The 53,827-nt window shown below is 39.7% G+C and overlaps 2 protein-coding genes across 2 annotated transcripts; one reads left to right on the forward strand and one right to left on the reverse strand.

The window, feature by feature from the left end:
* Nucleotides 1–24,347: 24,347 nt before the first annotated feature.
* LOC111915713 (uncharacterized) lies at nucleotides 24,348–25,962 on the forward strand. The gene is made up of 2 exons (XM_023911347.2): nucleotides 24,348–25,748; nucleotides 25,856–25,962. The coding sequence occupies exon 1, from the start codon at nucleotides 24,531–24,533 to the stop codon at nucleotides 25,725–25,727; it is 1,197 nt and encodes a 398-aa protein (XP_023767115.1). The 5' UTR covers nucleotides 24,348–24,530; the 3' UTR covers nucleotides 25,728–25,748; nucleotides 25,856–25,962.
* Nucleotides 25,963–26,212: 250 nt separating this feature from the next.
* On the reverse strand, nucleotides 26,213–28,547 carry LOC111915714 (uncharacterized). The gene is made up of 6 exons (XM_023911348.3): nucleotides 28,000–28,547; nucleotides 27,657–27,799; nucleotides 27,338–27,481; nucleotides 27,041–27,226; nucleotides 26,818–26,942; nucleotides 26,213–26,743 (listed from the first exon to the last, which is right to left on the reverse strand). Exons 1-6 carry the CDS (start codon nucleotides 28,196–28,198, stop codon nucleotides 26,509–26,511), a joined length of 1,032 nt encoding a protein of 343 aa, XP_023767116.1. The 5' UTR covers nucleotides 28,199–28,547; the 3' UTR covers nucleotides 26,213–26,508.
* Between the last annotated feature and the right edge of the window lie 25,280 nt (nucleotides 28,548–53,827).

Genomic DNA, 53,827 nt, shown 5'->3' on the forward strand with positions numbered 1-53,827 from the left:
GCAAAACGATGCAAAACTGGAGAGAGAAGAGAGAAAATTGGCAAAAGAGTCGGCTGCCCTCGCATCCTATTTATAGGAGGCTGGAGCCTCGGAGTACGCGGGGCGTACGCCTGTACGCGGGGCGTACAGGTCTCCGAAATCGTCACTGCATGCGTCATCCGAAGTGTCGACACTCTTCGGAGTATGCGGGGCATACACGAGTACACGGGGAGTACTTCGGATCGGATTGCTGACTCCCCTTCGGATAACACCAGATTTTCCAATTAAAATAAACACAAATTATTTAATAAACTTCGGAAATTCATATCTTCTTCATACGAAATCCGTTTTCGATGTTCTTTATATCCACGCGTAGGTGAAACTACGCTCTACAACTTTTGTTTAGACTCCGTCGGCTGATTTTGACTTTATTTTTATTATTTATTTTTAATAGGCCGCGACAGAAAAACTTCGTTATAAGTTCATAACTTCTTTGTTTGACATCCGTTCTCGCCTAACTTTTTATCGCTTCGATGCCAACAACGAGACATTCGATCCTCGTTTAGATTGCTTCGGCTAAAAGCCGCTCAATCTCAAATCGAGTATTTCAGGCTGCATACCGCTAAGTCGAAACTTCGATAAATCATAACTTCCTCATACGAAGTCAGATTTGGGCGTTCTATATATATTCGGAAACCTCGTTTCAACTACTACAACATTAACCAAAGATATTAAGTTTATTTTACACTTAAATTTTGACGCTTATTTTTATTCTTAATTAATCAAACCACATAATTAAGCAATTAAGCACAAAACACATAATACCCAAATAATACATTCTTATTATTTCAAAACGGGTTACAAAGGTTAACCTAGACTATTACATTGCTAAAAATGGCAAGCCCGGAAACACAGGCGTTACACTCACTGCCCTCAGCTGCCGAAAGGACTCCCACGAACTTCCTCCGACTGGCGCACGAATATAGTTACCTATTACAAGAACCAGATAATTCTTCGAATGAGAGGTCATATTTACAATTGTTGGACTCAAAAAATAGTTGCACAGTAGAGCCAAACCTAACCTTCTAAAATTATGTGGTTCGCCTAACAGGTAACTTGGAGTATTCATCCACTAGTTAGCTGAAGTTAGTTAGAATCCCTAGAAGCACAAAGCAAACAGTATTCGGGCTTCGGGTAACAAGTAAACATACCTTAATCAGGCCATCCTATTACTGGAAGGTAAGCACTAACATGCAAGCCTATAAGCTCATACAGTAGGCATTCAAGGCATCTCTCCTAGCATTCTACCATGAAAATTTTTAGCGGATCCTTAACCCTAACTAGCATGCAATCCATTTATTCATAATCATTTTATAGCAGATAATAGGTATGGCTATCTTGGGGAAAAACATACTTGATCCTAGTTGATTGCATGCATCACACATCTTGTCTTTTATTTAAGTTCTTAATTTTGAAAAAAAAAATGTTTTTCTTATGAAAATCTTTCAAATCATTGATTGCATGCATCACCCGAGAGTGTGTCTGAATCCCTCAAACCAAGGCTCTGATACTAACTTGTAACTGATGGGTTTTAGCCATAAGAACTTTCCTATGTGCGCATGCAAAACCCTAATGCTTGGATCTAGGCTTTCTAATAAACATGCTTTGAATCCAAGTCTTCTAATGACTAATTAGGTTAAATAACAACATTGAAACAGATCTAGAATCATAACTTTGAGTTCCTTGTTGATCTTGAGGTCTTGGAGCTTTTAGAGTCACAAATGTCACTCCTCTAATGGCTTACAAACACCAATAGCAAGAAGAATGTTTTAGGAGAGAGGAGAGGGGAGGAATTCGGCCAGGGTTCTCTTACTTTAGGAGAGGTATCGAATTCCCTATGCCATGGGGTCTATTTATACTTGTAGACTCCTTAAGGGTTACAACCTAAACCCTAATTGGATAATCTTCTCTTAAGGCTATCCAAATTCATTCCATAGATAAGCCTTTGGACGATTTTAGCTATCCTATATCTCATAGAATTCGTCCAAAGCATATCCCAATGGATTTACAGTCTAAAGTTTAACTATCAAACAATTGACAGTTTATACCCCTTTATTTAATTAATCTCTTTAAGTCACCAAATTAATTCTAATTAATTCTATGACTTATATTAATCAAATAACAAATATATTATTCATTATATTATTCTCATAATATATTAATAATATTTACTCTCTCTTAATAAATCATCCTATCAAGTTGCTATGGTGAAGGCAACCCAAAAGGACCATGCACAACCGGGTCAAATACTTGTCTAATATAGTTGCAGCCTTAGACACTATTCCAACAGTCTCCCACTTGGATAAGTCTAGTAACTATATGCACAAGTACAATTCGGTTTGCAATCGTAGCTCTCAAAGACGATGTCAACTCTGATCTAATCAATCTTGTCCTTTAAATAAGGGAACGTACAGTCCTCTGTTAGATATCATGCTGACAATCCTATGGAATGGTTAGTCAAGCATTTAGGTTTCTCGATCTCTGATTTATTTGACATAGAACTTAATCGAACACATCAATTTAGTTCTGACCGGGCCCGACACATAAGTCAAATCAAATCATCGAGCGGCCGAGATATCGCTTTTACCTTCTTAGATAAAAGTTACAGATAAACTTCGACTTATATGCATTTACTTACTCATTAACCAACTATACACAACAATAGGTTTTATAACACCAAGTCACTGATGCGTTTTCGTATTATCCATGTACAATCAATTAACAAATAATAAATCATATATCTAGGTTTTAAGACTATATGATATTATCGTCTTGCGACCACCTTTTATATCGTATTCCATAAGGTGATTCCAGCAAGCGCGGGTTTATTCCAATGCTCAAAACTAGTTCATAAGCACTCATGAATGTTGCAGCAATCCTTTGCTATGTCTAACACCATTTAGACATTCTACACACCAATTCATGACAATCTTCATTCATATCTACTCCCAACATATGAACGATTGTGGACCATTTGAACAATTCGATTATTCCTAATAAACTCAATTATTCTGGAAGTCAAAACATGCAAAGTGAAACAGTAGCTAAACAATTAACATAAGATAGTAACATTACTCATAAATAAAACTCCTTTATTTAATCATCAAATGTCAATTACATTTATCTATTACACGTTTCTAATACTATCTAATCTATGCTAATATCATCCTTCAGCCCAATACTCCTAGCATGCTGCAAGTGCTTAACCCTACTCAGTCCCTTCGTAAGCGGATCTGCTGGGTTATCTTCTAATGATATCCTCTTCACTACGAGTTGTCCTTCTTCTACACGATGTCTAATGAAGTGATACTTTCTGTCGATGTGTCTTGATCTACCATGATCCCTCGGTTCCTTGGTCAAGGCAACCGCACCTTCGTTATCACAGAAAATCTCCATTGGCTCCTTTATGGCAAGTACAACTCCAAGATCACCGATGAAGTTCTTTAGCCATATTGCCTCCTTCGACGCTTCGCTCGCTGCAATGTACTCTGATTCACACGTTGAATCAGCTACGGTTTCCTGCTTGGAACTCTTCCATGTCACTGCTCCTCCATTTAGGGTAAAGACCCAGCCCGACTGCGAACGGTAGTTGTCCCTGTCGGTCTGAAAGCTGGCGTCACTATACCCTCGCACTTTCAAGTCATCACTCCCTCCGAGGACTAAGAACCATTCCTTCGTCCTCCGAAGGTACTTAAGGATGTTTTTCACCGCAATCCAATGTGCCTTGCCAGGATTCCCTTGATATCTACTAACCATGCTCAAAGCGAAGGCTACATCAGGGCGAGTACAAGTCATAGCGTACATGATTGAGCCAACTGCGGAAGCGTATGGTACTCGACTCATTTCCGCTATCTCAGCTTCGGTACTCGGACTTTGAGTCTTACTCAATTTGGCATTACTTTGTATCGGTAGTTATCCCTTCTTTGAGTTTTCCATACTAAAACGTTTTAGTACCTTCTCTAAGTAAGTATTCTGACTAAGTCCAATTAGTCTCTTACTTCTTTCTCTTACTATCCTTATTCCCAAAATGTAAGAAGCCTCTCCGAGGTCCTTCATAGCGAAGCACTTCCCGAGCCAGGACTTAACCTCCTGCAGAGTCGGGATGTCGTTTCCTATGAGTAATATGTCATCGACATATAGAACGAGGAAGCTTACTATACTCCCACTGGCTTTGACATATACACAAGATTCGTCTTCGCTTCGTACAAATCCAAACTCTTTGACTTTCTCATCGAAGCAAAGATTCCATCTGCAAGACGCTTGCTTAAGTCCATAAATGGACTTCTCAAGCTTACACACTCTATTCGGATGCTTCAAAAAAAAAAAACCCTTCTGGCTGAGCCATGTAAACATCCTCAGCTAACTTTCCGTTAAGGAAAGCGGTCTTGACATCCATTTGCCAAATCTCATAATCATGAAATGCGGCAATTGCTAGCATCACTCTAATAGATTTAATCTTCGCAACTGGTGAGAAGGTCTCATCATAGTCAACTCCGGGAGTTTGAGTAAAGCCCTTCGCGACCAATCGCGCTTTATATGTGTGTACGTTCCCATCCACGTCGGTCTTCTTCTTGAAGATCCATTTGCACCCAACGGTCTTACGTTCAGGCACGTAATCAACTAAATTCCAAACTTGGTTATCACACATGGATTGAGTCTCGCTATCCATTGCCTCTTTCCACTTTGCAGACATTGGGCCTGCCATGGCTTCCTTATAGCTATTAGGTTCATCAAGGTTTACTAGTGTACCATCACTAATATACGTGTCCCCTTCGGTAGTAATATGAAAGCCATAAAACTGGGGTTGAACTCTAACTCTTTCGGAACGTCTAAGAGGTAATGACTCGTCAATCGGTTCAACCGGAGTTTCCTCCTCGGGTTGAATGCCAGCGGTAGAGGTTCCTTCATCTATCGACTCTTGAATCTCTTCAAGTTCGATTTGCCTCCCACTGTCTCCTTGGCTCATGAGTTCTCGCTCTCGGAAAGCTCCTCTCCTCGCAACGAAGACAACATTGTCCTTCGGTCTATAGAAGAGATATCCAAAGGATGTCTGTGGGTAGCCGATGAAAATACATCGCTCACTTCGAGGTTCAAGCTTGTCGTGAGTATCTCGTCTTACGAAAGCCTCGCAACCCCAAACCTTGATATGTGCCAACGAGGGAGCTTTCCCTGTCCACATCTCGTGAGGTGTTTTGGCAACCTTCTTAGTAGGGACTCGGTTAAGGACATGGGCGGCAGTCTCTAAGGCATACCCCCAAAAAGAGATAGGTAGTGAAGCACGAATCATCATAGAGCGAACCATATCCAAAAAGGTTCGATTACGCCTTTCTGCTACACCATTCAACTGCGGTGTCCTAGGAGGCGTCAATTGTGAAACTATTCCACACTCCTTTAGATAATCGTGGAATTCAAGACTTAGGTACTCTCCTCCTCGATCGGATCGAAGCATCTTGATTTTCCTGCCCAATTGATTCTCCACTTCATTCTTGAACTCTTTGAACTTTTCAAAGGTGTCTGACTTTTGCTTGATTAAGTAGATATACCCATATCTACTATAGTCATCGGTAAAAGTCACATAGAAGCGGTTCCCATCCTTCGTGGTTGATCTAAACGGTCCACATACATCGGTATGTATTAGGTCCAATAGACCCTCGCCCCTTTCACATGTACTCGTGAAAGGTGACTTAGTCATCTTTCCAAGCAAACAAGACTCGCATGTGTCATCTTCCCTAAGGTCGAATGACTCCAACACTCCATCCTTTTGGAGTTGCGCTATGCGTTTCTTGTTGACATGTCCAAGACGACAATGCCACAAGGATGCTTTATTCATACTAGTGGAAGAATCAATATTCAAAACATCATTTCCTAAGTTATCAACAATCATAACGGTTTCATATATTCCATTACATGGTATAGCTTCAAAGTAAAAGACACCATTTAGATAAGCCAAAATAGAACCATTCTCATTATTAAAAGAAAATCTAAATCCTTGTCTATATAAACCATGAAATGAAATGATGTTTCTAGCCATTTCTGGCGAATAGCAACAATTGTTCAAATCTAAAACCAAACTATTCCTAAGCACTAAAGAATACACTCCAATCTTGGTCACAGGCGACGATCTTCTGTTCCCCATGATTAGATTGATCCTTCCTTGATCCACATCCCTACTTCTTCTTAGTCCCTGCACATTAGAACAAATGTGATAACCACAACCGGTATCAAGAACCCAAGAAATAGCATGATTAGAATCTTTAGATTTGATTGTGTATATACCTGTGAAAGATGGCTTGATCTTTCCTTCTTTGATCGCTTGCAGGTAATCCGGGCAGCTTCTCTTCCAATGTCCTATCTTGTGGCAGTGGTGGCACTCTGCCTCCTTTGCGTTAGAGCAGGGCTTAGCGGGATCAACTTTGGTCCCACTAGAAGAGGCACCATCTCGGGCTTTCACCTTGCGATAGTTCTTCGATGAAGCTTTCCTCTTCTTTCCCTTCCCTTGACCAATAGCCAACACAGGAGCAGCGGACGGATTGGGAGTAGGTGCAATAGACTTGTCCTTGAAGTTGCTCTCAGCGACCCTCAAGAGACCTTGGAGTTTGCTTAGGGTGACCTCTTCTTTGTTCATGTGGTAGGTCATCCTAAATTGGTTGTACATCGGAGGCAAAGAGTGAAGCACCATGTCGATTGCCAAGTCTCCACCGAAGTCAACATTTAACTTGCGAAGGCGGTCGACATACCTTTGCATCTTTTGCAAGTGCACGGTAAGAGATTCTCCATGACCCATCTTCGCGGAAATCATGTTGGTGAAAATCTCATAACGCTCTTGTCTCGCGTTTTGATGGTATCTCTCCAATAAGTCTTGGTGCATTTCGTACGGGTACATGTCCTCGTAGGACTTTTGGAATTTGGAGTTCATGGTGGCGATCATGATGCAATGTACCTTCGTTGCATCTCGCTCATGAGTTTCAAAGGCGGTGATTTCGGCGGGAGTTGCAACTTCGGGGTTGATTTTCTCGAGCTTCTCATCGAGGACATACTCCTTATCCTCATAGCGAGCAATGGTGCGAATGTATCTTATCCATTCGCTAAAGTTCGTTCCATCGAAGGTGACCTTTTGGCAAAGGCTCATCAACGTGAAAGAACTAGCAGCAGCGTTGTTTGCGTTCGACATCTACAATTAGAAAAGGACAAAGATAGATTAGAATAAGAATCCCTAATTATCACCCAATAAGAAAAATTAGGGCTAGGATCCAACAATAACACTTACATACTAGAAAAGGGATGCCGTAATCTAACATGCAAATAAATTGAAGGTAAGTGAATGACGATTCACTAATTCTCCATCACAAAACTTAAACTATTAGTCCTAAGTGTTTTTGAGAATTCCTAGGTTCGGATGAGATTTTTGAAACTATTCAATGGCATGTTTAAATCTCGATATGCCCCTCTCGTTTGTGACTGGGATGCCGAGGATCACAAAGCGGGTGTGAATTACCATGCAAATTCACATGGTGCCTTCATTGTAACGATCACTTATTCGATGTGCCGGTAAACCACACACGCTCCATCGAACTATGATAAACAATGAATCACCCCTTGCCACCTTCGCTTAGAACCAATTAGTGTGCCGGTAAACCACACACGCTCCACTAACTTCTTAGCAAGGTGCAAAGTGTAATTTCATGGGATTGCATCAATTCACTTTTCCTAAAGTAACTAGGATTGGGAAATTTTAAAAATATGTGTAGTTACTTTATATTTCTTATTATACTTTTAATGAGAGGATGAGGTTGCCCTATCCTACCCGTTCGGCTAACGACCCTCCACCAATCAAGCAAGCGGTGGGTGTGAGTGTACACCCATTAAGCGTCATTTTATAGGCCGCAACCTTATACCCACCTTATAGATCGGCTTCGTGAATGAGGCCTACTAACGGTATGACTAGCATTTAGTTATACATATATATATATTATTCTAGTAATATCATATTAGTATAGGGTTGTATTTTAAAACTTTTAAAATCTAGGGTTTGAAATTTAAGTTGTCTAAATTAAAAAACTTTTAATCACAAATATAAATTTCAAAACTTTAGGGTAGGTTATAAACATTTAAAACATGGAGGACCAAATAACAAATAATTCCAATTAACAATTAATATCCTAATTATCTATATTTGACTTTATTCAAGATAATTACCAAAATAATTAAAATAATTAATTAATTATCATATAAGGAAATTAAATATTTTATTTGTTGATAAATACCTTTAATTAGATCAAGATAATAGTCATATATATCAAAAAATCGGATTTAGATTGATCTATTATGATTAAGGTAAGTTTCCATAAGATATCATGAAAAAATCCTGAATCTGGCCATTCCTAACGCCTGGACTCGCCGAGTGCACAAGGGGACTCGCCGAGTCAGTGACCCAGAAACCTAAAAATCGAATTTTGCAGGTTTTTTTCAGTTAATCAAGCAACAATTTAAAGAAAACCAAGCTAGGCTCTGATACCACTGATGGGTTTTAGCCATAAGAACTTTCCTATGTGCGCATGCAAAACCCTAATGCTTGGATCTAGGATTTCTAATAAACATGCTTTGAATCCAAGTCTTCTAATGACTAATTAGGTTAAATAACAACATTGAAACAGATCTAGAATCATACCTTTGAGTTCCTTGTTGATCTTGAGGTCTTGGAGCTTTTAGAGTCACAAATGTCACTCCTCTAATGGCTTACAAACACCAATAGCAAGAAGAATGATTTAGGAGAGAGGAGAGGGGAGGAATTCGGCCAAGGTTCTCTTACTTTAGGAGAGGTATCGAATTCCCTATGCCACGGGGTCTATTTATACTTGTAGACTCCTTAAGGGTTACAACCTAAACCCTAATTGGATAATCTTCTCTTAAGGCTATCCAAATCCATTCCATAGATAAGCCTTTTGACGATTTTAGCTATCCTATATCTCATAGAATTCGTCCAAAGCATATCCCAATGGATTTACAGTCTAAAGTTTAACTATCAAACAATTGACAGTTTATACCCCTTTATTTAATTAATCTCTTTAAGTCACCAAATTAATTCTAATTAATTCTATGACTTATATTAATCAAATAACAAATATATTATTCATTATATTATTCTCATAATATATTAATAATATTTACTCTCTCTTAATAAATCATCCTATCAAGTTGCTATGGTGAAGGCAACCCAAAAGGACCATGCACAACCGGGTCAAATACTTGTCTAATATAGTTGCAGCCTTAGACACTATTCCAACAGTAACATCCCAAAAATACGACTCAAAATTTTCATTTTTAAGTTTACCAAAAACACAAACATAAGACATCATTGATTTCAAAATCACGAAACACAAGATAGTTATAGTGTATGATCAAGACAATTCATGGAAAAACATTATCAGAGCATAAGTCCCAAAATCTCAACTGCGGAATATCATAGTGTGATGCAACGTGATCAAGCTGGCCCCTTTGGTCTATTACTCTATTTCACCCCTACCACTAGTATATAAAAACACATATAAATCATATGATCATCAAGCATTATGCGAACAATGATAATTATCACATATACAACCATCATACTATACAATGAACGAAGGGTCAGACTTGGTGCCTTCGACCCGTAGCATTCACGAAGGGAGACTCAACTCAACTGTGAATGTCAAATCGTACTCCTCGGACGAATCAGAACTCCTCTCCCAATATCACAACAAACTTCCTAATTAGAAATTGGATCTAAACCTATCCCCAAGGCCCAAACCCTGATTCATGACATAAGGCAAAAGTTCCCTAATCTTATTGGGCCTCTTCCTTCCAAGGCCCAGCTTTCAAATTAAAATGTCCAAGTCCATCCAACTAAGCTTTAAGGCCCAATACCGTAAATCCTAGGCCTAGGCCCAGAGGCCTTAATCTATAGGTGGGCTTGAGGCCCAATAATTCCAGCCCCAAAAACCACCTTTGGCCCACTGCATGCGTACGTGCGACGTACTTAGTGATGGGTTTGAGCCATAAGAACTTTCCTATGGGTACATGCAAACCCTAATGCTTGGATCTAGGTTTCTCTAGTTGAACATGCATTGAATCCAAGACTTACAATACTAGATCTAATGTAAACAATTGAATCAAATCATATGAAATTGGATCTGGAACAATACCTTGGATTCCTTGCTTGATACTTCTTCTTCTTGGAGCTTAGAGTCACAATTGTCACTCCTCTAATGGATTACAAACACCAACTAGAAAGAAGATGATCTTGAGAGAGAGGGGAGAGGGTGAGAAATCGGCCCTAGGGTTTCTTGCCTTGCATGAGTGCTGATTTCCCTCACCCTAAGGATCTATTTATACTATGGGATACTATGGTTTCACCTTTAACCCTAATTGAATAACTTAGGCCCTAAGCAATCCAAGATCCTTCTAGATTCTAGGCATGGACGAATTTAAGGTTCCCTAACCCTAAATTTCGTCCACCCCATTACCTATAAGGATACATAGCCCAAAACACAACTATCACACATTCGACAGTTTATGCCCCTTTATTCAATTAACCTCTTTAAGTCACCAAATTAATTCTTAATTAATATATGAATTATATTAATTAAATAACAATATTATTCTTTTAATATATTATTCTCATAATATATTAACAATAATATCTCTTCTCTCTTAACAAATCATCCTGTCAAGTTGCTATGGTGAAGGCAACCCAAAAGGACCCTGCATAACCGGGTCAAGTACTTACCAAATATAGTTACAGCCTTAGACACTAATCCAACAGCCTCCCACTTGGATAAGTCTAGTAACTATACATGCAAACACAAACCAATTTAGCAATCGTAGCTCTCAAAGACGCTGTCAACTCTGATCTTATCAATCTCTTGTCCTTTAGATAAGGGATCGTACAGTCCTCTGTTTAGATATTATGCTGACAATCTTATGGAACTTATTGTCCAGCATTTTGGTTTCTCGATCTCATATTCATTCGACATAGAACTTAATTGAACACATCAATTTAGTCCTGACCGGGCCCGGCACATAAGTCAAATCAAATCATCGAGCGGCCGTGATATCGCTTTTATCCTCTCAGAATAAAAGTAACAGATAAACTTCGACTTATATGCATTTACTTATCGACTAACCAACTATACACAACAATGCGTTTTATGACATCAATTTACTGATGCGGTTTCGCATTATCAATGTACAACCAATTAGTAAATAATAAACCATATATCTAGGTTTTAAGACCATATGATATTATCGTCTTGCGATCACTCGTGTCACATTCCATAAAGTGATTCCAGCAAGCGCAGGTTTATTCCAATGCTCAAAACTTGTTCATAAGCACTCATGAACGTTGCAGCAAACCTTTGCTATGTCTAATACCATTTAGACAATCTACACACCAATTTACGACAATCTTCATTCATACCTACTTCCAACATATGAACTATTGTGGACCATTCGAATAATTCAATTATTCTTAATAACTTAATTATTCAGGAAGTCAAAACATGCAAAGTGAAACAATAGTTTAAACAATCAACATAAGACAGTAGCTTTACTTATAAATAATACTCTTTTATTTAATCATCAAATGTCAATTACATTTATCTATTACATGTTTCAAAACTATCTAATCTAAACTAATATCGTCTTTCAACCCAATGCTCCTAGCGTGCTGCAAATGCTTAACCCTACCCAGTCCCTTCACAAGCAGATCTGCTGGATTATCCTCTGACGATACCCTCTTCACTACGAGGTGTCCTTCTTCTACTCGATGTCTAATAAAGTGATATTTTCTGTCGATATGCCAAGATCTACCATGATCCCTCGGTTCCTTGGTTAAGGCAACCGCTCCCTCATTATCACAGAAAATTTCCATAGGCTCCTTTATGGCAGGCACAACTCCAAGATCACCAATGAAGTTCTTCAACCACATCGCCTCCTTTGACGCTTCGCTTGCTGCAATATACTCTGATTCGCACGTTGAATCAGCTACAGTTTCCTTTTTGGAACTTTTCCAAGTTACTGCTCCTCCATTAAGAGTAAAGACTCATCCCGACTGCGAACGGTAGTTGTCCCTGTCGGTCTGGAAACTGGCGTCACTATACCCTCGCACCTTCAAGTCATCACTCCCCCCGAGGACTAGAAATCATTCCTTGGTCCTCTGAAGGTACTTAAGGATGTTCTTGACCACTATCCAATGCGCTCTACTAGGATTCCCTTGATATCTACTGACCACGCTCAAAGCAAAGGCCAAATCAGGACGAGTACAAGTCATAGCATACATGATCGAGCCAACTACGGAAGCGTAAGGTACTCAGCTCATCTCAGCTATCTCAGCTTCGGTACTCGGACTCTGAGTCTTACTCAACTTGGTATTACTTTGTATCGGTAGTTCTCCCTTCTTTGAGTTTTCCTTACTAAAATGTTTTAGTACCTTATCTAAGTAAGTATCCTGACTAAGTCCTATTAGTCTCTTACTTCTTTCTCTCACTATCCTTATTCCCAAAATATAGGAAGCCTTTCAGTGGTCCTTCATAACGAAACATTTCCTGAGCCAGTACTTGACCTCCTGCAGAGTCGGGACGTCGTTTCCTATGAGAAGTATGTCATCGACATACAAAATGAGAAAACTAACTATGCTCCCACTGGCCTTGACATATACACATGATTCATCTTCGCTTCGTACAAATCCAAACTCTTTGACTTTCTCATCAAAGCAAAGATTCTATCTGCGATATGCTTGCTTAAGTCCATAAATGGACTTCTCAAGCTTGCACACTCTATTTGGATGCTTCGGATCGACAAAACCCTCTGGCTGAGCCATGTAAACATCCTCAGCCAACTTTCCATTAAGGAAAGCAGTCTTGACATCCATTTGCCATATCTCATAATCATGAAATCCAGCAATGGCAAGCATTACCCTAATAGATTTTATCTTAGCAACTGGTGAGAAGGTCTCATCATAGTCAACTCCGGGAGTTTGAGTAAAGCCCTTCGCCACCAATCGTGCTTTATACGTGTGCACATTCCCATCCACGTCGGTCTTCTTCTTGAAGATCCATTTGCACCAAACCGTCTTACGTCCGGGCACATTGTCAACCAAATTCCAAACTTGGTTGTCATACATGGACTGAATCTCGCTTTCCATCGCCTCCTTCCATTTTGCAGACTCCGGGCCTGCCATGGCTTCCTTATAGTAATTAGGTTCATCTAGATTTATTAGTGTACCATCACTAATATACGTGTCTCCTTCAGTAGTAATATGAAAACCATAAAACTGGGGTTGAACTCTAACTCTTTCGGAACGTCTAAGAGGTAATGACTCGTCAATCGGTTCAACCGGAGTTTCCTCCTCGGGTTGATCGCCAGCGGTAGAGGTTCCTTCATCACTCGACTCTTGAATCTATTTAAGATCGACCTACCTCCCACTGTCTCCTTGACTTATGAGTTCTCTCTCTCTCTCTCGGAAAACCCCTCTCCTCGCAATGAAGACAACATTGTCACTCGGTCTATAGAAGATATATCCAAAGGATTTTTGCGGGTAGCCGATGAAAATACATCGCTCACTTCGAGGGTCGAGCTTATCGTGAGTTTCTCGTCTTACGAAAACTTCACAACCCCAAACCTTGATATGTGCCAACGAGGGAGCTTTCTCTGTCCACATCTCGTGAGGTGTTTTGGCAACCTTCTTTGTAGGGACTCGGTTAAGGATATGGGCGACAGTCTCTAAGGCATACCCCCAGAATAAGATAGGTAGTGAAGCACGACTCATCATAGAACGAACCATATCCAACAAGGTTCGATTACGGCTTTCTGCCACACCATTCAACTGCAGTGTCCTAGGTGGCGTCAATTGCGAAACTATTCCACATTCCTTGAGATAGTCGTGGAATTCAAGACTTAGGTACTCTCCTCCTCGATCGAATCGAATCATCTTGATTTTCCTGCCCAATTGATTCTCCACTTCATTCTTGAACTCTTTGAACTTTTTAAACGTTTCAGACTTGTGCTTGATTAAGTAAATATATTCATATCTACTATAATCATCGGTGAAAGTCACGTAGAAGCGGTTTCCATCCTTTGTGGTGGATCTAAAGGGCCCACATACATCGGTATGTACGAGATCCAATAAATCCTCACCCCTCTCACAAGTGCCAGTGAAGGGTGTCTTGGTCATCTTTCCAAGTAAACAAGAATCGCACGTGTCATCTTCCCTAAGGTTGAATGACTCCAACACCCCATCATTTTGGAGTTGGGCTATGTGCTTCTTGTTGACATGTCCGAGATGACAATGCCACAAAGATGCTTTATCCATACTATTGGAAGAATCTATACACAACACATCATTTCCTAGGTTATCTACAACCATAACAGTTTCATAAATTCCATTACAAGGCATTGCTTCAAAGTATAAAACACCATGTAGATAAGCATAAATAGAACCATTCATATTATTAAACGAATATCTAAATCCTTGTCTAAACAAACCATGAAATGAAATGATGTTTCTTTCCATATCTGGCGAGTAGCAACAATCATTTAAATCTAGACCTAATCCATTACTAAGCACTAAAGAATATACTCCAATCTTGGTAACAGGCGACGATCTTCTGTTTCCCATGATTAGATTTATTTTTCCTTGCTCCACATCTCTATCTCTTCTTAGTCCCTACAAATCAGAACAAATGTGGTAACCACATCCTGTATCAAGAACCCAAGAAGTAGTATGATATGAATTACTAGATTTAATTGTGTATATACCTGCAAAAGATGGCTTAATCTTTCCATCCTTGATGGCTTGCAGATATTCCAGGCAGCTTCTCTTCCAATGCCCTATCTTGTGGCAATGATGGCACTCTGCCTCCTTTGGGTTAGGGTTGGGCTTAGCATGATCAACCTTGGTCCCACTAGAAGGAGTACCATCTTGGGACTTTCCCTTGCGGTGGCTCTTTGACGGAGCCTTTCTCTTTTTTCCCTTTCCCTGCCCTATAGCCAAAACAGGAGCAGCGTTTGGTGCGGGAGATGGTGCAACAGACTTGTCCTTTAGGTTGCTCTCAGCAGTCCTTGGAGTTTGCTTAGGGTGACCTCTTCCTTGTTCATGTGGCAGGTCATCCTAAATTGGTTGTAGCATGAAGGCAAGGAATGAAGAACAATGTCAATGGCCAAATCCTCCCCAAAGTTAACATTTAACTTGCAAAGACGATCAACATATCGTTGCATCTTTTGCAAGTGCACAGTCAACGATTCTCCATTTCCTATCTTAGCGGTTATCATGTTAGTGATGACCTCGTAGTGCTCTTGCCTCGCGCTTTGGTGATATCTCTCCATCAAGTCTTGATGCATTTCATACGGATACATGTCCTCATAGGACTTTTGGAATTCTTGGTTCATAGTGGCTATCATGATGCAATGGACTTTCGTTGCATCACGTTCGTGTGTCTCAAAGACAGCCATCTCTTCGGGAGTAGCGATTTCCGGGTTGACCTTCTCGAGCTTTTCGTCGAGGACATACTCTTTGTCCTCGTAGCGTGCAAATGTGTGAATGTATCTTATCCATTCGCTAAAGTTTGTACCATCGAAGGTCACCTTTTGGCAAAGACTCATTAGCGTGAATGAGTTAGCAGCAGCGTTGTTTGCGTTCGACATCTACAAATAGAAAGGACAAAGTTTGATTAGAATTGGATCCCTAATTAAACACCAAAAATGAAAAATTAGGGCTAGGACCCAACAACATTATTTACATATTAGAAAAGGGATGCCGTAATCCAATCATGCAAATAACTTGGAGGTAAGTGAATGACGATTCACTAATTCTTCACCATGAAAACATAACCTTAAGTTTTATTGAGAATTACTAGATTTTAGAGATTCATTGAACCTTTCAATGGCATGTTTAAATCTCGATATGCCCCTCTACTTTGTGACTGGGATACCGAGGATCACAAAGCGGGTGTGAATTACCATGCAAATCTACATGGTGCCTTCATTGTTACAATCATCTATTCGATGTGCCGGTAAACCACACATGCTCCATCAAACTATGATAAACAATGAATCACCCTTTGCCACCTTTGCTTAGAACCAATTAGTGTGCCGGTAAACCACACACGCTCCACTAACTTCTTAGCAAGGGTGCAAAGTGCAATTTCATGGGATTGCATCAATTCACTTTTCCTAAAGTAACTAAGATTGGGAATTTTATAAAATAGTTTAGTTACTTTATAGATTCATTATACTTATTAATGAGGAGAAAGAGCTTCCCTATCCTACCCGTTCGGCTAACGACCCTCCATCGATCAAGCAAGCGGTAGGTGTGAGTGTACACCCATTAAGCGCCATTTTATAGGCAGCGACCTTATACCCACCGTATAGACCGGCGTCGTGAATGAGGCCTACTAACGGTAAGACTAGCATGGTTTTACTCATATATATATATATATATATATATATATATATATATATATATATATATATATATATATAAAGCTTGTAATCATATAATAGTATAGGGTTGAATTTTAAACTTGTAAAAATTCTAGGGTTTGAAATTTAAATTATTCATAATTAAACTTTTAATCACAAAACTTAAATTTCAAAACTTGAGGACAAATTTTAAACTTTTCAAAACATAAGGATCAAAAAGAAAATAATGCAAATCAACAATTAAATTATCTCAATTTGATCTTATTCAATATTACTTGCAAAATAATTAACCAATTCAATTCAAATAATCAATTATTATCACATAAGGAAATTATTATTCAACTAATTGGTAATTATCTTTTGTTTGGTCAAGAATATACTCATATATATGGTTAAAATCGGATTTTAATGACCCAAAACAGTTAAGGCAAGTTTCCTCAAGTAAAACAGCAAGAAATCCCGAAACTCCCTCTTTCTGACGCTCGAACTCGCCGAGTTGGAGCTACTCGCCGAGTCCATAGTGGAACTCGCCGAGTTCATCAGGCAAAAGACTAAAAATCGAATTTTACAAGCAACAAGCAATTAACCAATGCATCAATTCAATAGAAATCAATCAAGGCTCTGATACCACTGATGGGTTTGAGCCATAAGAACTTTCCTATGGGCACATGCAAACCCTAATGCTTGGATCTAGGTTTCTCTAATTGAACATGCATTGAATCCAAGACTTACAATACTAGATCTAATGTAAACAATTGAATCAAATCATATGAAATTGGATCTAGAACAATACCTTGGATTCCTTTCTTGATACTTCTTCTTCTTGGAGCTTAGAGTCACAATTGTCACTCCTCTAATGGATTACAAACACCAACTAGCAAGAAGACGATCTTGAGAGAGAGGGGAGAGGGTGAGAAATCAGCCCTAGGGTTTCTTGCCTTGCATGAGTGCTGATTTCCCTCACCCTAGGGATCTATTTATACTATGGGATACTAGGGTTTCACCTTTAACCCTAATTGAATAACTTAGGCCCTAAGCAATCCAAGATCCTTCTAGATTCTAGGCTTGGACGAATTTAAGGTTCCCTAACCCTAAATTTCGTCCACCTCATTACCTATAAGGATACATAGCCCAAAACACAACTATCACACATTCGACAGTTTATGCCCCTTTATTCAATTAACCTCTTTAAGTCACCAAATTAATTCTTAATTAATATATGACTTATATTAATTAAATAACAATATTATTCTCATAATATATTAACAGTAATATCTCTTCTCTCTTAACAAATCATCCTGTCAAGTTGCTATGGTGAAGGCAACCTAAAAGGACCATGCATAACCGGGTCAAGTACTTACCAAATATAGTTACAGCCTTAGACACTAATCCAACACTTAGCACATATGCCCAGTGTACGCTGGCCTTGACCAGATACGGGAGGTTGACCCAGTACGCGCGGCGTACAAGCCAGCCACCTTAAAAGCTTCTTTATGACTTAATCAGTTAAGTCCTAACGTCCAGAACATAGATCCAGACCCTTAAAGACGTCCTAAACCATAAAGTTATAAACTTTATGCTTTTTCATGCATAGATGGGGATTAACACATGATTTAAGTCCATAAACACACTTTATGGACATCTAACACTTGCATGGTTGAGGCTAAGCCATCAAGAACCGATTTTTATGGCTCCAAACACCTCCAAGTGCCTCAAAGGACAGATCATATGGACTGGTACTTCCTAAACTCAAGAAACCTCAACTATGGGACCAAATGTAACATAAAACATCCCAAAATTAGATCTAAGCATGCAATGATCAAGGTTTAAGCTTTATACCTCAAATGAGTCAAAAATGATGCCAAACTTCTAGATCTACAAGCCCTCTTCACGTTCTTACTCCTTCTTCTTCAAAATAACCAAATATCACTAAAAATGCTCAAGATTGGCTCAAAATGCATGCAAGAGGTTTAGGGTTCAAGTTTAACACTTTAGGGACAATGGAGGATGAGAGAATGAGGGTTGGAAGAAACTTAAGGTGTTTAAATAAGGTGCAAACCCTAAAATTTAGGGTTTGCATCTGGCCAGCTTACGCCCAGCGTACGCAGGGGCTTCCCCCGCTTTGCGCCTCATCATTGTATGTTGTGCGTACACTATGTACGCCCAGCGTATGATCCCTTCATAATATTATCATTATTATTATTTGATTAAGCAGCAAAAGAGAATACATGGCAACTCAGTCATTACATGGGAATTTTGTGTTCACTTATTTAGTGGGTCAGTGCAGAACCAGGGAGATCTCGGATAGATCAAAAATGTTTTTGGTTATCCGGATGTGATGTAGATGTTGGTATGGAACCAATGTTCAAATTTTGTTGGGGGTCGTTTTTGTATTCGAAAACAGGGTTTGCGACATTAGCGAATGGTCACAGATTTTGTTGTCTAGTTATCAGTGAGACAATTCAGGGTCAAATGGATTTTGTTCGATTCGGGTTATAGATTGGAGTCATGAGGGATTTGTTTTGAATGGTTTTGATTGCCTGAAAGTCAGGCATGGTATAGGGTTTTCATATTTCGGGCACAACAGTTGTATTTTCTGTTTGTTGGTTAAGGACAGCATGTCAAGGTTAGTTTCTTCGCCAAGGTATGTGATTTATGCTAAGATTAGGTTTCGATAGCAGTGTTGAAGGCGATCGTTTGTGTGAGATGATTCCTCATTTCTATGTTGAGTTCAAGAAAGTTCAGATGGGTTCGACTGATATAGTAGAGTAGGTTGTAAGGAATGATTTAGAGGACAAAATCTAATTTAAGTGGGAGAGCGTTGTAACACCCATGGTCCAAATTGGATTAGTGTAGGGCATAAAGGAGTTAAAGGCGTGATTTTTGGGAAAAACCGGGTGTCAAGACATGACCATAGGGAGGTCACTACGTGACAACTGAAATGGGCAACACGTATCCGGGAAGCATGTAACAACTTGACATGAGTATGGTCACATCGTGAGGATGGATGCATCTAAACCCATCATATTTTACAGTTTCCTCCATATATAAGCCATTAAACTCGATTTAGGGTTTCATTTCCAGCCTCCATAAACTTTTGAGCCTTGAACCAAATCCCAATGCTTTCCTCTTCATTTGTAAGCATATCCTTAGTGTTTTGGAGCCGTTGAAAAGAGGAAGAAAGCCTTGTGGTGTAGAGAATCTCTTGGAAAGCTTGGAGTTGGTGTTTAAGCCATTTCTGGATCATTGTAAGTGTCCAAGATCCAAAGTTTATGTTGATAGCTTCTAGATCTAGGCTTTTTGTCCCTTTTCCTTCATGTTATGGAAGTTTGGATGGAAGATTCCATAAAGTGGCAACTTTATGGGTCCTTGAGGTCCCTTGAGGGTTGTGGTTGTTGGATCTGGAGTTTGTCTAGGTTTGGAAGTCATTCATGTGATGATGGTTCCATTTCTTTATCATTTTGACCTAATATGAGATCAAGACATGCATTGTTAATGCATGTCTATGAAGCATACACTTTTAGGATGATTTCGAAGTAAGAAGGTTTTCTGGAAAGTTGGAATGGATGGCTTAAAGTATTAATGGATGAATGCATTAAGTTGTCCCTTTCTGTTGTAGTCACGACGTGACGAGGTGTTTTCCCGACCGTTTTGGACTGGCTTGGTCACTACGTGAAGTAAGGATGAGAGTGGGTCCAAACCCGGACCGGTAGACCCGGACCCGAAAAACCCAGGAACCGGTTAATGAGATTTTGTAGAACCGAAAACCGGACCAGTATATAGGAACTGGTTTCGGTTCGGTACCGGGTAAAGTGGTTCTAGAGCCGAAAAACCCAAATATCAAAGTGGGTCGGATGGAACCAGGTAAAGTGGGTCTAGAACCAGAAAACCCGAGAATACCAAAAATTTTTGATGTTTACTTACTGGTTGAACTTTGAAAATTTTCAACTTTGATTTCTCAACTTCGGGGGACTGTAAGACATTGAATATTAAACCAAAAATGACAAAATTATAGTCTAAAATCATGTACAAACTCTAAACTAGACATTAAAAAAAACCTCATGATAATCCAACTTCAAACAAATTAAATATGCATGTTTTAGAATTTCACAGAATACAAAATTAAAGCTGAAAAAAAATTTGCAGCTTTGATATCCCGACTTTGGGAGACTATAACTCAATGAATATGAAACCAAAAATGACAAAATTATAGTCTAAAATCATATACAAAATCTATACTACACTTTTTAAAAAATCACATGCTATTCCAACTTCAAACGAATTAGATATGCATGTTTTAAAACTATCACAAAATATAAAGAAAGCTGAAAAACAAAATATTTGTAGCTTTGATATCCCGACTTTGAGAGAACTATAAGTCGATGAATAATAACTCAAAAATGACAAAATTATAGTCTAAAATAATATACAAACTATAGACTACACTCTGGACAAAACCGCATGTCAATCCGACTTCAAACGAATGAGGTATGCATGTTTTAAAACTATCATAGAATACAAAAAAAACTGAAAAACATAAAATTTTCAGCTTTGATATCCCGACATTTAGAGACTGTAAGTCAATGAATATAAAACCAAAAATGACAAAATTATAGTCTAAAATCATGTACAAACTGTAAAATACACTCTGGAAAAAACCTCATGCCAATTCAACTTCAAACGAATAAGATATGCATGTTTTAAACTTTTCACAGAAACTGGTTATGGCCCCTAAAATCGGTTCCAGTTCCTAACACGGTTCCAATTCTTAAACCCGGTTTACCCGGACTCGAGGGACCCGAAACCCGGATTACCCAGAACCCGGATATAGCCATTCTTAACTTGGGACTCGAACTAGTTTTACATATTCCGGTTCTAACGATTTCGGTTCCGGTTCCAATCCGGTTTTCCGGTTCTAAATCTCATCCCTAACATGAACGCATAGTCATCACGACATGACGGTGAATTTTTATCATGGCTGAGTTGTTCAAATCTAGAGTTTTGGTATGGGGCTGAGTTCATTGGCCATGACGTGATCAAGGGTTGGTCATGACATGGGAATTAGTTGTTAGTGATGTTGAGTGTTGACTTTGACCATTGATTGTTGACATGAGTTGACTTTTTGTCAATTTCTAGTTTTAGAATGTAGATTTACGGTTTATCTTGTGGGGTTTCAGTAGGAGGTGTTTAGAACCCGTTCGTTGGCTGTGAGAATTGTTAGTTGTGGACTTCGTCGGCAATGTGGGTCTTCTTATAGTATGTAGGATGCTAGTTGTCTTTGTGATATTTGCATGGAAGACCCCGGGGTAGGTCGTGGCATTTGTATGAAAGGCCATGGGGGTATCCCATGACACTTGTATATAAGACCATGGGGTAGCCAAGTCAATACGAAGAAAGATCATGGGGGTAGCCCATGGCAATGGTATGAAAGATGATGGAGGTAGCTTATGGTACTTATATGTAAGACCATGGGGGTAGCTCATGGCAATGTATGGATGATATGCGGTATTTTGGGGAACTCACTAAGCTTTGTGCTTATGGTTTTGTGGTTTAAACATTTTTAGGTACATTCAGTTCCAAAGGGAAGGCTCCGGCTTGACTGCACAACATCCCCCTAATGGCTTTTTTGCATTGATTGTTATTATTTTACTCTGATGTTTAAAGGATACATTTTAGTCTGACTGGTTTTAAAATGAATGATTATATGGATTTAATATTTTAAAAATTAAAATTTTATTGGTATTTTTAGGACGTTGCACCATAAAGCCAAAGTTTTCTGGAACAATATCAATGTTTTGAAATGTAAGGATCTGTTTCTAGCAAGGTAGTTAAAGGATAATATTTCAATATCAAAAATCAAAACTTTAAATAAATCTTGCTAAACCTTCTCATGTCGCTTCATATGCCAACTAAACTGTTTATCATCTACTTTGGTGAATCCCCCCCCCCCCCCCCCCCACGTGGATAAAGCAAAAGAATAGGATTCTTATAACCCACTTCAAGAAGCCTTTGCCTTGTGTCAGTCATTAAAAGAGCATGACTATTGTGAACTGAATTTCTGAACAAACAAAGACGACATCAACATTCTATTTAGTTAATACATAAGAGCATCATAAAGTCAATACTTGTTGGAAGCTTATGGATATGAAATCATAAAGGTATCAATGCAATTAAGGATAAGATACAGATTAACACTTATACTTTCACCAAAAGATAAAGAAATCTTTGATAACGGAATATAAGTTAAGGTGTAACTTTAGTTGTTAAGACATAATTAAATGTTTGTAGTTATATCTAAATAGGTTTTCAGTTTTCTTAACCTTATTTATACAGGTTGTGATGCCTCTTCGAAAGGGGTGCAATCTTTCATTCATTTATCTTTTCAAGGTGGGAGATACATCACTTTTTGACAATTATCTAGTAAAGAAGATACCATAACGCCCCTTGTGTATCATCAATATATCTCGGATCCATGATCAATGATTCAAGAATAATGCCCAACAGATAAAGACTAAACTCTTTCCTAGCTAATAACTATAAGATTAGTGTTTACAAGTTTGAAGGAGATAAAGTACTAATGTCTTTCCTTTATTTTGAGCAAATTATCATCATAAAGATTGTTCGGTGCTAGTTATAAAGATTGAAAGTTTGAACGAGAGAAAGTACTAAACTCTATGACATTTGCAAATCAACAATCGATTTCAGAAAATCAACATAACAAAAAACGATTTCATGATATGTTAGAAGAAAAGTACATGTCGATGTTAGTGATTCACGAGGGTTGTAGTGGTGCGACGAGAAATCGGGCTTGAGGAAGGCGACGGAGAAGTGATGATGCAGGCAAGGTGACAGCATTGTAAAGTTGTGAACTTGTGATCATAAATCATGGTTGCGACAAAATCAGATGGGATGACGACATATGGGAGAAGGAAGAAGGATGCTAAAGGCATATGCTTTCTAATGTTTGTTCTTTTTTTTTCTAGGTTTAGAAGTGGTTTGAAAAGCGAAATATAAGGTTGTATGATACATAACACAATCACAAACAGAGGTTTAAAAAACAAATAGCTGCTGCCCGGCACAGCTAAAAATGGTCCGAAGAGATTTTTATAAAAAACAATCACTCCTAAATAGACTTGACAATGGGGCGAGTTTGAAGCGATTCTACCTTGATCCAACCCCATTTAACACATTTCAAATTCTGATCCAAACCCGCAAGGTTTTGAATAATAAAACTCATACCGTTATCCACCGAATCAACAGATATCCAAACCCGCCTCGTAATACATAAGTTTTTTGAATAATCAAACACATTTTACTTAAACCTCAAAATAACATTTATTAAATAAAACAAATGTTGATTTAAATAACACATTACGTACTCGAGTACTTTCGATTGAAATTAAAATCATTTTCGTAGTAACTTCTAATTGGTTTTTGATTGTCAATTGCATTGATAAAGAATAACAATTTCAAACTTTCTTCCCATTGATAAATGATTGTTTGGTTGATGAAATAGAAATGAAATGACATCATGTTTCTCGCTGGAATACTGAAAGTCTAGAAGTTGAATCCTTAATTCCTATGTAAAAACAGTTTACTCTTTGGTCTTTTCTCTTTGGACTTTCGATTAGAATTAAAAGTAAACTTTATGTTGTATAAAATATAAATTTATAATTCAAAATTTTATTCAGCATGGGTAATAAACGGAGCGGATAAGTGATTATTCATATCCGACCCTTTTAATAAAAGGGTTAGCAGGCACGTATTATTAACGGGTAAACAGATAAAAACAATGTTACAAACCCATATAATTATTAAAGGATAAAAAAAAGGAAAACGAAAACGAAAAGGAAAAGGTAAGGTACGGCGAGTGACTGAACAATGAACAAACAGTGTCCAGAGTCGGGAAATATGCTTGTCCAGCAACTTCTACGTTACGACAGCAACCAACAAAATTCCTATTTGCACGCAATTTGTTATTCATTTCATCATTTCATTTCAGAAGCCCTTTATCGATCTCCCCTTCAACCTCGATCATGGCGGAGGTTTCCTACCTCCATCTTCATGAAAATGATGATGAAGATGGTGAATACAACGACAGGGACGAGGTCGTGGTATCTTTTTCTTCCCACAATAACTGGTCTCACGGTGTCGATGCTTTCGACGTTTACCCTTCGGATCTAGATTGTCCTTCCTTCGATGATTTCTTTTGCCACACCGATGGAAACAACGATTCGGTGCTGTTCGACAGAGAATACCAGGTGAATTTCGTAATCGACATGTTTCATCAGCGAGTTGAACAGTCGCAATCGCATTTGGCTATAGGGAACGGCTTCTGTAATCCTGATCGGAGTAATCGGCAAGGGAATGAGGAGATGGATGCGAACGATTTGGAGCTAGAGTTTGGGTTAGGGTTAGATTTTCCTGTTGAAGTTGATGATAATCGTAATGATGGTGACGATAATTTAGGGTTTATGCTTGGCGATTGTGGCGATGATTTCATCGTACCCAGGAGAACAACGGGAGATCCGTCTAGTCGTTCAGGTGGTCCGGAACATTTCATGGTGCCTGATTTGGGGTCGGATTCCGATGTCGTCGAGGGAAACGCGCTTGATTTCGGGATCAACGAAGCTAACCTTCGGCTAGAAGATTTTCAGCTAGAAGATGATAACGAAAGAGGTGAAACCAATCCAAATGAAGATTTCGAATGGGAGGAAGTAGATGGCCGGATCGACGACCGGGAAGTACTGAATATGATGTTCGAATCAGAACCCGACGATGACACATCTGATCTGCCAAGAACTCATCCCGATAGCCATGAATCAGAGGAAGAACAGCCGCATCAGTGGGAAGTTTTGTTGAATGTCCACAATCCAGATTTAGAACCAGGTACATATGATGATGAATCGAATTACACAGAGTACGAGATGTTTATAGACCCATCTTCTTTTGGCCGGCCACCTGCTTCCATGACGGTGGTGAAGAATCTTTTATCGGTGGTGATAACCGATGAAGATTTTGAAAAGAATAACATCCGGTGTGCAGTTTGTAAAGATGAAATTGGTGTTGGGGTAATGGCAAAGCAGCTCCCCTGTGGCCATCGTTACCATGGCGATTGCATTCTTCCATGGTTGTGCATCCGGAATACTTGTCCTGTTTGTCGCCATGAGTTGCTGACTGATGATCCCGAGTATGAACGTAGGAAGGCTGAAAGGGGTGTCGGTGATCAGTAAAGGATGGAATCATGGAAAAAGGTGAGATATGATTTTGGAGTTGTATTAATTATTAGGGTGTAAATTGTACAGATTGGTAATGTGTCTTTGTGTGAATTAATTATATGATATGATTGTTTGATTGGTAGGTTTTGTCTTTGAATTGAATTCTGGATCAAAGATGATGGAGATTTGTAGTGTAAATATATATATGATATTTTTTGTACATTATATACATCATGCAAGATTTGAGCAACTACTTGTGGTTTTGTTATTTACATGTTGTTTTACTTTTTGGGACATGATTCGACGAAAGATAGTCATGTCTTTTAGACAAATTAGATATCGATAACATAACATATCTCCGTCTTCCCACAGGGAACAAAAATAACATGAAAAATATAATTTTCAGGCTTAGCATTGATTCTTTACTCCAAAAATATTTTTCAACATTTTAATGATAAAATCACGATCACATTTATGATCGTTATACTATTCTATTAAAATTGTTATAATATGTAATTATTGATTAATTAATTTTCAATGATACCACCTGAATATGTTTTACAAGATCCCATAAATAAATATTACAAAAAGTGAAGATAAATAAATCTAGTCAAAATGATACATCATCAACAGCCAACACCCTTCCAACACGTGCACACCAACTTTCACAGGTAGCAAGATTGAGGTAAGAAGATTTAGACATATATAATATCTGTAGCAAACATTAAACTAGAAAGTAGAAACCCAAACAAACCCTGGTAGCTATAAAAGTGAAAAGTGTAGTATAAGTTATAATTTAATGGGAGAATTTTGCAATCAACTTATCAACATGGATGACAATGTCATTTATGCGGGGTCGAACTGTGGCTTGAGGCTGCAGCATCCATGACACAAATTGATGAAGGGCATCCGGATATGATTGTTTAGGATTAAGTGTTGTTGTTGGCCACTTGATCTGTGCATTCATCACAGCCAACTGCAAGCTTCCTCCCGACTCCCCTAGTGCATACTCAAATGGAGAAACACCATACCTGTTCCATCATATATATTATATAAAAGAAACAATGACTTATTCGATTAAAGGAAGGGCTTAACTCAGACTTACATTATAGCATACAGAGTGCAACCCAAAGACCATACATCAGTCCTTTCATCAATGTCTGCTTGACTCGGGCAATCCCACAATTCAGGAGATCTAAAAGGTGCTGAAACATGTTCAGCTGCCCATTCCTAACAACATATCAAACAGATCATGATTCAAAATTTTCAAATACTTCCAAAAACATGAAAGAAGAGGGGTAAAATAGGTAATAGAAATTAGAAAGAACCTGCAGCTGGAGGGCCTCTGATCGAGATCGGATCTGCTTTCTAGCAGGACGAGCACTTCCAAAATCCATCAAAACAGCCAATGGTGGCTTCCCTTTACGATGTGTTAGAAGGACATTTCCAGGCTTCACATCATTATGTGCATATGGAGTTTCAAGACTATGCATATGCTCAAGTCCTGCACAAAGCTGCAACCCAACTTTTTTTTTCACACAGATTTACATCTGACATGATAGCCTTTTGTGGAAACATACCAAATAGATACTATTGGGTCTTAATGTATAAAGATCTTGAGTTACCTGACGAAAAATTTGAAGAACATCAGAGGTGGAAAAGAACTCCTTCTTGAATTTCATGGTTTTTGCATTGTCCAGCAATGTCCCATCCATATGGACTGGAAATAGCAGGTATGCTTCATGTGTCCAATTCTGTTCTGGTGTGCCCTAGCCATGTACAGAAAGTAAACCCCTTAAGCTAAATCTACTCTAGTTCAACAAATTTTCTGTATTGCAATCTTTTAACAAATTATGTAAGATCAATGATAATGGAGATTATGATATTGTTCGGAAGTAAAAAGATTTAGTGTAATGTAAGATCTGAGATGTGATCCGCATATACCTTTACTGAAATAATGGCGTGATCAAGTAAGGGAAGCAGATTTGGGTGGTTAAACAAGGACGAGATACGGATCTCCTCTTTCACGAACTGCAACTGCTCGTTATTCTGAATCAGGACTTTCTTCATAGCATAAGTTCCATCATCTGCAGGTAAAAATCATTTCCTTTACAAGCTCACAAGTCACAATTAAATCTCATGATATCCCTACATTTTCCCTGCTTAACAATTAAATCGCCACATTTTACTTGATTATATGAATCTATGATTAAGAAACCACAGAATCGCAATGGGCAGATTGTAGAAAACATAAACAGAAGTATCAATTGGGGATCTATGATCATACCAGAGACGTGAGAGGGATCTTTGAATTTCTTAGAGACGCCACCATCGGAAGTGTCATTAACAACTTCCTTAACTAGATACACAAAGGCAAATCCACCTTCACCGAGCTGCCGGATAACTTTGAAGCGATTTTCGTTGATCCAAACATCGCCAGCAGTAGAATCGTATAAGGCGTTGAGTCCCGAGAAAGAGCACCCCATCTTCTACCCTTGTCAATGGCAATGCTCTCTGTAATGCGAATCCCCTTCTCTCTCTCACAGTTCTCTCTCTAGATTGTTTTTTCTTTAGAATGAATGAAATTTTTGGAGAAACGGATCTGCCACTAATATCGGGAATGAAATTGATGAGCAGAGTGTTTCTATCTCTAGAAATAAGGTCAGCTTAAAGGGGAATTCTGTAAATCTTAGACGATCGTAACCATGGCTGAGATTTGTAGAAGAGAAAAAGGAAGAACAAGATCCAAGATTATGCTCGATTTAAGCCCCGTAGCAGCTGATCCCCTTGAACCAAGCAAATGTCAACTCTGCATCTGGGCACCGACTAAAATGAAAGTGTGAATCACGTAAAATGTTATATGTCCCATTTTTCATATTTAGTCCTTCATAATTAGTTTTTACTGAAAAGGTCCTAAAATGAAACTGTTCATGCAATTTCGTCCCACTCACACGTTTTCTTTCTCTTATCAAATGGTAATAGCATCAGTCAAAAGTCAAAAGACGTTTATGTGATTGTAGAATAACTTTATTTGAACGTTTGTTGTTAACTTTTTCCAAATTTTCATCCTTATTTTTTTAGAATTTCCACTGCTTGTGTTAAATTTCCGAAGTAACTTTACTTACGGGATATATGCAAGCAAAAGTTAATTTTTCGAACAAAATTTAGTGGACGAACAAATGTGGTGCGTAATCTGTAATGGTCATCCACAAGAGTTAACTTGTCAATCTCTTCTTATTCTAAGAGGAGACGATGTCGATGCATGGACACGGGAAAGTTGGTGCGGGAAGCACGGTACCGTCGGGATGGTGGTTCCGATATTAAGCCTTTGCAGCTTCCCTTGCTTAGCTTACTTTGTAAGCGTTGGGCATCAGTCCAATTTTTCAAACCCCTCGCAACTATTACTTTTGTTTTGTTTTAATATTAAAAACACAATATCATATTCATATTCTCATTTTATCACACCACAACCTTCCTCACCTTTTCATTCAGCCTCCCATTTTATATTGAATGGTTCTAATACGTGTTAAAGCTAAAAGTACGGGTACAAACCAAAAGACAACTCACATTCCGGGTTCATAGGATCCACATACTCCCAACACTTGGTTCCCCAAACTCAATATCTGTAATACCTACAATATCAAAGTCATTTTTCTAATTTTCACAATTACTACAATTCTCGATACAACTTCACTTCAGGTTCACAAGATCCACATACTCCCAACACTCAATTCCCAAAACTCAATATCCACAATACTTGCAATATAAAAGCCAATTTTTTAAATTTTCCCAATTACTGCAATTCACGATACAACTTCGTGTAACATTCATAAAATTCTCAAAAATTTTAAACTGTTGAAATTTACTTAAAATCATCATTTTTTACAAATTGTTTCCAAAATAAGTTCAACATCAGAGAAACCTCAACATCGTGAAATAAAAACAAGAGGAGGTGCACGATCACGCCTTTTGCTTTTCGCGATTCTTTGAAGTACCTGAAACATAATCCAAAACTGTAAGCCCAAAGCTTAGTGAGTTTCCCCCAAAATACCAACACAACACAAAACCAGAATAATACAATAAACAACATACATACAGAGCATTCAGTCTGACTAGAACGCCCACTGGCCTACAGTTTATCTGGTACGCTCACAAAACATTCAGCATGACAGGTATGCCACCTCGGGCCTTCAGCCTATCTGGAACATTCCCCGGGCCTTCAGCCTGACTAGTACGCCCCACTCGCCTTCAGTCTATCTGGGACACCCTAGGTCTGTTGGCCTTTAGCACAAAGCAGGACTGTCTCAACCAACCACACATAACAGGTCGACATATACATTACACATAAACATATAACCAGGAAGTAGACAAACAGGCAGATCCTACAGATCATTAAGCATAACATCATCCTATCTACCAGGATACAGATCTAACAGATCATAACAATACTCAATCAAGTAATAATTAGGATAATAATCCAAAAGGGTTGGCCTTGGTGCCTTCGACCCAACAAGTACAGTAAGGAACACTCACCTCTCAAGTAGTGCATAACTGATAAGGTCTGACTCCGAATCTCAGCTCCCGACTCAAATGCCTACAACCAGCATGTGACCAATTCCATCAAAACCTAAAAATACCCAAAATACCCTTAGAAGTAAAAGTTGGTCAACCATGGTCAAATTCAAAGTCAACGGTCAAGGTCAACAGTCCATGTTGACCCAACTCGTCGAGTGCACCAATAAACTCGTCGAGTTCCTACCGTAATCAGAAGGTCGGGAAAATCCCATCCAACACACCGAGTTGGCTTGCAAACTCGCCGAGTTTTCCCGAGCTTAAAACATTCGGTTGATCCTACGATTTCAGGGACTCCAAGACTCAGATCTAACCTCTAATGCTATCAAAAAGGATAAAGTTTCCAACTTTATCCTTTGGGGCAACTCTAAGTGCTCAAAAACCCATCCACAAGGCTTGAAGATTCAAAGGCTTAACCAATAAGCACAAAGTCCTTGAAATCTAGAACCCAACCTTTCCAAAAGAGGTTTTATCCTGAAAATCGACCTAAAGGTTGGTGCTTTATAGACATGCATGTCTTGAACCCAAAATGGGGCAAAATGAGGAAATATGACTTAAACTCCATACATGGAATCAAAACTTGACTAAAGGCCAGATCCAAGCTACTACATGGTCACCTTGGCCTGGAGATTCATAAAGTTGCAAAATTTTATGAGTTCCATCCATTACATCATCAAATAATAAGGAGAAAAGGGGACCAAACTCAAGATCTAGCTACATATAAGAATAAAAATCAGATCTTGGACACCTACAAAGGTCCGGAAGAGTGCCAAACTGAAGATGAGAGCTTTGCTTACTATATCCTTGCCTTCCTTCTTCCAACTTTCTTCTTCTTTTTCTCCAAAATACCACACTAGATCACAATATGAGAGGGAAGGATGATTAGGGTTCATAAGGGCCGATATGAGGGTTTGGAGGCTGATAAAAGATCAGCCCTAGGGACTTATTATATAGAGTGCAAAACCCTAAAATTTAGGGTTTCTCACCTAGATACCAACTCACCGAGTTCCCTCTCACCAACTCGCCGAGTTGGTCCATGAAAATATGCGGCCCAAAAGTCCTTCAACGCGTCGTGTTGAGGCTACCAACACGTCGATTTCAAACGGAAATCACGCTTAAGTAGGATTACCAATAGGTCTAAGGCACCAAGGCGACCCATTTATTGTGTCTGTGTATCCTAGTATGTAGGATTGTTATGATAGTTCTATGTGTGATTTTTTGGGTATATGTCGACATATGGGTGGTTGGGTTGAGGCCGCGCGCCAACAAACCCGATATGGTTGGATTGAGACAGGAAGTCAACATACCCGGTATGGTGAGGTTGAGGCCACGTGCCAACAAACCCGGATGGTTGGGTTGAGGCCATGTGCCAACAAACCCTGGATGGTTGGGTTGAGGTTTTACTGCTTTGTGTTGTAAACAAACAAATCCGGTATGGTTGGGTTGAGGTCAAGGACCAACAAACCTTGTATGCATGCTTGTATTATATATGTAATTGTTTGTGTTATGGGGTATTTTTGGAAACTCGCTAAGCTTTGGCTTACAAATTGAATTTCAATGTTTCAGGTACTTCTGATGAACGAGGAAAGGTGAAGGCGTGATTGTACATATTGTTGGATTAATGTCTAAGTCCATAACTATAATTGGTAATACTTGACCCGACCCGACATGGTCCATTTAGGTTGCATGGCATCATGCATTTGGATAGACTATAATGAGAGAAATAACACTTAAGGTTTGTTAATATATTATAAGTTCTAATATATTAATAATATTATTTAATTAGTATTGATCAAGAATTAATCTAGGATTAATTAAGTGATCAAAAGAAGACTAATTAAATATATGGGTTGATTGTGTAAATCATCCATACTTATATAGTGGGCTAATACTCCATGGATTGTCAAGTTGGGCTAAAACCCATAAGATGCTTCATGGATGCTCCATGGTGTATTTGTACCCATGGATCATGGAAATGAAAGGCCATGACAATTAGGGTTTACATGGTGTAACCCTAACTATAAAATGATCTTATTCTTGGAGAAAATTGGCCACTATGTGAGAGATAAAGGGCTAGCCGATTTTCATGAAGTGTTCCATTTTCTCTCAAGTCATTCCATGTGTATTTGGTGTTGTGTGAACCATTTGAGGGGTCACACTTGGGGCACTAGGCACTCAAGCTTCATGAAGACATTCTACATCAAAGAGGTATGTAATTCTAACTTGATATATTCATATGAATCAATGTTATTATGCTAGTTAGGATGAATACCTTGGAAGGTTCATATTTGCATGTATAATAGAGAAAACATAGATCCAAGGTATTTAGGGTTGCATGTACACTTAGGAAGTGTTAAAATGCTCAAATCCCAACAGTGGTATCAAAGCCTAGGCTTGCTTTCTCTTATACTTGATGCAAATGTGTTTTTTTAAAGTTGAATATGTCCAGACCATAAAACTCGACAAGTTTATGCCAAAAACTCGACGAGTTCATCATTTTGGGCATGAACTCGACGAGTTTCTTAAGGAACTCGACGAGTTTTGGGTGCTGACAGCTTGCTGTTTGCTGTTTTGGATGGAATTGGACTAGGAACATTACCCTAAGTTGTTTTTGACCCTATAAACTTGTTTTTGATGTGGTACTGTTCATGCTAATCCAATTTGAAAGATAATTGTCCATATATTCATGTTTTGTAATAGTTTAAGAGTTATGCTAATTACATGAAAAAGTTTGATGTGAATTATCTTTGTTAATATGAGTTGCTTAGATTAATAGATAAGTTAATTGACTATGTGTTTTCAATCCATTCTAATCTAAGAGATGATTCTAAAATGTGTTTGTGTAACTTGTCCTCAAGTTACATGAAAGGTCACATTTAAGTTTCATAAAACTCATAAAAGTTGGCAATGGTTACAAAAATTGAAGAGTCTTGTCCTTAAGTTATGGAGGTTCAAGAGTCACTTCATTAAGTAATAAAATGTGTAACCTTAATTAATTCCATAAGTTACAAAATAAAGAAAAGTAACATTCTATTATTAGTTTAAAGTCTTCCATAACTTTTCCTCAAGTTATGGAACTTAAAGAGTTTTTTAATTAAAACTACTTTAAACACATAAGTTATGGAATTAATTAGTTTTGAATAGTTTCCAAACTTGCCCTCAAGTTTTGGAATTTGAAAAGTTTTCACTTATGAATACTTTAATTCCAACTTAGCCCTTAGAATTTTAAAAGTTAAAATTCAACCCTTATACTTTATAATATTATAAGTTAATAATAGTTATATATATATATATATATATATATATATATATATATATATATGTATAAGAGTAAAGTCAGTATTACCGTTAGTAGGCCTCATTCACGAAGCCGATCTATAAGGGGGGTATAAGGTTACTGCCTATAAAATGGCAGTTTAATGGGTGTCCACTCTCACCCACCGCTTCTTTGACCGGTGGAGGGTCGTTAGCCGAACGGGTAGGACAAGGACTATAATTCTCCCTTCATTAAAAGTATTAATGATAAATACTAAGTAACTAAACTCTTATTAATACCCAATCTTAGTTACTTAGGAAAAATGTGAATAACGTGCTAACCCATGAAATTACAATTTGCACTTTGTTTAAGCCGTTAGTAGAGCGTGTGTGGTTAACCGGCACACTAACATGGACTTAACAAGGTAGGCGAAGGGTAACTTAATATTTATCATAGTATCGGTGGAGCGTGTGTGGTTAACCGGCACATCGATTAAGGGGTAAATATTAAGGGTACCAAGTATATTTGCATGGTTATTCACACCTTGTTTTGTGATCCTCGGCATCCCAGTCACAAAACCTGAAGGGCACACTCGAGATTGAAACATGCCATTGAACAGGTCAATGAATCTTAAAAGATCTAGGAGTTTCAAAACCAATTAAAACCTAATAACACATTTCGTTTTTCATGGTGGAAATTGGTGAATAGTTATTCACCTACCTTCAAATATTCTATAGCTTGGATTACGGCATCCCTCTTCCGAGTTATAAAATAGTTTGTAGGGTCCTAGCCTTAATATTTCATGTTGGGTGTTATATTAAGGACTTTAAATCAACTATCTTGAATATCTCCCAAAAAATGTCTGGTTTAGACATTTATGATCTTCCCAAATCTCTTGAAACAAGCTTTATTAAATGAAGATGATGTCCCATGGAAATCATACTTCTTTCACCTCCTCCAATTATTCTACCTAACCCACAAGTTCCTGAAAAGTTTAAGGTCACTCAAGCCCTATTGGCAAGCAAAGGTCTATGTGTGATTACATCTTGGAGATGTAGTCACATATTGACAAGCCGAGAGAGTTGGGTGTCAAAGTCTTGAGAAAGTTGGTAGCTCAACTACTTTCTAAGTCACATATTGAGTTCCTTTGGGACTCCTATGAAACAGACTATGACAAGACCCTTAATGATCTTATCTATTTGCTAAGATCAACTTCCAAATCTTTATGGACATTGACAATGATGACATTGGATATCCATTAAAGCTCTCTCTTCCCAATGGAAAGGGATCGGCCATAGTCAACTCGGTTGACCAAATGGTAAACAGAGAGGCTAAGTCTGAGATAGTCCCATTATCAAGGGTCCATTGCCAAAGGAAGGGGCATTGGTTGCGAAGTTGCCAATTTACCTAAGGGTGTTAAAGTCAATAAGTTTGACTCTACTTCAGGTAAAGTCCACTATCTAACTCTGCTAAGTTTCTATTATGAGATTCTTGATACATGATGTGACTGGGTCACATGGTGATGTTTTAAGAATCAAAGAAAAGTGAAGGAACTTAAAGAAAGAATATGGTGAATCTGATCGCGTAGATGGATTTCTATCGCATAGTTTGAAGATCAGATTCTTGAGCTACTTCTTAGGAGTTATGAGATATTGCTTAGGAGTAGATAACAACAAGTTTTCATATGGATTGTAAGGATAAGTTTTTCCGCAAAGTTTTAAAATAAAAGGAAATTTTTTATTTTATTTATCTTATGTATCCTTACAATGGCGTTTGTGGAAAATTGTTGCTTATAAGATTCCACTGATAGCAATATTGGAAAGTGAATTTGATTCTTTCATTTGTGGTAATGTCTAAATTTACCAAATAAGGAAAGATTCTCATCACCCAAGTTTCAATTGGACCGAAACTTGGAATCATGCAAGTTGTATAGCATGATGGATGAGAACTTTCAAGCAGTGGAAAAATTAAGACTAACTACTTGTTCAAATGGATGTGTGAGTCAAGTAACGAACTAAGGGATCGAGTACACATTCTTGTGCACTGATTAAGTCCACCACAAAAGATCGATAAGACTATTCGTCATTATTTACTAAGGTTTAGTAAATATGGTTATACTTACAAGCTTAAGTATAAGTTCTGAAACATTGGAAAAAATCCAATGTATGGCAGAGCGAATAAGAAGAATCAAATTACGCAGAAGGATAAAAGTTTCTCAAATCTAGAAAGATGGGCGAGTACTTTAGTATCAATTTTTGTGATCATCTTAATGATTAAGAAACCATATCACAATTTATCCTCTAAGTGCATTCTGATAGCTAAGAAGAAGAGCTATGAATTGTTGAAGTGGTTAAATCAAGAAGATGATTCATACTTCGTTCCAAGAACAATTCTTAAAGTTATACTCTAAGAATGTAACTTGAGTGACATGTCTTAAAGAAGGTTTAAAACACTTGTCAAATGTAAGAGTAAAAGTTTTCTACTCTTGTACATTTGAAATTGATAAGTTGTGATGTTTTTGGATAAAACAAAGACCAACTAAGGCCAATTGTGTGAAGTGTTTGCCTTGATTAGAATCCATACTATCTCTTGAATATCTGACAAGAAAGTCTTTTATGTCAATAGGACAGTGGGAGTCTTAAAGGTCTTGAAAGTCTCAAGAACTAATCAAGAATAAAACCTGAAGTTGTTCACTAGCACACGACTTGAGGTTCATAACCTATCGTGTTGACATATTCTGTGCCCATTCCAATTAAAGTTGGCTTTGCATATGAGTTCTTAGAGTTCTCAATTGGTTGCACAACAACTTGGAAGAAATGGCAGGCCCTTGAGCTTCCAGGTGGCAAGAAATTAAGATTGAGTTTAGTCCATATGAGTTTGGATTTGTCATCATCCTTGCCTTGTGACTATGGTTTTGACAATTCACATGGATAAGAACACATACACCATTAAATCTAAGTGTCATAAGGTTTCTCTCCAATTCATGAAAATGATGGTGAGGTAACACTTTCACTAAGTAGATTTTAGCTAGATAGCAATTGTGATATTTGCATTCTCAAAGTCGTTAGTGGAGCGTGTGTGGCTAACCGGCACACTAACATGGACTTGTGAGAAGTGGCAAAGGTCTAAACAATCGAGACTATGATTACGACATCCCTTTTCATAGTTCTTAAAATTGTTTAGACACACCTGTGAGATATCTAAGATAAGGTGTATGATATTGATAAAGTTTTATCAAAGCAATCTAGTATCAGAAATCTGAACTTTGGTAAGAAAGTCAATAAAGTATTGATTTCTAGAAGTCCAACTGATATTTGAGTACATGTCAAAGCTAGTGGGGAGCATAAGTGTTATGCTAATAATCATCATGTTAGTGGGAGCATGATAATTTTGATAAAGGTTGCAAGTTAGCAATGTTAATTATAGAAAACAAAAGGTCTCAATTGGGAAAAATTTGTTTTGCTATAATTAAGGGAGAGGATATTATACTTCATCTCAAATCTAAAAGCTTAGATTGAGGTTTTAATCGTATTTAGTCAAGGATATATATATATATATATATATATATATATATATATATATATATATATATATATATATATGAATTTCATGTTGGAATGGCTCAACATAAGGAAATTATGTATATGGGTCCATTATTTGCGTTCTCAAATTCGATTATGATTACGGCATCCCTTTTCATAATCTGAAATTATGAGAACTTGGCAAATAGAAATATTGTAGCAAAATGACTGGTTTAGTATCATGTATTTATGTGAGACATCATGAATCGTGTTCCATATGCTTCAGATATAGGATCGATTACATGTGCTATATTCATCCTTTCTAAAATTTTCCAAATGCTTGGGGCATTAAGAAGGGAAAAGGTCTAGAACTGGATATGACTAAAATGATTAAGTAATTGTCGAGGACAATCTAAGGTTTACCAAAGATTGGTTGCTCAAGGACAGTTGGAAGTAGAGTGTTAATTCTGGAAGGACCATATTGACATAATCTGTAAGGAGGCAACTCTTTTTCAGAAGTGACAGTCAAAATGGAATATAGAAATGTTTCAAAGTTAGAAATTATTCAATATGTGTAAGATTAGGAAACTTAATGCAAGAAGAATGTTTCCAAGGAGCTGATCTCCTTTGGAATGCTTTGTAATGGTTGTTGTCAAGTCTTTCTGACTTTGTGCATAATCATTACAAGAGGATCAATGCATATAAGTTTATAATCTAACAGATTTCAGTAAATGGCATGAATTTGGAATTCTTGCATTTGTAGTAAGGATTTGGGACTGTGAAATGAGAATCATTGGAATTATGTTCAATCGATCTCTTTCACAAAGTAAAGATCATAGACAAAAATAGTATGCATACTTGGTGTATGGCATGACTAGTGTTTAGAAAACATAGTGTACATGCTCGGAGCATGGGACAACTAGTGCTTTAATTCAAGAATAAAGTTGATAGCTGAAACATTATACAATGAATAATGTGTAAACATATGGTGATAAATAAAAGGTGTTTTATGTATGTTCATAGGTTTTGATACCATATTAGATTCAATTATTCGTGTGTTTCATTTTGCATGTTTTGACTTCCAGAATAAACTAGGTTATTCTTCCGGAATGACTAAGTTATTCAAACTATCCACAGTCGGTCATATGTTGGAAGTAGATATGAATCAAGATTGTCATGGGTTGGCTTGTAGAGGTCTAAGATGTTGGACAAAGGGCTACAACACTCATGACTGCTCATAAGTTCTGAGTATTGGATTCAACCCGCGCTCATTGGAATCACTTCATGGATTTTATCACGAGTGATCATGAGACGATAATATTTTATATTCTTTAAACCTAGAGATATAAGTTGTTACTATGAGTTGGTTGTACATTGATTGCAGGAAAACGCATTCGGTAACTCAATGTTATAAAACATGCCTTTGTGTATGATTCAACAAGTAGTAGAACAAGCCATATGAGTCGAAGTTTATCCATTCCTTTTACCTTCAGGATAAAAGCAATATCTGTAGGCCCCTCGATGATTTGGTGATGACAAATGTATGTGCTCGACCGGGCCAGGACTGATTTGATTTGTTCAATTAGTCAGTTGTCATAAATCGGAAATCGGGAAACAACAAATGGACAGAGAGAATGATTGTAATCCATGTCTCAGTCCATTTGATATCTATAATGAAGGAATATATGATCCCTTATCTAATGGACAAGTCATAGACAAAGGTCAGAGTTCATTAACAAGGTCAGAGTTCGACAGAAACTTTTGAGAGCTACGATTGTTGATCGGTTCCTAAAGTCATACGCAATAATAGTTTTAGACTTATCCAAGTGGAGACTACTGGATTAATGTCTAAGTCCATAACTATAATTGGTAAGACTTGACCCGACCCGGCATGGTCCATTTGGGTTGCATGGCATCATGCATTTGGATAGACTATAATGAGAGACATAACACTTAAGGTTTGTTAATATATTATAAGCTCTAATATATTAATAAGATTATTTAATTAGTATTGATTAAGAATTAATCTAGGATTAATTAAGTGATCAAAAGAAGACTAATTAAATATATGGGTTGATTGTGTAAATCATCCATACTTATATAGTGGGCTAATGCTCCATGGATTGTCAAGTTGGGCTAAAACCCATAAGATGCTTCATGGATGCTCCATGGTGTATTTGTACCCATGGATCATGGAAATGAAAGGCCATGACAATTAGGGTTTACATGGTGTAACCCTAACTATAAAATGACCTTATTCTTGGAGAAAATTGGCCACTATGTGAGAGATAAAGGGCTAGCCGATTTTCATGAAGTGTTCCATTTTCTCTCAAGTCATTCCTTGTGTATTTGGTGTTGTGTGAACCATTGGAGGTGTCACGCTTGGGGCACTAGGCACTCAAGCTTCATGAAGACATTCTACATCAAAGAGGTATGTAATTCTAACTTGATATATTCATATGAATCAATGTTATTATGCTAGTTAGGATGAATACCTTGGAAAGTTCATATTTGCATGTATAATAGAGAAAACATAGATCCAAGGTAGTTAGGGTTACATGTACACTTAGGAAGTGTTAGAATGCTCAAACCCCAACACATATTATCCCGCAGTTTATGTAGACTGATACTTTGATGCGATGTTTTGACTTAATATGATTTGTAAACAATGTTTAGGAAACTTCTGGGCTTGTGGATTGTGTTTTAAAAATGAAAAGTTTTACTCTGATTTTTGGGACGTTACATGCTACCCCTTTGCGAGATAGATTACCTAATGGATAAGTACTAGGGTGAATTGATTATGTTTGTTTTACCTTGGTGTAGACTTGCGAGTATTACTCGACACTAAGTAGAAAAATGACAATGGTTTAGTACCATAATTAGCCTTAATGCTAGAAGGGAATGGAATGTGGAAGATGTCTATTTGAAATATGTTTTGCATAATGAAATGTTTTTAACAAAAGTGTGATAAATGTTTTGGGTCACAAATCTGCGCATTTACAAGACATTATTGTCTGAAGTATATTTTTATTCCATGTATCCCAGGTTATACGCAAGGATAGAGTGATGCTTGATAGAAGCTTGATGATATGTCATGATAAGTAGAGTGGAACTTGTTAAGTTCCCTAATAATGGTATTGATGTAACTCGTATTTGTTTGCTATGATTTGTATGATGCTTAATGGTAATACCTAGTGTTTTATTTGTAAATGCTTTTGTGGGACTAAGTTTTTGTCAAATACAGATTAATCCCTGAAATGATTTTATAACCATAACATTTTACAGTGTGAAAATTTTGGAATGCTACAGTATATACAACAAGAACAATGACTGAGGAGCGGTCAATCAAAAGTAAATATTATAAAGTTGATATATATAATGGTCACTTGTCGGCATAGGATGTTGTGAAAGTGCACTTGAAATGGAAGTCATTGCAAGGATGATCTTCAATCATCAAAAACAACGAACAAAAGACATCTGACTCAAACGCATACGCAACCTTTTCGGATCCTTAATTTCAAGGGAACAACGATGTAAATGAATATGAGTTCAACTTTCAAGAGTCGCAAAAACCTCAACGGAATGGGAAGAAAGTGACATCAGCAGTTGCACCAAACATGAAGCCGCTGACAGAAAACAATATCAAGCAGGAAGCTATGCTTGATGGAGTAGGAACAACAAAAAAATACCATGCATATCATGCACGAAGAGTTGCAATTTATGAAAGAAAAATAAATGAATATTGAAGTTAGTTTCAATTTACTACCAATCATGTTAAAATGGGACATCCTCTATTATAATTGTTAGTTGTTACACGTAAGTTTGTATTTTTTTTTTTTAAATTAGTATTATAAGTATCTAATAAATAAGCATATAGTTATTTAGAACCTCCCTCTCTAATAAAAGAGTCCTCTCTGCCACGTGTCCCTTCAAAAATCGAGATTCTTCCAATGTAAAATACCCTTTTTCCCCTCCTTAATGTTACAAAACAAAAATCGATTACAGGTTCACATCATATGATATATGTAACTAATACGACCATTCTGGAGTGCCGACCTACCCATGCGGCCACTCTAGGGTGCCGTCCTACCCGTGTCAAGTCATTATGGGGTGCTGACCTACCCATGTCGAGCCATTCTGGGGTGCTGACTACCCTTCGGTCCTAACAACCGAACCTCGGGGACTATTTCACCCCTACTACTACTATCACATATATCATAGCATAATCTATTGTCAGACATATCTGGGGTGTCCGACCTGCCCTTTGGTCCTGACAACCGAATCTCGGGGACTCTTCCCCCTCCTACTACCTCTACCTCATGTAACATATCATGCTAGCAACTAAACATGTCGTAACATACTGTTAGGCATATTTGGGGCGCCTAACCTACCCTTCGGTCCTAACAACCGAACTCTATCACTATCACATACCATATCACGCTAGCATATAACATATCAGGTAGTAACAACATAGATGAATATCACAAAGACAAACATCTAACATACGATCCCTACTGGTGGGCCGACATTATGACCGTAGACCCACCGCTACTGGAAGGTAACTCACCTCGTAGTAGCTGCTGAATTGTGCAGGAATCCTCTGACTGCTGCCGCTGCTGCTCCGGAAATCCTCCGGCTATAATTCCCACAAAACACTTAGTCATAAACTGACATCTATTCTTAGGGTAAAATGACCATTTAACCCCTGACCTAGCCAAAGTCAATGTCAACTTCTAGTTGACCTGACTCGTCGAGTTGGCTCGCCAACTCGCCGAGTCCCTATCATTCCATTAGATCTCATACCCGTCTCTACTCTTCGAGTTAGGCAATGACTCGACGAGTTTTCCTTTTAAATGAACATCGACTGAATCCTCATCCGACTCGCCGAGTTGTATGAACATCTCGTCGAGTTCATCATCAACTGATACACAGGTCCTGTCCTTGACTCGCCGAGTTGTTTGAACAACTCGTCGAGTTCATCTTCATCCTTAAGAAGATTGCCTTGGACTCGCCGAGTCTGTTCATGCACTCGCCGAGTCCCATGAATTTCTAGAACAATGGCTTAGTCCAGAACGTTGGGTCACCCCTTGGGACCCCCCCCCCCCCTTAAAACCTTTCCACACTCAACTGGGTCCTTATGACCCTCGACTGATATGGGACAGAACCTAGGACTCGCCGAGTTGGTCATAACCACTCCCTGAATCTTCGCTTTCTGATGTACAACACTTGATCAAAATGTAGATGTATGCTTCTACAATCGATCTAGCACGTAAAGTTACAACCTTTACGTGTTTGCATGGGAATTTAAGCTCAAAAGGTCCTAAAACAAGCTCTCACAATACATGGGGCCTTCCTTGAGTGCAAAAGCCACTCCTTTCTGCCTTGTAACCCCTCTAAGGACCTAGATCCGAAACATCAACCTCAAACCATGCTTGCAATCATGGTTGGTGACCAAAATGGCTTAGAAAAGCCCTAAAACTCCACAAAATGGGATCTATCAAAAGAGCAAGCAAGGTATAGACTTTATACCTTCTGAAGTCTGCAAATGATGCTCAAAACCGAATCCTTCAAGCCTCCTCTTGATCCTTCAAGCTTTTCCTTCCTTCCTTGGATCACAAAAGCACCAAAATCACTCCAAATGCCTTAGATTGCTTTTAAAAACGGCTAGGGTTTGCTATGGGGATCTTCTGGGAGCAAATGGGACTAAGGAGGCCGAGTTAAGGTGTTTTAATAGGGTGCAAACTCTTGGATTAGGGTTTTTTCCCAAACAGGGTCTACTCGCCGAGTCAGGGACTCGACTCGCCGAGCCCACAACTTAAACTTCGCGCCTCATCCCGCTTCTACTCGGCGAGTTGGTCCTTCAACTCGCCGAGTCCAAGACGAAATGCAAAATATTTAAAAATTTAATAAAAAGAACACATACCAAGAACCAGGTGCTACGAATCTCCCCCCCCATTTATTTTAGACTTCGTCCTCGAAGTCTGCTGCTCGATCCTGAAACAACTCGGGGTAGTGCTCCATCATCTCATCTACCAGATCCCAGGTCCACTCCGACCCCTTCCGGTGCTGCCATTGCACCTTCACGGGTTCAACTATTTTGTTCCTCAGATCCTTCGACTTCCAGTCAAGGATCGCTAGAGGCCGCTCGATGTAATTTAGGCTGCCATCAACTTGAGTGTCCTCCAAGGGTACTACCGCTGAGTCGTCCACCAGACACTTTCGCAGCTGAGAAACATGGAAAGTGTTGTGTATCTGACTGAGTTTGGCTGGCAAATCCAGCCTATAGGCCACCTTGCCCACCCGGGCTATAACCCTGAACGGTCCAATATACCTTGGGCCCAACTTTCCCCGCTTCATGAATCGAATGACGCCTTTCCAAGGCGACACTTTCAGGAGAACCATATCTCCGACCTGGAACTCCAGGTCTGATCGACGCTTATCAGCATAACTTTTATGTCGACTATGAGCAGTCTGAAGCCTGCTCCGGACCTGCTGAATCTTCTCTGTCGTCTTGATCACTACTTCGGTGCTCCCCATGACCCTCTGGCCAACCTCACCCCAGCATATCGGGGTCCTGCACCTCCTCCTATACAACATCTCGAAGGGAGGACGGTCGATGCTCGCATGATAGCTATTATTATACGAGAACTCCGCCAGCAGAAGGTAGGTATCCCAGATACCTCCGAACTCTAAAACACATGCCCACAACATGTCCTCCAGAGTCTGGATGGTCCACTCGCTCTGGCCATCCGTCTTCGGGTGAATGACGGTGTTGAAATGCAGACGAGTACCCAACTCGTCGTGGAATTTCTTCCAAAACCTGGATGTGAACCGCACATCCCTATCCGAAATCACCGAAATTGGCACTCCGTGCCGGGCCACCACCTCTCTAATATAGATATCAGCCAATTTCTTGGCCGAGATGCTCTCCTGAATCGGGATAAAGTGGGCGCTCTTGGTCAATCAATCGACGATGACCCATATCGAATCCACTCCTCGTGTGGTCCTAGGAAGCTTCGTGATAAAATCCATCGTAATATCCTCCCATTTCAACAGCGGGATATCCAACGGCTACATCTTGCCGTGTAGTCTCTGATGCTCGGCCTTGACCTTCCTGCAGGTCAAGCACGGCTCCACATACCATGCTACATCCCGCTTCATGCAGGGCCACCAATAGTCCAAACGAAGATCCCTATACATCTTCGTTTCCCCAGGATGAATGGAGAATCGGGATTTGTGCGCCTCCTTCATCAAGATCTGGCGCACGCCTCCGATGTATGCCACCCACACCCTGCGGTGTAATGTCAATAATCCCCTGTTGTCATAGTCGAAGGAGGAAACCTGACCCACTATGCGCTCACTCTTTCGATGTTCCTTCTTCATGGTCTCCTGCTGGGCCTCCCGAATCCGCTCCAATAGCGGAGTCACCACTGTCATCCGCATGAAGATATCCTTGATCGGCGCCGCCTTGCGGCTAAGCGTATCGGCCACCACATTGGCCTTGCCCGGGTGATAAAGGATCTCGCAATCGTAATCCTTTACCACGTCCATCCACCGATGTTGCCTCATGTTTAGATTCGGCTGATCCATGAGGTACCTAAAACTCTTATGATCCGTGTAAATGGTACAGCGAACCCCATAGAGGTAATGACGTCAAATCTTGAGGGCGAACACAACATCCCCCAGCTCCAAGTCATGCGTCGGGTAGTTCGCCTCGTGAGGCTTTAGCTGCCTCGACGCGTAGGCGATGACATGCCCTCTCTGCATCAATATCGCGCCCAAACCTGAGATGGACGCATCGCAGTACACAACAAAATCCTCCATGCCCTCTGGCAGGGATAAGATTGGCGCCTCGCACAATCTCTGTCTCAGTGTCTCAAACGTTGCCTGCTGCTCAGGCCCCCATCGGAAGACCACGACCTTCCTTCTTAGCCTGGTCAATGGTATGACTATCTTGGAGAAATCATGGATGAGTCTCCGATAATAGCCTGCTAATCCCAGGAAACTCCGAATCTCAGATTGAGACTTCAGAACCTCCCATCTCATCATGGCCTCCACCTTGGCCGGGTCTACCGAAATTTCGTTCTGGTTGACAAGGTGCCCAAGAAACTGCACCTCGCGCAACCAAAACTCACATTTGGAGAACTTGGCATACAAGCTCTCCCTCCTCACAGTCTCCAACACCTCCCGCAGGTGCTCCTCGTGCTTCTCCTGTGTCTTGGAATAAACCAAGATATCATTAATAAACACTATCACAGACCGGTCTAACATCGGTCTACACACGCGGTTCATGAGGTCCATGAACGCGGAAGGAGCATTGGTGAGCCCGAAGGGCATCACCACAAACCCGTAGTGGCCATAGCGCGTCCGAAATGCAGTCTTCTGCACATCCTCCTCTCTGACTCTCATCTAATGATATCCTGAACGCAGATCAATCTTGGAGAACCAAGATGCTTCCTTTAGCTAGTCAAAGAGGTCGTCAATCCTCGGGAGTGGGTAACGGTTCTTCACCGTTACCTTATTCAGCTCCCTATAGTCTAAACACATACGATGCGACCCGTCCTTCTTCTTCACAAACAGAATTGGGGCTCCCCAAGGCGAACTACTTGGCCTGATAAATCCCTTGTCTAGCAGCTCCTGCAGCTGCGTAGACAACTCCTGCATCTCGGGAGGAGCCAACCGATATGGTGCCTTGGCTATCGGAGCCACACCAGGGACTAGGTCGATCCTGAACTCCACCTGGCGCTCCGGAGGTATCCCAGGAAGCTTCTCGGGGAATACGTCCGCGAACTCTCGTACTACGGGAACCTCGCCCACCGTCGCTCTACCCTCCTCCCGGGTATCCATAACATACGCGACATAACCTGCGTAACCCTGCTGGAGGTAACGCCTAGCTCTCGCTGCTGAACATAGGGCTAGTCCTCGCTGTGGCTTCTCGCCCTGAATCACCAGCTCTCCCCCACTTGGGGTCCTGATCTGCACCAACTGCTGCGCGCATTCGATCACTGCCCCATTGGGGCTTAACCAATCCATACCAATAGTAACCTTGAACTAGATCCACCAGATAACGCTCCTCAAATAATCTCAGCACACAATCTCGGAATACCGTCGATGCTCGCACCGAACGGTCATCTGCAATCTCTACGTCTAGAGGGAAATCCAACATGCCTAAAGACTCGGAAAATCTCTTGCTGAGCGCGAGAGAAACAAACGATCGGGTAGCAGGCGAATCAAACAATACCTGAGCTGGGATACCATTCACATGGAACAATCCTAAACAGAGCACATACATAACATATCAAAATTACAGCAGCATATCATAACAACATAAATAAGAAGTCATACCCGTCACCACATCGGGTGCAGCGTGTGCCTCCATAGTAGTCAAATGGAATGCCTGTCTCCTCACCACTGGAGCCTCTGCCTTGCCCTGCCGGCCATCAGTGATCTGCAGGGTCGCTGGAGTTGGCGCCTTCACAGGCGCGGATACTTCTGTCAACTGGGGGCAAGCAATTGGCCTTCTTGTGGCCCCTCTGGTTTTAGTGGAAACACAGCAACTCAGACGTCTGAATAACAGGTGCAGGGGTAGTACAATCCCTGCTGAAATGCCCCGTCTTGCCGTGCTTGTAGCAGCCCGACGATCTTAGTCGATACGCCCCCTCATGTGGCCTTCCGCATTTCCTGCAGCGGCCCGGTCCTGATTGGCCTTTCGGCCTACCATCTGATCCATTGGGCTTCTTCCCCGAAACCCCAATCAACTGCCCCTCCTCTACTTTCCTCTTCCGGACATGCTCCAGATCGATCTCCCTCTCCCTCGCCCTGGAAATCATGGACTCCAGGGTAGGGCAAGCTGAAAAGCTAACATGCTCTCGGATGTCAGCCCGTAGCATGTCATGGTAGCGGGTTCTCCTCATATCCTCATCCCCCGTATACTGGGGCACTAACAACGCCCTCTCCCGGAACTTGGTGGTGATCTCCACACAATCTCCGTCGTCTGCCTCATATCTAAAAACTCCCTGGCCAGCTGCTGAAGCTTGACATCCGGCGCAAACTCTGCCCTGAACCTGGTCACAAAGTCCGACCATGTCATAGCCTCAACAGTCGAGGCTCTCAATGAGTCACCGACGGACTCCCACCAATCTCTAGCTCGGTCTTGTAAACATCCTGCTGCATATCTCACCTTTGACCCCTCGGGGCAGAAGTTGGTCAGCTGTGCGGACTCAATGTCCGCAATCCATCGTCTGGCAGCAATTGGGTCCTTCGCCCCATGGAAATTCGGCGCACCACTGCCCCTGAAGTCCTTAAAGGACAGTGTGCAAGATCCTGACTGGCCAGATGCCAAGCAACTCCTGAACGCCCTGATGCGGTCCTCCATCAGCTCAACTATCCCTTCCTTGATCGACCTGAAAATGATGGGGGTCGACACAAGGATGCCTCTGGTAATCTCTGACGTGATGAACTCGCGTAGCCTCTCATCTACTGGCTCGGAACCTGATCCCGAACCTGATCCCTCTCCAGAACTGCCAATTGCTGGCCTATGACGTAGTACCACCATTCTGCAATACATACAGGCAACTATTAGTGATACCGATACCTCTAAAGGGATCACATCTATTACAAGTTCCCTGGTCTTGCCTCAGCCCTCCTTGGTTCGGGTATGGATCCTCTGCTTTCAGTAGTACGGGCCCATACTACCTTCCACATCTATCTGTACCTTCCTCAAAGGACATCTTTGACTCCACCAGATCCCTTTCACCACTGCTGATCCTCTACTATTCCCATTCTAGGCTTGCCCTAGGGAAAATCTCTGACTCCACCCAAACCGGTCCTCAGCTGCTGAAGGCCTCCTTGTAATGCCAATTAGCCATTACCTGAATACCATCACATGTGATGAGGCTCAGATAATCCTTCGAGTAACATACTCGTCCCTACAACGGTTAGACTCAAACGAGAGCTGCGCAATAGGGCCAAATCCAACACTCTGAGATTATTCAACCCTGATCATATGTAATGTGACGTATTCACCTAATGACTAACTCCCATCACTCAGAGTCCCACAAAGCACAAAGCAAGCAACATTCGGACGCAGGAAAACTACTCAAGTAAGTCTGTCCTCCTAATGAGAAGCTGAACTAGCATATAATGCTAAGCTCATACTACCATGCATAACCTAAATAGGCTATCCTACTACTGTCTACTCAATACTAGCATGCAATTCTCATAAGCTGAAGCACATAAAGCAGGCACATAAGGCATCATTCCTAGATCCTTAGTCCTATTCTAGGATGATGTTCTACTGAATCTGATAAACATAACATAAACTTGTATGGGTACTTTGGGGAATACTTACTTGAGCTCGGCCGGTCGCGCACATCACACACTTCATTCTTTCTCAAAACTCTTTACTTAACTTTTAGAAAACATTTCCTTTTTCAAAATCTTTTAATCCCTCGATTTGAGTTCAGACACCCCTGAAGGTGTGTCTGAATCCCTCAAACCAGGGCTCTGATACCAACTTGTTGTTGGATATAGTGTCTAAGCCCATAACTATATTTGGTATGTACTTGACCCGACCCGGAATGGTCCATTTGGGTTGCACTTCACCCGAACAATTTATGGATAATATTTGAGAATAGTACAAGTTATGATTTATTAATATATTATAAGTTCTAATATATTAATATAAGATCATATTATTTAATTAGTAGTGATCTATAATTAATCTAGGATTAATTTAGTGATCAAAGATATTACTAATTAAATATGGGCTTCTATATTTATATAGTGTGGGCTTATACTTATTTGGAATGGGCTAGGCTTGGATGGAGAAGTCCATGGATACTCCATGGAGCTTTAACCCATGGATCTCATGGAAATGAAGAGACATGGGTATTAGGGTTTACATGGATGTAACCCTAATCCACCACACTATATAAAGGAGGCTTTGGCTCTTGAAATCAAACTAGTTGAGGCTAGTGAACACTAGTTGACACATGTTGAGGTGAGGGCCGATTTCAAGAGAAGTGTGACTATTCTCTCAAAGTTCCAAGTTTGTGGTGATTTGTGACTTTCATTTGAGGCATCCACATTATTGGTGCTAGGCTCTAAAACTCCAAGGAATCAACTACAATTACAAGGTAAGTGTTTCTACTAGCTTTATTTGATTCAAGTTCCCCATGCCATGCTAGTTAGGATATAAGCCATGGAAAAATAATTATTTGCATGTATCTTAGACAAACATAGATCCAAGGTTTATTAGGGTTGCATGTACACTTAGGAAGTGTTAGAATGCTCAAAACCCATCACTTGTAACGACCCAATTTTCACGCACAAAAATTTCATTTAAATTAAATGGTTTGTAAAACATTTGTAGTAAAACATCCTCCGATCATATCATTTCACAAAACATATTTCGTATCTGAAAACCCAACACATGAAAATAATAATAATGTCAGAGTACAATCCCAGAACATCTCATAATGCGGAAAACCAATGCGTGTCAGCATGTGTGTATGATGTGCCGCTACCGCGCCAGCTCCTTCCCCTTCGCTGAAGAGGTACCTGAAACCAAAACTGAAAACTGTAAGCACGAAGCTTAGTGAGTTCCCCCATCGTACCACATACCATACAATCACATAACATACATACTGCCAAGCATTTCTAGGGTGCCCGACCTACCCGGTACGACCATTCTGGGGTGCCGACCTACCCGTACGGCCATTCTGGGGTGCCGTCCTACCCGTGTCAAGCCATTCTAGGGCGCTGACCTACCCATGTCGAGCCATTCTGGGATGCTGACTACTCTTCGGTCCTAACAACCGAACCTCGGGGACTATTTCACCCCTACTACTACTATCACATATATCATAGCATAATCTATTGTCAGACATATCTGGGGAGTCCGACCTGCCCTTCGGTGCTGACAACCGAATCTCGGGGACTCTTCCCCCTCCTACTACCTCTACCTCATGTAACATATCATGCTAGCAGCTAAACATGTCATAACATACTGTTAGGCATATCTGGGGCGCCCAGCCTACCCTTCGGTCCTAACAACCTAACTCTATCACTATCACATACCATATCACGCTAGCATATAACATATCAGGTAGTAACAACATAGATGAATATTACAAAGACAAACATCTAACATACGATCCCTACTGGTGGGCCGACATTGTGGCCGTAGACCCACCGCTACTGGAAGGTAACTCACCTCGTAGTAGCTGCTGAACTGTGCCGGAATCCTCTGACTGCTGCCGCTGCTGCTCCGGAAATCCTCCGACTATAATTCCCACAAAACACTTAGTCATAAACTGACATCTACTCTTAGGGTAAAATGACCATTTTACCCCTGACCAAGCCAAATTCAAAGTCAACTTCTAGTTGACCTGACTCGCCGAGTTGGCTCGCCAACTCGCCGAGTCCCTATCATTCCATTAGACCTCATACCCGTCTCTACTCGTCGAGTTAGGCAATGACTCGACGAGTTTTCCTTCTAAATGAACATCGACTGAATCCTCATCCGACTCGCCGAGTTGTATGAACAACTCGTCGATTTCATCATCAACTGATACACAAGTCCTATCCTTGACTCGCCGAGTTGTATGAACAACTCGCCGAGTTCATCTTCATCCTTAAGAAGATTGCCTTGGACTCGCCGAGTCTGTTCATGCACTCGCCGAGTCCCATGAATTTCCAGAACAATGGCTTAGTCCAGAACGTTGGGTCACCCCTTGGGACCCCCCCTTAAAACCTTTCCACACTCAACTGGGTCCTTATGACCCTCGACTGATATGGGACAGAACCTAGGACTCGCCGAGTTGGTCACAACCACTCACTGAATCTTCGCTTTCTGATGTACAACACTTGATCAAAATGTAGATCTATGCTTCTACAATCGATCTAGCACGTAAAGTTACAACCTTTACGTGTTTGCATGGGAATTTAAGCTCAAAAGGTCCTAAAACAAGCTCTCACAATACATGGGGCCTTCCTTGAGTGCAAAAGCCACTCCTTTCTGCCTTGTAACCCCTCTAAGGACCTAGATCCGAAACATCAACCTCAAACCATGCTTGCAATCATGGTTGGTGACCAAAATGGCTTAGAAAAGCCCTAAAACTCCACAAAATGGGATCTATCAAAAGAGCAAGCAAGGTATAGACTTTATACCTTCTGAAGTCTGCAAATGATGCTCAAAACTGAATCCTTCAAGCCTCCTCTTGATCCTTCAAGCTTTTCCTTCCTTCCTTGGATCACAAAAGCACCAAAATCACTCCAAATGCCTTAGATTGCTTAAAAAACGGCTAGGGTTTGCTATGGGGGTCTTCTGGGAGCAAATGGGACTAAGGAGGCCGAGTTAAGGTGTTTAAATAGGGTGCAAACCCTCAGATTAGGGTTTTTGCCCAAACAGGGTCTACTCGCCGAGTCCACAACTTAAACTTCGCGCCTCATCCCGCTTCTACTCGGCGAGTTGGTCCTTCAACTCGCTGAGTCCAAGACCAAATGCAAAATATTTAAAAATTTAATAAAAAGAACACGTACCAAGAACCAAGTGCTACATGTCGAATCCCTGCAAATAAGGAATTGGTAAGATATGATATATTATAAATTAGATTTAAATTTAAATTGCTATTCAGTTGAGTTACTTGCTCATTTTCATCGTATTCGGTTCTATATATACTTCAATATCTTTAATCATTAGTTTACACCACCATTATTTCATATTCCATTACAGGAAACAAGACCAAGAATGAGCAAACCTGACTAGTTGAGACAACTGTATGTACTTAATCCCTTTTCCTTATGTTCTAAATACTTATGATCTCTCTCCATCTTCCAAATCGATTATTGTCCCTGAAACTTCAAAAAAGTGATTATTATTGTATTTCTTAACTGTACAATGAAAAGTATTTATATGAAAATGAACTTTAGTCTAATATACTCACATACAATCAATTTTAAAAGGGCAATTCGGTCCCTTCTTTGTTCTTAGTTGTTACAAAAATGGGTATTATTTACTCACTATTGTGGTCTTACATTCTGTGTTATTGATATGTGATCAGTTTCAATAGTTGAACACACATTGTATTGCTATTCAAAACCATTAACATTTTCTTCATTTATTTATATGGGAACATATCGATCTGCTAAATACAGACATTATACATTCTCCTAACATAATATTTTCCTCTTTTATGTTTTTGTAACACCCCAAAAATCATGACATAATTTTTTTGCTTTTTGATTAATAAATCGTTAATACATTTCGTTCTCATGAAACCAAGGTAACCAAGAGTTAGCAAAAACATCATCAAATCAGAGTAATTCACAGAATGCAAAAAACATATGGTGTGTGCCCTGCAATCGTCATGGGCTCTTTCATTTGAAAATTGGAACACCTGAAACATAAACTAAAAACCGTAAGCACAAAGCTTAGTGAGTTCCCCAAAATACCATATAACATACAACCACATAATATCATGCAACATACATGTAATTGTCATGGGCTCCCCTGTATGTTCTTTATCCGCAATGTCATGGGCTCCCCCCATTGTCTTTGCCTGGAACACCATGGGCACCCCGATGTTCTGATATCTAACTGCCTCGGGCACCCCCGATGTCTTCCATGCAAGTATCACTGAGACAATTGGCATACCACATATCATAGAACAACTATCATACCCTATAACGCATAATGGGCCGGCATCGGTGCCTTCGACCCATAGATATAGTGAGAAGACTCACCTCACACTGCAGAAGATCATTGAAAGAATCCTTAGTTGTTACCATGATGGCTTCTCGAACTAGCAATATCAATAATACACCCAATTAACAATTAGGCTCCAATACATAACCATAACTCCATACTTGGGGTAAAAGGACCATTTTACCCCCAACATAGCCTTGTCCAAGCCTATGACCCAAACTACAATCTGAAAGGCCCAAAGGCCCACTAATCAACCAATGGCCCAAATTTTCCAAATTAGGCCCAAACTCCTTACATGGCCCTACCTTAAGGCCAAACCATTATTTCTAGTCCAAACACTTTGTAACCCGATGGCCCATTACCAGAAACTACTAGATCCATCAAAGTTCACTAATGGCCCAATTTTCCAAATTGGGCTCAACCCCATACGGGACTTATACTAAGCCCTTAATTCCCTTAATTATAAGTCAAAAGTCAAAGTCAACAGTCCGAGTTGACCCAACTCGTCGAGTTTCACCATTAAATGCACAGATCGGGAAAACTCGCATCAACTCGCTGAGTTCTCCTAGTGAACTCGCTGAGCTGGCCAGAAATCAAACAACTTAATGCATTAAGCCATTTCCATCGAATCTAGAAGCTTCCAATCTCAGATCTCTTTCTAAATGATGGCTAGAAGGGTAAAGTTTCCAACTTTACCCTTAAAAAACCACTACAATGAACCCAAACCCGAATCCTTGACTTAATAGAGTGAGGCTTAACCCATTAAGCCCTTAAACTCTCAAAACATAGTGCCAAAACACAGATTTGGCATCCCAAGGTTGGATTATCTTGTAAAGATTCCAACTTTACGTCCATGCATGCAAGAAAGGAACCCTAGAGCCCAAAATGGCTTAATAAAGGACTTAATGCATGGATGGGACTGAGGACTTAGCAAAGCTTGCAACTTTATGCCAAGAGAGGTCATAAAAGGGTCAGATCTAACATAATAACCCCTGAAACCCTTAACCTTTGGACAACCCAACCAAACACCCAAAAATCAAGCTAAAACATCCCACAA

This window comes from Lactuca sativa, chromosome 1 (assembly GCF_002870075.4).
Source record: "Lactuca sativa cultivar Salinas chromosome 1, Lsat_Salinas_v11, whole genome shotgun sequence".
Classification (NCBI taxonomy): domain Eukaryota; kingdom Viridiplantae; phylum Streptophyta; class Magnoliopsida; order Asterales; family Asteraceae; genus Lactuca; species Lactuca sativa.

What these genes read in the sequence shown, in the direction of transcription:
- LOC111915714 (XM_023911348.3), bottom strand. Translation starts at nt 28,198, where the DNA reads ATGGGGTGCTCTTTCTCGGGACTCAACGCCTTATACGATTCTACTGCT. An exon ending in AGATCCCTCTCACGTCTCTG is followed by an intron (nt 27,800 to 27,999) that starts GTATGATCATAG and finishes TTTTACCTGCAG; the next exon opens with ATGATGGAACTTATGCTATG. An exon ending in ACGCCATTATTTCAGTAAAG is followed by an intron (nt 27,482 to 27,656) that starts GTATATGCGGAT and finishes GTACATGGCTAG; the next exon opens with GGCACACCAGAACAGAATTG.
- LOC111915713 (XM_023911347.2), top strand. Translation starts at nt 24,531, where the DNA reads ATGGCGGAGGTTTCCTACCTCCATCTTCATGAAAATGATGATGAAGAT.